Genomic DNA, 72,089 nt, shown 5'->3' with positions numbered 1-72,089 from the left:
TCACGGAGATGCCAGAAAAATGAAAGTTTCCAGAAACAACCAAGAAATGACCCCCTGTGCTTTCAGATGAAATTTCTGAATCTTTCTCAGGACTTTAAGCTGGGTGTTTGACTTGGAAGTGAAGGCGAAATCACAGGTAGTAGAGGAATGCCCACTGCTTTGAATTAACCTTTAGATGTTCCCTGTGCAATGGGGATTTCACACTTTCTGCAACCGAGGTTCAGAATAAAATAGGTTCAAAATAAAATGTGAAGTAGCAAAGGTTACAGGAAATCTGAGAGACACCTGATTTACTTAATACTACCCTCTCTTTTGTATAGCTCCAAATCTGTACATATAATTTGATGGAGACGTTCCAGGCTAAGGTAGGCAAGAGCTTGCTGATATGCTGTGCTTCCTTTGTCCTGATGTGACAGTCTTAGATTCTGCTGTTTTAGGGGGCAATGGTATAAGAGTTTCACATAAGCAGGAAGAAACCTTCGCTGTGTTAAACCATTCACACATACAGCCCTGTGAAAAGGGAAGTTTGCAAGGGCTACTTATTATTGCTCTTTAATCATCACTGTGACTCAGCTGTGTCATTTTTTTTTTCCTTTTATTCCTTGAGTTTGGTTAGAGACCAAAGTGGTGCACTTCCTATTAATCCAAGAATTTAAGCAAAACTTCTTTTTAATCCAAAGAGAAACCACGTGATTTTAAACTTCATCAATTGTTGTGAATTTTATATTTTTTTTCAAAAGAGGAAGACCTTAATTACTATAAAAATATATTTCACATTAAAAATTCCATGCTTGCTGTTTTTAAAAGGGAAATTTGGTCAGATTTTGTTTTTCATTATTTTGTACCCAAATGTCTCAATGGAATAGAGACCAACATTCTTCTATTTTTCCTGTTGTAGGAAAGTTTCATAATTCTCATGGCAATGTTATCCCATCCTTTATCATAATAATAATGGCAAAAAAACAAGTATAACATTTTAATCTAAGACTGAGTTTTCCTCTTTTATTCTTGCCTTCTCCCTTTTCCACCAAGGGAACTTGGAATGTGGACATTCAGAGTTTAGTCTGGGTTGCTGTTTGAACTATATTGGAGCCAGGTCAGCTATATTGTCTGGCCTCTCTTATGTGACTGGTGTGAGTGAGCGTGATGTGTGCTGCGCATCACGTTTTTAAAAGGAAATTGATAATCCACACTCAGAAAGACAAAATCATTTGTCTTTCATACTTGGAATTGAGAATAACGGGTGCACAGATGTGGTGTGGTGTGTGTGTGTATCTCTCTCTCCGTGTCTCTGTGTAAGTAGAAAGAAGAGGAATGAATGGAGTAGAAAATGAGGGACAAAGAACAGTGGGGAAAGGAGAAAGCAAGACAAGTACCTGCTCCTACTTATATACCGAACCTAAATTTTAAAAAGATAATGGCTTGAAAGCAGAAGGCTACTAGTTTAGGGGAGAAAACAGGTGAATATGTTTAGAAAGGCAAGGGACAGTGATGGAGCAAATGTGAGCTGTGTACAATAATGTGCATCTATGAAAACATCTTAAAGAAATCCATTGTTTTATATCCTTATTTAAAAGTTGATAAAAATTACTATTAGGTAGTGAAAATTGAATTACTCTTTACTTCCTCTTCCTTTTTCTGTTTTCTTAGGTGTCATGCTGAAGGGCCAATTTAGTTAGTTTCTTTTTAGATTTACTTAGTTTTTTTTTTTTTATTTAAATCTTTTATTTATTTTTTATTAATTACACTTTATTCATTTTATATCCCCCCATAAGCCCCTCCCTCCTCCCCTGCCAATCCCACCCTCCCTCCCCTTTCTGCATGCATGCCACTCCCCAAGTCCACTGATAGGGGAGGTCCTCCTCTCCTTCTTTCTGATCTTAGTCTATCAGTTCTCATCAAAAGTGGCTGCATTGTCCTCTACTGTGGCCTGGTAAGGCTGCTCCCCCCCAGGGGGAAGTGATCAAAGAGCAGGCCAATCAGATTATGTCAGAGGCAGTCCCTCTTCCCATTACTATGTAACCCACTTGGACACTGAACTGCCATGGGCTACACCTGTGCAGGGGTTCCAGGTCATCTCCACAAATAGTCCTTGGTTGGAGTAGGAGTCTCTGGGAAGTTCCCTGTGTTCAAATTATCTTGTTCTGTTGCTCTGCTTGTGGAGTTCCCGTTCCCTCCAGCTCTTACTATTTCCCACTTCTTACATAAAATTCCATTCACTCTGCCCATCAGTTGGCCATCAGGCTCAGCATCTGCTTTGACAGTCTATACTGCAGAAGCTTTCAGAGGCCCTCTGTGGCAGGTTTCAAGGTGGGTTCCTGTTTTCTTCTGGCTTTCAGAGGCCCTCTGTAGCGGGTTCCGAGGTTGTTTCCTATTTTCGTTTTCTTCTGATGTACATCCTCTTTGCCTTTCAGGATGGGGATTGAACATTTTAGTTAGGGTCCTCTCTTTTGCTTAGTTTGTTTAGATGTACAGCTTTTAGTGGGTTTATTCTATATTGTATGTTTATATGAGTGAGTATATACCGTGAGTGTCTTTTTGCTTCTGGGTCAACTCACTCAGGATGATCCTTTCCAGGTCCCACCATTTACCTGCAAATTTCATGATTTCCTTATTTTTCATTGCTGAGTAATACTCCATTGTATAGATGTACCACAGTTTCTGCATCCATTCTTCAGTTGAGGGGCATCTGGGTTGTTTCCAGCTTCTGGCTATTACAAATAAAGCTGCTACAAACATGGTTGAACAAATGTCCTTGTTGTGTACTTGCGCCTCTTTTGGGTATATGCCTAGGAGTGGTATGGCTGGATCTTGAGGAAGCGCTATTCCTAGTTGTCTGAGAAAGCGCCAGATTGATTTCCAGAGTGGTTGTACCAGTTTACATTCCCACCAGCAGTGGAGAAGCGTTCCCCTTTCTCCACAACCTCTCCAGCATGTGTTGTCCCTTGAGATTTTCATCTTGGCCATTCTGATGGGTGTAAGGTGAAATCTCAGGGTTGTTTTGATTTGCATTTCCCTAATGGCTAATGAGGTTGAGCATTTCTTTAAGTGCTTCTCTGCCATTCGATATTCCTCTGCAGAGAATTCTCTCTTTAGCTCTGTTCCCCATTTTTTAAGTGGATTACTTGGTTTGTTGCTTTTCAGCTTGTTTAGTTCTTTATATATATTGGATATGAGTCCTCTGTCAGATAGAGGGTTGGTGATGATTCTTTCCCAATCTGTAGGCAGTCGCTTTGTTTTGATGACGGTGTCCTTTGCTTTACAGAAGCTTTTCAATTTCATGAGGTCCCATTTATTGATTGTTGCTCTTAGAGCCTGTGCTGTTGGTGTTCTGTTCAGGAAGTTTTCTCCTGTACCAATGAGTTCTAGGGTATTCCCCACTTTTTTTTCTAGCCGATTTAATGTGTCTGGTTTTATGTTGAGGTCTTTGATCCACTTGGACTTCAGTTTTGTGCAGGGTGATAAGTATGGATCTATTTTCATTTTTCTACATGTAGACATCCAGTTGGACCAGCACCATTTGTTGAAGATGCTATCATTTTTCCATTGTATGGTTTTGGCATCTTTGTCAAAAATCAGGTGTCTGTAAGTGTGTGGGTTTATTTCTGGGTCTTCTGTTCGATTCCATTGATCCACCATTCTGTTTCTATGCCAGTACCATGCAGTTTTTATAACTGTTGCTGTATAGTACAGCTTGAGATCAGGGATGGAGATACCTCCAGAAGATCTTTTATTGTAGAGGATTGTTTTAGCAATTCTCGGTTTCTTGTTATTCCATACAAAGTTGAGAATTTTTCTTTCCAGGTCTGTAAAGAATTGTGTTGGCAATTTGATGGGAATTGCATTAAATCTGTAGATTGCTTTTGGTAAGATGGCCATTTTTACTATGTTAATCCTGCCAAGCCATGAGCATGGGAGATCTTTCCATCTTCTCATATCTTCCTCTAATTCTTTCTTCAGAGACTTGAAATTTTTTTCATACAAGTCTTTGACTTCCTTGGTTAGGGTTACGCCAAGGTACTTTATGTCATTTGTGGCTATTGTGAATGGTGTTGTTTCTCTAATTTCTTTCTCAGCCCTTTTGTCTTTTGTATACAGGAGTGCTACTGATTTTTTTGAGTTAATTTTATATCCGGCCACTTTGCTGAAGGTGTTTATCAGCTGTAGGAGTTCCCTGGTAGAGTTTTTGGGGTCACTCATATATACTATCATATCATCTGCAAATAGTGATAATTTGACTTCTTCCTTTCCCATCTGTATCCCCTTGATCTCCTTCGACTGTCTTATTGCTCTAGCAAGGACTTCCAGCACTATGTTGAAGAGATATGGAGACAGTGGGCAGCCTTGTCTTGTCCCTGATTTCAGTGGGATTGCTTTAAGTTTCTCTCCGTTCAGTTTGATGTTGGCTATAGGCTTGCTGTATATCGCCTTTACTATGTTTAGATATGTGCCTTGTATCCCTGAACTCTCCAGTACTTTAAACATGAATGGATGTTGGACTTTGTCAAATGCTTTTTCAGCATCTAGGGAGATTATCATATGGTTTTTTTCTTTCAGTTTGTTAATATGGTGGATCACATTGATGGATTTCCGTATATTGAACCACCCCTGCATACCTGGGATGAAGCCTACTTGGTCATAGTGGATAATATCTTTGATGTGTTCTTGGATCCGGTTTGCAAGTATTTTGTTAAGTATTTTTGCATCAATGTTCATAAGGGAGATTGGCCTGAAATTCTCTTTCTTTGTTGAGTCTTTGTGAGGTTTAGGTACCAAGGTGATTGTGGCTTCATAGAATGAGTTTGGTAATGTTCCTTCTGTTTCCATTTTGTGGAATAGTTTGAAGAGAATTGGAGTTAGCTCTTCTTTGAAGGTCTGGTAGAATTCTGCACTGAAGCCATCTGGTCCTGGGCTTTTTTTGGATGGGAGACTTTTGATGACTGCTTCTATTTCTTTGGGGGATATAGGACTATTTAGTTGATTTACCTGGTCCTGATTCAGCTTTGGTGAGTCAAATCGATCAAGAAAATTGTCCATTTCATTTAGATTTTCAAATTTTGTGGCATATAGACTTTTGAAGTAAGTCCTAATGATTGTTTGGATTTCCTCAGTGTCTGTAGTTATGTCCCCCTTTTCATTTCTGATTTTGTTGATTTGGGTGGTGTCTCTCTGCCTTTTAGTTAGCTTGGCTAAGGGTTTGTCTATCTTGTTGATTTTCTCAAAGAACCAGCTCTTGGTTTCATTGATTCTTTGAATTGTTTTATTTGTTTCTAATTGATTGATTTCAGCCCTGAGTTTGATTATTTCCAGCCGTCTACTCCTTTTTGGTGTGTCTGCTTCTTCTTTTTCTAGGGTTTTTAAGTGGGCCATTAAGTTGCTTGAATGAGCTGTCTCGAATTTCTTCTTGAAGGCACTTAGTGCTATGAACTTTCCTCTTAGCACTGCTTTCATTGTGTCCCACAAGTTAGGGTATGTTGTGTCTTCATTTTCATTGAGTTCTAGAAAGGCTTTAATTTCTTTCTTTATTTCTTCCCTGACCCAGCTGTCATTTAGTAACAAGTTGTTCAGTTTCCATGAGTGTGTAGGCTTTTTGCTATTTCTGTTGTTGTTGAAGTCCAGCTTTATTCCATGGTGATCAGACAGGATACAAGGGATTATTTCAGTCTTCTTGTATCTGTTGAGGCTTGCTTTGTGACCAACTATATGGTCTATTTTGGAGAAGGTTCCATGAGGTGCTGAGAAGACGGTAAATTCTTTTGTGTTTGGGTGTAAAGTTCTGTAGATGTCTGTGAGGTCCATTTGATTCATGACCTCTGTCAGAGATATTGTTTCTTTGTTTAATTTCTGTTTTGTTGACCTGTCCTTTGTTGAGAGTGGGGTGTTGAAGTCTCCCACTATTAATGTGTGGGGATCTATATGTGGTTTAAATTTTATCAATGTTTCTTTTACAAATGTGGGTGCTCTTGTATTTGGGGCATAGATGTTCAGGATTGTGATGTCTTCCTGGTGGAATTTTCCCTTGATGAGTATGAAGTGTCCTTCCTCATCTCTTTTTATTATTTTTGGTTGAAAGTCTATTTTATCAGATATTAGAATGGCTACTCCTGCTTGTTTCTTGGGTCCATTTGCTTGGAAAGTCATCTTCCAACCTTTTACCCTCAGGTAATGTCTATCTTTGTGTCTTAGGTGTGTTTCTTGTATGCAACAGATTGCTGGGTTTTGTTTACGTATCCATTCTGTTAATCTGTGTCTTTTTACTGGAGAGTTGAGTCCATTGATGTTGAGAGAGATTAATGACCAGTGGCTGTTAGATCCTTTGATTTTGATGTTGGCTGTGTTCATAAGTTTGTGTGCTTGGTTGCTTTTTGTTTTGCTGTAGTAAGGTTAATTATTTCCTGTGTTTTCTTGACAGAAGCTAATTTTCTTGGGTTGTATTTTCCCTTCCAGTGTCTTCTGTAATGCTGGATTTGTGTGTAGGTATTGTTGAAATTTGTTTTTGTCATTGAATATCTTGTTTTCTCCGTCTATGAGGATTGAGAGTTTTGCAGGGTATAGTAGCCTGGGTTGACATCTGTGTTCTCTTAGGGTCTGCATGATATCTGTCCAGGCCCTTCTGGCTTTCATAGTTTCTGTTGAAAAGTCAGGTGTGATTCTAATGGGTTTGCCATTATATGTTACTTGGCCTTTTTCCCTTGCAGCTTTTAGTATTTTTTCTTTGTTCTGTATACTTCCTGTTTTGATTATTATGTGGCGGGAGGATTTTCTTTTCTGGTCAAATTTGTTGGGTGTTCTGTAGGCCTCATGTATCCTTATTGGCTTCTCCTTTAACTTGGGGAAATTTTCTTCAATGATTTTGTTGAAAATATTTTCTGGGCCTTGGAGAAGGGAGTCTTCTTTTTCCTCTATACCTATTATTCTTAGGTTTTGTCTTTTCATATTGTCTTGGATTTTTTGGACGGTCTGTGTCAGGAATTTTTTGGATTTCACATTTTCTTTGACAGATACATCGATTTCTTCCATTGTATCTTCTACACCTGAGATTCTTTCTTCCATTTCTTGTATTCTGTTGGTTATGCTTACCTCTGTAGTTCCTGTTTTCTTCCCTAAATTCTTCCTCTCCATTATTTCCTCCATTTGTGTTTTCTTTAATTTTTCTAGTTCTATCTTCAGGTCTTGAGTTGTTTTGTTTACTTCCTTCACCTGTCTGCTTGTATTTTCCTCTTTTTCTTTTAGTTCCTTCAACTCTGTCTCTTTGATTTCTTTCAGTGATTTAATTATTTCTTCTCTGAAGGCCACAAGCTGTTTGGCTGCATCTTCCCGTATTTCTTCACGGATAGCCCTAATTTGCTTGTCTTTATCTTCCTCCATTTCTTTACGGATAGCCATGATCTGTTTGGTTTTATCTTCCTCTAATTCTTTACGTATTTTATTTGTCTCCTCTATTATCCTCTTCATCAACATAGATGTAAGGTCCTCTTCTTGATTTTCTATTATGCTGCATTGTTCAGGGCTGTTCGCCCCTGGATGGCTGGGTTCTGGAGATGCCATATTGCTCTGTCTTTTGTTGGTTGAGCCTTTACGCTGACCTCTACCCATTGGGCTGATTTAGGTTTTGGCTGTTAGTTTCTGTGCTTCCTGGAGTCCTGAGGTAGGGAGTATCCCCTTGGCCGGAAGATGATTTTTCCTGAAGGAGTCCTTCTCTGATTTTTGGTTATGGTCACTGTATGGCCAGTGTTTCTCCGGAGATGCCACTGCTCACCTCAGGTTTATAGCCCTGAGTAGTAGCTGTGGTCTATGTTAGGCAGGGGGGGATCTCCTCTTACCCATAAAATTTCTCAAGACAGCTGCCCCACTGCTGGGTTTCTTGTTATAAATTTAGTGTGCTGCTGCTCACTAAATTTCCATGTACAGTCCTCTTGAAGAAACTGCTGATTCCCTAGCTATGGGGTTTTCTCCCAACAGGGAAACTCAGTCTGTTATCCTGGGGCGCACAGTTCAGTCTGAGAAAGTGGGAGGTGCACTCAGCAAGTCTCTGGGCCAAAGGCTGATTGCTCTGCTCTGGACCTGGAGAATGTGCACCTAGGTTGATTTGGCACCTGGGGGCACTGTTCTGGTCTGGAGGCTGGGTGCCTCACTCTGGACCAGAAGCTGTGTGTCTCTGTCTGGGATGGCGGCTACAGGCACTGCTCTGGTCCAGACGCTGTGGGTGCAGCCCCCCTGAAGGATCAGGGATTCCTACAGTTTTGGCAGTCCAGCCAGGGACAACTGGCCGATCCCTGGCACAGTATCTGAGGGCTGCTGTAATGGCTCTTCGACTCCTGCAGGTCCGAGGATGCAGCTGTGTGTCCCAGTGCCCCAGGGGACCGCAACAATGGCGGCAGAGCACAGCGCTTCTGCCTGCACTAGAGTCTGCGTGAGTCCAGGAAGTGTTTTGGTGCTGGGTGTCCTAAGCGTTAGAGCTGCTGACCCCCTCCGCTGGGGGTTTCCTCCTGCCAGAGACAGGCAGTCTGGTGCCCTGTTGCCCTGGTGCCCACAGTTCTATCTGAGGCGGCGAATCACGCGCGCAGGCAGGGCTCTGTGCAGGCAGGCGCCTTTGTCCCTCCCGGCTCTGGGTCCGGGCTGGCTCCTGGGGCACCCGCGGAACCCGAGTCTTTTCCAGGGGATGTCTGGGTAACCTGGGGTCGGTCCCAATTGTTTCCTGCTCCGTGGGGTTATCTCTCGACTGGGAGATCCAGTCTATGGTGTTGTGGGCCCACAGTTCAGTCTGGGACCGTGACCAGATCGCGCTGGCGGGTAGCTCTGGGCTGGCGACCAAGCGCCTGGCGGAACGGGGATCTCTTCCGCGGTTTTGCCGGGTGAGTTAAAGCTGATCGAATCCCCCACCGTGGGGTATCCTCTCACCTGAGAAACACAACCACTTGTGTTTTATGGCCGCGAGTTCTGATTGCTGGTCACTGTGCCAATCCTGCTGTGCTGCTCCTCAGAATGAGAGTCCTCCCGGCGCTGCCATCTTGCCCCCGATTTACTTAGTTTTATCTTAGGTTTGTGGGCAATTTCTCTGCATGCATGTCTGTGATTCACATGTTTGCCTGCAAAGGCTAGAAGAGGAAAGTGAATCCCTTGGAACTGGAGTTAAAGATGGTTGTGAAATTGTCATTTGGGTGCTGGGAATTAAACCTGTGTCCTCTTAATCACTGAGCCATCTATCCAGCCCAACAGAGGCCAATGTTAATTATGCAAATCAAGTCAATACTAGAAAGTACTACTACACAGTTTTGAACTATGGATTCTGAGTCAGAATTCTGCTGGGGACTTTGTTGTATCTTTTTGACTTGATCCCAGCTGACACCAACTTTGCTGATCTAGGACAACATTTAGCAGACAGACAGAAGAAACTATGACCTCTGGATGTCTCTAGAAGCAGAATTCAATCATGTAACCCAGACCATCCCTCTCTAGATTACTTGTTTTTTATTTGATTGGCTGGTTTTTGAGACTCTCTGTAGAAAAGGCTGGCCTGGAACTCAGAGATCTGCCTGCTTCTGCCTCCTGAGAACTGGGGTTAAAAGTGTCCGCCACCACTGCCTTCCTCTACAGTGCTTAGTGATAAATGCATTAAAGGAGGGAGCTGTTTCTTTATCTAGCTGGTATTTGTAGTATTGACAAGAAGGACTACAAATACTTTTTAGATGGTAAAACTAAAGCATGAAGGGACCACTATCTGGTTCACATTCACACCAATGTCAGTGTTTCTGAAACTGAATGTCTTGGTCCTCAAAAGAAACATGTCTAGTCAAATAGAACACAATTAAATTTAAATTTGAGGTGCTATGCTTGGGAGCCAAACTACCTTTGCCAGTTTTTTTTTTTTTTTTTTTTTTTTTTTTTGTAGGTGTTTGGGTCAGAGCTGACCATTTCTTTCTATTTCCCAAGTCAAGAGGATTCTTACTTTGTTATTCATGGGAAGGACTGCCCATGCGTACTATTTGTTCTTTTTGTCATTTGTTTTCAACCCAGATGAAAGGAAGAAATATATTAATGCTACAAAGAAAGATACTACTATCCCCACCACTTTCAAAGAGAATTTTTATTAGGCACTGTTAATCAGCTCTTTCTAAGAAGAGGGAGAGGAAGAGACAGAGACAGACAGACACAGAGAGAAAACCTTGTCTCTGCTGGCTCTCTCTCTGGTGTTGGGGCTCCATCACCAATCACAGCTGTAAACTGCCAGCAGAGGGAAGGCCAATGGAAAACACATCTTGTACTTCTGTTTTGTCCTGGTGGAGTCTTGTTACAGGAGCAAAGCCAAATGACACAACATGTTTGTGAAGTTGTGTTTGGGGAGAATAATAGAGGGATTAAGACAGGTTCAGAACAGGAATTAAAGGTGGGTTAAAAGTGAAAGCTCTGAAATAGTGTGCCACCATTCCCTCTTTAGGGCAGGTGGTTCAGCAAGATTGTTTTTTTGTGACCCCTCTTGGCTTAAAACTCTGGTGAGTTTTCCTGGGAGCTGTTTCCCTCAGTTGCTCTGCCAGTCCTCTCTTTACCATGGAGATTATATTGATGCTAAAGTATGGAAGACCAACAGGAAGTCAAGAAAGGGTGGGAAGAGTGAAATATCAGGAAACCTGAGCAGAGGCACGTCAGAGTCTGTAAGGTGAGAGGGCTAGGGAAGGAAAGCATGAGATATTTCTCTCCATGAGTGTAAACTCTGGGTTGCACAGCTTCATAGTACCAGAATGTGCTGCTTTGCTCTTTGATCATTGTGGGACCAGTAGATTTCTAGCAAGGGGACCACAGTCCAAGGAAGGACAAGTCTAAGTTACTATCTGTTGATGCTCTGCTGCTTCTGTCTCTCCTTCTTCCAGAGGCTCTTCAGGTTGGCATTGGGAGCCTCCCAGTGGCCCCCAGTTTCTTCCAATTGGAATCACACCTTTCTTGGAGGGCATTTTCCTTGTCTTGCTTTTCTTTTCAAGGAACAGGTAGAAGTGGAGGATATTCCATTCGAATTCAACAGTATCTATTGTGATTTCCTTTCTCAAAATTCTATCCACCCATGTGAAATTGACAAACTTGAACGAAACCACTAGTGGGTATCCATTACTCTCCCTATTAATCTTCTCTGGTAAGATTCATACTTTAATACACAAAGGAATTTTAGATATTCTTGTTGGAGTTTTAGCATTCTAGCAGGATTTGAGAGAAATGTTTTTTAAACATGGAACATTTCTCCCAGAAGCTTGATCTCATAAAACTATAGAAATGAATGGCTGGATGTGGTAGCCCATCATGTAGAAAGTTGAGGCAGGAGGATTGGGAATTCAAGTCCAGGCTTTGCTACTTAGGAAGTTCAAGGCCAGCCAGGACTACCTGAGCCCTTGCCTCAGAAAAATACACAAATAAAGATAGATAGTAATTGAATCAGACCTTTCTTAAAAGGTAGAAAAGTGATAGGGGAAGGAGGAGAGAGATTTAATTCTGGTACTATTTTGAATAGTGTCTGCCTTTTTCTGTTCACATATGTAACTGGATAAACCTCATTAAATGGCAGTTAATGATATGAAACCACTTTAGAAACCTGGAGAAAGCAAAGCTCTTATGATTGTCACTATGTAATGGGAAGATAAGGAAGCAGGCTTATCACCACTAAGGTGGACTCTGTTCTGTGACCAGGGAAAGGTCTTCATGGCAACCTCTTATTGACCCCATTGTCACAATAATTATTGTGCACAAAAATACTCTTTGTTTGTTTTTTTACTTACTTGCTTATTTTTAATCTGTGGAAGTTTGTACTCTGTTCACTGGTAGCTAACTAAACAGCTTCTCCATAACTGAAAAATGCATTAAGAGCTCTTTAGATGATAATCACAGAATCAGTACAATTCTCAGAACTACAGTCAGGGATTTTGCTATACCAATATACCTTGGTGATGAATACACTGAGTGAACGCAGAAAGTCAATTTCTTAAATCTTCGTCTCCTTTTCTTTAATGAATGAAGGTTTCATTGTCTCTGTCCCTAAAGTACTCACTGTATATAGCATGTATTTAAGTGTTGGAGAAAGGCAGGCAAGCAAATGAAAAATTAAAGGATTGGGTGAGATCATTGCTAAGATGTGAGGATACAGAAGCAGCAGGCTGCTTGATTCTGCCTGGGAACATAAGGAAAGTGTTCAAAGAAGATAGTCTATTGGACTTGATAAGTAAAACATGACCTATTTGCTAGCAATTAGCATCAGCCTCATCTAGACACTTGTATAAATACTTCCTCTTAGGGCCCACAAAGATGAGTGGATTGAAATCTGCAGTTGAAACCTTCTCAGATCAGATGTATATACACGAAGGATTATGGTTAGATTGATAGTTCTTACTGTGTCTACATATTGTAACCAACCAAAAGTTTTGAAAAAAAGATATTAGTGTCCAAGATCTCTACTTCTGGGATTTCCCATTAAGTTGCCCTAAGGATCCAAGAGTCAAAGTGTAGTTTAGCTACAGGCGTGTGCTTGATTATTCTGGAATTTCATGCTTCTGGCCCAGAAAGTGATAAAAACAAGTCACAGAAAGTTCCCTAAAGCAGACACAGTGAGGCAGCACCCAGGATTCCAAGAAAATCTTTTAACTTTCAAACTTGTAAATCTGCAAGTTATAGAAATGTTCATGACTGTTCGCAGGTGCCTGGGTCTCAAGCAAGCTTCCATGGAGGAAATTTCAGCATGCCCAGGGACTCAGGAATAGATGAAATTGACAGGTCTCCAAGTGCAGGGCTAAGACAGGGATAAAAGGGGGTGGGTCATTTTTGGAAACCCTGTTGAAGGTATGTGAGCAAAGGATTATTGGGAACTGTGGTAAGAGGTCTTAGATAAGGCCAGGAAGAGTTTCAGTAATTTACACAACTTCTTTATGGTTTTTCTCCAGTTCTACATCATGCCTGCCTTTGCTCTCCTCAGAGAAAGATTTTAAATCCCAGAATCCATCACTGATGAATATTACAGGCCCCATGGCATTCTCACTAGATCCATTGCAATGTTTGGGCCAAGTTCCAATCAGAAAATTACTTTCTATTGACTGTAAATTTCACACCTCTAACATGAAGACTTCCCATAACACACACTCTCTAAATTGGCTTCAGGTCTTGACTGAGACCAAGCATGACACATACCCTCAAATGGGCTTCAAATTGAGCCACAGCCTTGGCTAAACATATTTTAATAACAACACATAACATTCAGGTCACCGAAAGAATATTTCCTGCTTCATATGATACATGTGTTGCTGGCATAAAATTATATGACTTACGTCCCTTTTCAGCAGCGGGAGGGTCAAGAAATCTTTTTCACTTTCAGTCTGAAATTACTCTGTGGTATAAATTATTACTCACAGTTCAACACTTGCTGTGTTCAGCCCAGAGGTGGCTTGCCTCCTCAAAGGCTCTGTGATTTATTGGTGGAAGCAGAGGGCTAGAGTGCCTCTGAGCAGACATGTACCTACTCACTGTTTAGATGTGACAGAGGGCTGAAGAGATGACCCCACAAAAATCATATGGCTCGGACAATCAGGGGAGGAGCCTTGAAATGGATGATATGGAATAACTGGGGTGTGTATGTGTGTTGGGTGGTCACTGGGCAAACATCTCTGCCCCTCGCTGGTCCTTGATTTAGTTCTTTGGGTTCTTCAAGGCAGGAGCCAATCAGAATCCAGGGAGATCTAGGTTTCTAGGTGAAATCTAAAGTTGGATCTGGCCCTTGGCACCTTTTCCTTAGTTTTGTTTTCTGGTTGTTTGGTTGTTGTCCTTTTTTTTTCATGTTTTTGTGTATGATGTGCTTGTGTACATGCATGTTTACATATATGTGCTCATACATGTATATGTAGGCACAAAGTTGATGTTGGGAATCATTTCTTCATTATCCTTCACCATTTTTTTTTTAAATTCAGGCAGGGTCTCTCAGTCAAAACCATAGCTCATTAATACAACTAGTTAAATCTGCTAGGGACCTTGAATTGGGGAATCTTCTATCTTCACTTTGGAGTTTGAAATTACAGCCAACCTGTCATGCCCTCTGGCATGTGGGTCCTCATGCTTTTGTGAAAAGGTCTTTAATTGCCGAGCCATCTCCCCAAGCATCTTGATACCTTTTGTAATTAGCAAAACCCTTAAAACAGCCACTAGACATAATAGAGATGACAAGCTTCTCATTTAATTTGCAAGGCCATTGTTTTACTTATACAAAATAAGTTATGGGAGGGAGGAAGAAAGATAAATAACACTTAGAATGTCAGAAAAGGCCATAGAGAATCATATTATTATATGTTTACTTAAAATAAAATATAATATTTTATGTTTGCTTAAAATTGCATTACATATACATACAGACATATACAAAGTTATGCCAGCCGGACTTATAATTTTCCCTCCAAAGCCAAATCAATCTATCACCCCCTTTCCAGTGACAAGCATTAGAAACCTCATTTCAAGTTGTTGGCGAGAGGAGTACAAGAGGCCCCCAAAACTATATTTCTGGCTTTCATACAAGCTCATTCTATGTAGCCCTGGCTCAGCTGTTATTTGTTACAATCCTCACATTTCGGCCTTCCGGGTTTTTGGATTAGAGGTGTATACCCTGGTGGCAATCAGGTGTCTTCTTTCAATGTAAAGGGTGTGGCTCACCAGCATCTCGCCTCTGTCAGAAATCGAAAGGTCTAATTGACAACTGTGAGTGAAGAAAGCAGAAAACAATGGCACTACAACCTTCACCTGTCATTTTTGCAAACACTTCACTATTTGCATCAAGCCTCCAAAGACTATGTCTCTGGCAAGCGATAGCATTCAGAAATTTACAACTCCTGGCTTAGTACCTATAGAAAAAGTGTGTTCACATTAGGCAGATGCATCTGGGGGTTTGCGCTGGTTGGCAAGACAATAAAATGAAAAGACAAGCCATGTTGTAAGTATGTAGAATATATCAAACAGGTTTTAGTGTGCTTTAATGAAGATTTTAAAAATGTTACAACATGCTTGTATGACACCCTGCGCGTACAACAAGGTAGTCATATGTGATTTAGTGGCAAGAATGTGTTTGGAGAGATGTGCACACACAGCTAGGTAGCTCATGACTACATGCCCATAAATACTGCCTAGAATTTCCATAGTGTGCATGTACAAGAAGGCACGGCAGGCGCAGAGGGCGTGGAGACTCACTAACGGCCTAAAGGAGAAACTCTGTAGGCACGGAAAACAGTGGGTCCCCCAAGCAGAGCCTTGGACCAACAGGGAGGCTACAGATGTGGAGACGGGATAGAGGTGATGTAGTTTAGTTAAGGCAGTTGACATAGGACAGGCAGAAAGAGTCTGTAGTACACATTATGGTACTTCTGTATTCTCTGGAAATAAAAAGTCTCTGAAATTTTGGTTGTAGAAAGTCTCTAAGTCCCTTTCTGTCCAGGTGTCCTGGGAATCACTGTAGAGATTTTATGGTGTAATTAAATATTAGCACTTTTAACTAATATTTAATATTTAATTAAATATTAGCATTAAGTAATGTCTAAGGACAGTGCTATGGTGGTGGTGGTGGGGGTGTGTGTTCAGAAATGGTTACACTCCAAAATGAAAGGAAATGGCAGCAGGAGACGTTGAATTGAGTGAGAGCTGTCTGATAGATGCCTCCTTGTCTTGGCAAAGTTCCTTGAGGCGCCTTGAAAAATCACTGAAATGCCAAAAAGCTTTCTAATCCAGAGCTCAAGTTTGCTTCAGTCACAGCATCATTAAGTGAAGGCAGGAGGCTATCCGTTCACTTGAACAAGCAAGGGAGGCCAAGCCCTTCCCAGCAAGGTCTGTGAGAGGAGAGTGGAGACAGAAAGCACCCAGTAGCGCAGCCAGACCACGGATGAGACCATGCCTAGGGGGTAAACTTAGAAAGTTCTGGGGAAAAAAAAAAGCCTAGGTTTCACTCACAAATTCTACTTTGTGCCAAATCTGACTGAACGTCTCCTATATAATTTTGGTTTGTGTGGTTATAAGATTTTATGGATTCTTGGAACCAAGAAGGGAGACCATGAGGAAAGCAGCTGTCAACACATGTTCTTTGGGAAATCGTACATTTCAATTCAGCTGGCATTTGGCTCGGCGCTGACATCATAACTTGCAGGCAAGGTATAAGATACAGCTTTTTAGGCAGGGCTTCAGTCAGTCCCAGGATCAGGTGTTGTAAGAGTAGAGCGCCAAATGTGGGTTGAATAAAATACTGCCACACAGGGAAGGAAGTGTCAGAGAAAACATTAGATGAAGCTGGAACAGCAGTTACAAATTTTCAAATCCAGAGAGTATAGTCTTTCAGGAAGATTATCATTTTGTTGCCTTCTAATCATCCCAAGTAGAATCTTCATAAGGAAAAAAAAATCCCCTAAATATTTGTACCTGGTATGTATCTAGCAATGGGAAGACTTTAAGCTAACTCCAATTCAAAAGAAGTCACAGGCCCTACCTGCCACTTTTACTTTGCTAAAGCAGAGGTTCTGAGCCTGTGGGTCCCAACCCCTTTGGGGTCAAAGGACCCTTTCACAGCGGTCACCTAAGACCACCAGAAAACACAGATATTTGCATTATTATTCATAACAGTAGCAAAAATATAGTTATGAAGAAGCAACAAAAATAATTTTGTGGTTGGGCGTCACTGTATTAAAGGCTCACAGCATTAGGAATGTTGAGAACAGCTTTGCTAAAAAGACAAGGCATCAAACTGCCTTCTAAATACCTATCCCTGCACCCACAGAGGAATGCAACTCTTATCGCTCAATAAACTTCTCTGTGGGGCAGGCAGATGGCAGTTAATACCGAGAAAAAACAACTCTTGAAAGTGACTGTGAAATGCTTAGTCCTTAACGAGGTGTCTATATACCTGGAGTCCCAATACTCAGGACCAATGAGGAAGAGGGGGGCAGAAATACTGTAAAAGCAGAACTTGCAGGGGACTGCTGGGAAACAGGGTCTTCTGGACACAATAGGGTTGCTGAAATTATGAACTCACAGCAGCAGTGAGTAGTAACTCAAGGCCTTCACAGGCGCAAGCCAGTTAGCACTTCAGCATGAAATGGGAAGTTGCTTCTAACAGAGCAGCTATTGCACTTGATGGAGGTAGCCACCGGAGGAAGGAGAGTCCATTTTCTTCAGGAGTGTGTCCTATGGTACATTGTCCTTACTCTACTTGATGGCACTTTATCCCATGCATATATGGGCATCACCAAGGAAATGCAGTGGGTAATAAAGAAAAGGAAAAAAAAAAAAAGGAGAAATAAATTTAGCTTGCCTAGCAATGTGGAAGAGCTGGCCCCACCCCTCGAGAGGATGGTATGGGCGAGCTGGCCCTGCCTCTCGCTGGCAGCAGCATTCTTGAGAGTAGGCCCTGCACCTCTCCTGGACAGTGTGTTAGAGCTGACCCTGGAGATGTGGGCACTGGAGAGCTGACCCTCAGGGTGTGAGCGCAGAAGAGCTGGCCTGACCTATATTCTGGACAGTGCTGGAGAGCTGGCCCTGGTGGCCTGAGCATGGGAGAGCCGATCCCATCTCTTGCTGGCTGATGCAAGCAGGAGAGCTGGCCCTCTCCTGGGAAAAGCTAGAGGGCAGACCCTGGAGGTGTGGACAAAGGAGAGCTTGCTGGCTGAATACAGACACCGTGAAGGCTCAGATCCAGGGCTGGGTTGGCCCACTCCAACATCTACCGCAGTTGCTGGAGTGCGTGGAGAGGAAGGTCCCGCAGAACCAATGCCGCAGGATCTCCATGACACAGGGCAGCAACCGGCTCTCTGAGAGGAGCCCAGGTGAGGATCCACTGTTGATAGTGCAACAGAAGCCAGAGGCCTCGAATCAGACCAAGGAGCCATTTGCAGTTAATACTGTTTAGCAAAAGGGTGTACTGTGTGACACCACAGCTTTCACAGTAAGATTTTGTTCTTATTTTTTCTCTTTTTTGTTGTTTTTATTTTTATCATCATTATTGTTTTGTTTTGTTTCGGTGGTGTGGTTGCAAGGGTGGATATGGGGGAATGGGAAGATGAGTGGGATTGAAATTCACTAGGAATCAATAAATAGTTATAAAAAATTAAGTTTAGGAGCCGAATATGGGGATTGGTCCATAAGGGAGAAAACAGGGAGTAGGATTAGTCGCTCCCATGTGGTCAGCTGGGTGTCCTTTACCACCCCCTCCCCCACAAAGGTATCTTATTGAAAGAATCTAATTATAATCTAGACACTCTCCAAGTTCTTTCTGCAGTTAAAGTGATCCCCACACCAGGAGGAGACCTACACAGTGACCCTGCTCTTTATCAGCTCACAAAGAACTAACCTGTATCATGACACTTTCTAAACAAACTTGTTTTTGTTTCTCTCCCATCTTTTTCCCCATCTCCTCTCTCTCCCTGGTACCTTCCTAAGGCCACGATCCTTCTTTCCACTTGCAGGTCATGAGCGCATCTTTTCCCTCCTGTCCATTTACAAAGACCTCTTGTTTCCTGCTCATGGTCTCCTGTCTTGCTCAATGCACTCACTCATTCTCACATCCATCTCATTTGCACAAAACAAATGTAAAGGTTAGGATATGCATTTGAGTGACAACAAGAACTATTTGTTCTCTACAAGAAACACACATAACCAGTAAAGGCATCTAAAAACTGATTATCAGATGTTGGAAATCAAACCTCCAAGCAAACAAAAGCTGTAAACAGAAGAAGCAAACCTTAAATCAGGTAGAGTAGATTTCAAGCCTAGTACGATCCGACAGGAAAAAGAGCGCTACTGAATCATAATTAAGGAAGCAATCTATAAAGGTGACATCATAGTTATAAACATTTATGTTCCTAATTTCAGAGCTTCTACGTTTGTGAAAAACAAGCATTAGAAGGTGTAAAATGCCACGTAGGTCCTGACCCAATAATAGTGAGAAAAGGCAATATCCCACTGTCATATTTAGCAAAGATGTGCCAAGCAAAAAATTAGCCAAAACATTTGTTATCTAAATGATGCCATAGGTAAACTGGACTATAGAGACACAGACTATTTATTCCGTGCCACAGACATGGAGTATGTATGTGTTCTTTTCAGTAGTGTGTGAGACATTTTCCAAAGCTAGTCACGCTGTAGGCCACAAAGCAAACTTGAGAAATCTGAGAATCCTGAGGCACTTCCTTGCATCCTATCAGACCACAGTAGAATAAAAGTAGAAATAAATACCGAGAATGTCTACAGGCGTTATACAAACGGAGAGTAAACGACGTGCTTTTGAATGAACAGTGGGTCATTGAAAAAAAATCAGGGAGGAAATTGAAAAACAATTAGGAACATATGGAAATGAATGCACCACCCACTAGCCTTCCTGGGACAAAGCTTCACTGTCCTAAGAGGAAAGATTATTTCTGTCAACGTTTACATTACAAAAACCCATGGTGATCTCAAATAAACAACCTAATGATGTAACTTAAGGCCCTGGAATAACACTGCAGAAGGGGAATCTGAGGTACAATGTGACAAAGCAATTTGTTCAAGTTCCACTTCTATGAAGTGGCAGAATTTGAACTTCAGCTGAAGTTTGGCAGCTTAGACTTTGCTACCACACTGGACTATGAATTTTGTCTTTCAAGTACTGATCTCCCCAGTTCATTGACAGTCTGAGATTCACGCCCTGTCTTTATTTCCACTTTGCTCTTAAAGTCCCTAACCAATACAATTTTAAATATTTAAATCATACTGGGAAACACACATTTTTTTAAATGGAAAATGATTTTCTTTACATGATTTTGTTACATTTTTTTTCTCCTATGTTCACTGCTCAGTAAATAGTTTTATCTCCTTTCTCAGGCTGAACATCTTGATTTTTTTTTTTCTTTCTGGATTTCCTCCTCTCTCAGCCCATCAGCTCTGCCTTTGAATTATCTCTAGAGTTTAGGGCCTTCTCACCACTTTCACCACTGCTGTGTTAGTTCAGGTAAACATCATTACTCACCTGTCTTAGAGCCATAGCCTCCCAGATACTCTTCTCTCAAGGTCTCTATGGTCCACTTGTTACAAGGTGGCCATAATGATGCTCTTAAAATGCAATTTTGCTCATGTTACCCCAATCCTCAAAGCTTTCCAGGGATTCTGACTCAAAACAGAATAAAATCTCTCTCTCTCTCTCTCTCTCTCTCTCTCTCTCTCTCTTAAGCAATCTTTTACAAGGTTGCACATGATCAGATGCAGGGAAAACTGACCCTGTCGCCTACATTAATCTCCCTCATTGATACTGCAAATTCACTGCTGGGCAAAACTACTAACAAGCGAAGCCCATGCTTGCCCTCAGGGCCTTTGTGTACCTGTTCTCTGCACCTATCAGGGCTTTCCCCAAACTAAACATTTCTGTTTAAAGAATCTTATTCTAGTATCTGTTCTAATTTTACCTTATCAGATATAGCTTCATCTGCTATATCTAATGTCCAGAACAGTAGTTTCGAACCTGTGGATTATAACCCCGCGAGAGGGTCATTTATCAGACATCCTGCATATCAGATATCTACATTATGATTCATAACAGTAGCAAGATGACAGTTATAAAGTAACAATGAAATAATTTTATGGTTGGGGGTCATCACAACACAAGGAACGGTATTAAAAGGTTGCGGCATTAGGAAGGTTGAGAACCTCTGTTCTAGAAGCTTTACACATTAGTACTGTACGTTTGATTGCCAGATACAAAATATCTCATGTATACATGTCAAAGAAAATATCTTCAAGCATTTTCCAATTTCAAAATAATTGCCAATATTCATTTTTCATTCTTCTTAACAAATCTTTTAGGTGATGGCCTTACAAAAAGTACTGGATTGTCATGAATCATATGCCTGGGTTAACTGTTGTCCATACTGAGAAACAAATACAGCTGGAACTCCATTACAATATCCCCTGTCACTTAATAATTAGCTCCACTCCTCTCCATAAAAGGAGATAATATTCTGCTTTTTTACAGTGTCCATTTCCTTGCTTCTTTTAAAAAATGACCATTGAAGTGTACAATGCTGCAGAACATAATTAAAATTGTTTTTATTTGATATACAGTGGACTCTGTATATATATATATATATGTTGACTCTGTATATTTTTATTTAATCTTTTTGCTTATAATAGATTTTGACTCATGCATTTTGTAGAATGCAGTTCTAATTCTTTTATTTTTCTTCCAATATTACACTGCTATAAACACTTTCACGTAGGACTGTAGGCATATGTATATAGACTTATGTGGGCTATACACTCAAGAATGGAATTTCTGAGTCATAGGTTAAGGGAATGTTAAATTTTAGTGGATAATTCCAAACTATGTTTCAAGTGGTTGTGGCAATTTGCAGTCTCACTAGGGGGACAGGAAAGTGCTAAATAACCCACATTCTTGTCAACATTCATTTCTGTTAGTGTTTTTTGTTTTTTTTTTTTTTTTTTTAAGTGCATCTAAGCTCCTGTATGGGCAGCTACTTTTCTTGTGACTTTAATTTTTAATTTTATTACTGCTAATTATACTGAGGACTGGCTTTGTTTTTTTGTTTAAGTATTTATTAACCATCCCAATATTTTCTTCTTGAAAGTACATCCTTAAAGGCTGCTCATGTTTGTAGTTATGTTTTCCCAGTGGACTGCGAAAACAGAGATTTTTCTCTGTTCACTGTATTATCCTTTGTGTTAAATTTGCTGGAAATGTCTTTCCCCACTCTGCATCACCCTTTTTATTCTCTGATAGTGCTTTTACTTGAAGAGAAAATTTGATTTTAATATGCTCCAGGTGTCAAACACCATCTAAAGTTTTAAAAACAACAACAACAAAAAACTACTCCTAGAATTTCAAGTAACATTCTATTCCGACATGTAGATTCTTCCTTCTAGAATGTAGGAATCTTGGAGCTGGACCCTAGGATGCTCTTTTAACCTGCACAGAACATGTTCTCCAACAAAAGCCTGGACACCCCACGGGCTGCATACACTGGGTGTGCTGTCACTCGCCTGCCACCCTGAACTCAGGAGCTGGAGGCTGAAGGATCAGAAGTTTAAGACAATCTCAGCTACTCAGCAAGCTCAAGACCAGCCTAATATACATGAACCCTATCTCAAAAAAAAAAATTAAATGTAAAAATTAAAATGAAGGCATATTGTATTTATATATATATCAAACTATAAAACTGGATGGTGTTTGATGTATACATTTTACCTTGTTTGGATGTATTCTTTTTCTTTTTTTTTTTTTTTTGTGAGACTGGGTGTTTCTACATAGCTCTGGCTGTCCTGGAACTCTCCATGTAGACCAGGCTGTCCACTAATTCACAGAGATCCACCTGCCTCTAAGTGCTGTGATTAAAGGCATGCCTAAATTGTTTGGATATGTTCTTAACCCCCAATAGTTAAAGAGTTTTTCCCCTTTTCTATCTTCATTCTGTGGCAGTATGTAGCTTATTGGGTTCCCTTTCCCTACCATCTCTTTTGTATGTGGAAAGATGTAATTTTGTACCTTATTTCATGCCTTATTTTCAGGGCTGTGTACAACTCCTCTTCAACTGAATAACTTGACAAAGAAACATTTTGATGGCAAAATATATGTATGTATATGTAGATAGATAGATAGATAGATAGATAGATAGATAGATAGATAGATAAATTTGCCAACTGTGCACTAACAACAAAATTTAAAACCGAATGATCTGTAGATAATCATTCAATAGAATAATATAGTGTAAGGAAAATAAAGGCATTAGAACTGCATGCAGCAAAATGCATGAGTCAAAATCTATTTTAATAAGATATATATATATATATATATATATATATATATATATATATATATATATATATTCCCCCCCTCAGGCATCAATCTTTCATTGCTTATACTTCTTAGGCCTATGTTCTGCTTAATTTATAGAACATTTTCCCAATAATACCATGTATTTGAAGTTATAGTTTAATTGTAGTAGGTTAGTATTTCTTTGGGATTATTTGAAAATAGTCAAGCTTGTTTCGTAGCACAGATATTTCAGATGACTATGATTCCCAAGTGAACCACAGCATTGTTTCTCTTACAAATTGGTTTACCTTAAAACAGCATTAATCATTATAGATTAAAAAAATAAATATACCACAAGCTTTACTGTCTTTTTAGAAGGTTTTTAAGAACACCTTATAAATGGATGTGTATATTAATTTGGGAGTTATTTTGGCAAACTTTCCCACACACAGAGGTAGGGGTACACATTCCATTTAGAGATTTCAGTTAGAATCAACAGCTGCATAAATACTGTAGGTAAGTTTGGATAGTCTTGATATCTTTTTCTTTTCTTTTCTAAATTTTTATCATTTATTACTATTCAAATGGTATCCCAGTTGTAGCCTCCTCCCTCATCTCCTCCCAATCCCACCCTCCCTCCCTCTTCTCCCTCTATGCCCTTCCCCTAGGCCACTGATAGGGGAGTCCTCCTCCCCTTCTATTTGACCCTAGCCTATCAGGTCTCACCAGAACTGGTTACATTGTCTTCCTCTGTGGCCTGGCAAGGCTGCACCCCACCCCCAGGGGGAGGTGATCAGAGAGCCTGCCACTGAGTTCATGCTAGAGAAAGTCCCTTCTCCCCTAGCTAGGGACCCCACTTGGAGACTGAGTCTATGGGCTACATCTGAGCTGGTTTTAGGTATTCTCCATGCATTTGTTCTTGGTAGGGATATCATTCTCTTCAGAGGCCCAGAGGCCCAGGGCTCTTCCCCCCCCTGCTCTGTTGGTCTTATTTTGGAGCTCCTGTCCTCTCCAAGTCTTTCTATCTCCCCCTTCTTTCATAAGATTCCCTGCATCTACCCAAAGTTTGGCTATGATTCTCAGCCTCTGGTTTGACACCTCAATCAGTAGAGTCTTTCAGTCTGTGGTAGGCTCCTGTTGTTTGGCTTCTTTAGGAGTATAGATTTTAGTATGTTTACACTATAGTATATGGCTAATATCCACTTATAAGTGAGTATATACCATGTGTTTTTTTCTGCTTCTGGGTTACCTCACTTAAGATGATCTTTTCTAGTTCCCACCATTTGCCTGCAAATTTCATGATTTCCATGTTTTTGATAGGTGAGTAGTGTTCCATTGTGTACATGCGGCACAATTTCTGTATCCATTCCTCCACTGAGGGAGATCTACGTTGTTTCCGGCTTCTGGCTATTAAGAATAGAGTTGCTACGATATCTTTATAATACTGTATGACAGACTCTTTCAATTTACGAACATGTTTCCTTTGTGTATCCATTAGATGTTTGGATTCTCACAATAAATTTTAGTTTCTTTATAGGTATCTTATGCAGTTTTGATAAAATTATTTACAAGGACTTTTATAGATCACGATTCGGCCCCATCTTTAATCCTGTAAAGACCTGAGTCTAGTAGGACCACTAGCCATCAAAGGTGGTCCTGAGCACAACTCATCCTGTACACGGCAGCTGCTATTCTGAGTTCATTACAACTCCCAGAAAACTCCTGGCTCATACTCAGACAGCATGGAGAGCCTAACACATTGGATGCAAATGCCTTTAGCAGCAGTAGTGGGGACATCATTTTCATGGGGAGAGGAAACATCTGCTCCTGATGAAGGGGCTCTCTCGAAGTGAGGTTTGGAGTTCAGTTTGTATTACAATGTAGCCAGCGGCAGGATGATATTCTGTGTTTGACTTTTAGCTGTCTCAGCCTGTCCCTGCCCACAGCTCAGTAAAAAGATTATGGTCTCATTCAGGAAACACATAAATAACTTCAGATCTTTTATTCTATGAGGCTAACCTAAACTGAAGACAATTGCTTGACTCAGGCTATAAATTTAAATGATAATTTTAAAAGAATATATATATTCTTATACATATATATTTATATATTCATTCCTAGGATAATATTTACCCAAACACCTTGCATTTCATGTACCAGTGAAGCTGACAAATGAAATTAACGAACACATTAGTAATTTCTTGTATCTTATTATTGGTGTTTAGGCCCGCACGCCCACCACAATAATATAAAATCAGCTTGCATGTTCTAGTGGGACTTTTTTTTTCCTACTAATCACTGTGTGAGAGAGAAAGAGGGGTCAAAATTCCACTGAGCAAGTTTTGCTTTTGTGTATGGTTAATTTTTTTTTAATCTTCATATTTATATCCCTTGTTTTTAGGTGCTTTCAAGTTAAAATTATTTTTCTGTTTTGCATTTCAATTCATGTTTTTCAAATTGACATCTATTCTGTAATCAAACAAATTTTATACTGGCTACCTTGAAAATTTTTATTGTGCTATTTATTCTAGATCTTGGCTGAAAGCTTTTCTTGTTTATATTTAATTTTTAATTTTTTTTCTTACTTTACTTTTTTATTTTTGTTAATTACAGTTTATTCACTTTGTATCCTCCCTGTACCTCCCTCCCTCCTCCCCTCCCGATCCCACCCTCCCAATTCCCCACCCATGCCCCTCCTCTAGTCCACTGAAAAGGGAGGTCCTCCTCCCCTTCCTTCTGATCCTAGTCTATCAGATCTCATCAGGAGTGGCTGCATTGTCATCTTCTGTGGCCTGGTAAGGCTGCTCCCCCCTCGGGGAGAGGTGACCAAAGAGCAGGCCAATCAGTTCGATTGAACTCAGGTTGTCTTGTTTGGCAGCAGGTTCTTTACCTACCGAACCATCTTGCTGGCCCTCTTATTTTTTTTATTTCTGTGAAAAATTGTAAATTTATATTTTTTTCTGTGTACATTGTATATATATGCATGTTCGCATGTGTGGGCACATGCGTGTGTGGGTGGGCATGACGCTGGTCTTGATCGGTCTCCATCTTATATGTTGAGCTAGGATCTCTCATTTGAACAAAGAGCTGCTGACTCAGCCAGCCCTGCCGGATCGTTTGCCACAAGCAGCTCCTCTCTCTTTCTCCACTGGGATTGTGTTGGGATTGTAGGAGGGCTGCCAAGCCTTCCCAGCGCTTACGTGAGTGCTAAGGATCCAAATTCTGGTCCTCACAATTGTATGACAAACTCATTCCCTGCTGAGCATCTCCCTGGCTCGAGTGTTTACTTTAAAGTCTTGCACCTTGACAATTTCTGTGTGCTCTTTGCTGGTTTCTCTTTGCTATGGTTTTTTTCTTGTTTCTGCTTAGCATTTTTTGTTTGTTTCTTCTGATGGCTACTCTTGGTTTTATGTTGGATGTTGTATTTACAAAATGTTGGGTACATTTAAAAATTATTATAACAATTGAGAGCCAGTGACTTTTATATTTTTTCCAGAGGGAATTTATGTTTATTTCACTCAGAGTCTGGGTATAGTAAGAATTCAACATCATCTTAATTCAGTTTCAAGGAAAGCTGGTTGTCAGCCCTGAGAGGTGTCTTTATCAGGTTTCTCTCAATCAAGTGTGACTTCCATATTTCATAACTGAAAACTGTGAGGTCAGTAACTACTTCTGGATTGCTAAGTCTCAGAGTTAATTTACAACTATCTTCAACACCAGCCAGGTTTAACTCTTCTGAAATTGACTAAAGCTTTCACTTAAAAAGTGATGCCTACAACAGCTTTTATTTCCTGGATTTCTGCTTTCTTTTCTATAAAATACAGACCTGTTTTCTAGTTTTGGGTCCCCTGATTTTTGTTGGTGTTTTGTTTTGCTTAAGACTATCATGCCCGTTTTTTTTTTTTTTCCTACATTAGACGAAATTGTTCCACATTTAATGATCTATTAACACAACTTGTTTACTTTACCTCCATTCAAATACATCTTTGTTTTATTTATCTTTCCCCCACCGAAATGTAAGCTTTATAGTGGGGACTCTGCTTGTGTTCAGTCATGCAACCCAAGAGCCTAGAACTGTTCCCAGTCATTAAAGGTGGTCAGTGATATTCAGTTAAGGAATTGAATGGATGCATAGGAGGCAATAATGACAAATGTTCTCTGTGTCATTTTATACCTGTTAGCATGATTTTACATAACTGACTACTCTTGATTAATTCCACACTTGTTGGGTATTAGTAATCCATGTGTCATATAAAGAGACTAAATTCAGAAAGAATATTAACAACACATGGTTTCACAGATAATAATGCATTTCAGAGTCAGCAATCTTCCATCATCCACATAGGATTCATTCCACACTCACCAGTAGATGCTTAAAATCTATAGAATCCTAATTCTTTGTATAGTCTTTCTTATGCATGCACATTTATGATTAGGTCTGATTTGTGAAATAGGAATAATAAGACATTAAGCAAAAGAAGATGAAATAATTATAATAGTATATGGCAATAAAAATCATTAAAATACTTTATCATTGAAAATGTAGTATTTTTCTTTTTCTTTTATTGAAAATATTTTTTCTTGCATAATATATCCTGATTATGGTTTACTCCACTAAGCACCGCTCCCACCTCCTCTTCCAAGTACTTACATTTCTTATTTACTAGCACACAGGGTACTTCTCTGTACCAAATACAAGTTGGTAGCAAGTAGGGGTGAAGGCTGCATGAAGATACTAGCTTGACTTCTCCATTTTTAATGAATTATGTATGTGTTTTCAGCAATGTGGCTTTGCCATCAAGTTTTAGAGAGCAAATACACACTATATTTGTCTTTTTGGGTCTGGGTTACCTCACTCAGTGTGTTAATTTGGGCTTCTAGTGCTATGAAGAGATACGAAAACCATGGCAATTCTTAAAAAGAAAAAAAAATAGTTGGGGCTCGCTTAGAGTTCAGAGGTTTAGTCCATTGTCACCATGTCAGGAAGCATGGCAGCATGCAGGTAGACATGGTGCCTGAGAAGGAGCCAAGAGTTCTATATCTGGACCAGTAGGAAGCAAGAAGAAAGAATGACACTGGGGCTAGCTTGCACATCTGAAATGTCAAAGCCCACCCCCAATGACACAGTTCCTCCAACAAGGCCACACCTACTCTAACAGTGCCTCCTAATAGTGCCAGTCCCTGTGAGCCTATGGGGGCCATTTTTATTCAAACCAACATACTCAGGATTTTTTTTTTCTAGTTCCTCATGATCACACTTTTTTTTTTTAAACAACTGAGAAACACTCTATTATGTCATTGTACCACATTTTCTTTTTCTATTCATCTGCTGAAGAACATCTACGTTGCTTCTAATTTCTGGTTATTATGAAGAGAGCAGCAAGAAACAAGGCTGAGCAAGTGTCTATGTGCTAAGATGAAGCCTCCTTTGGGTGTATGTTGAAGAGTGGTGCAACTGGATGTTGTAGATCAATTCCCATCTTCCTTTTTTTATTTAATTTTATTTTTTTCTTATCAGTTACATTTTATTAACTCTGTATCCCAGCCGTGTCCCGATCCCTCATTCCCTCCCAGTCCCTCCCTCCCTCCCTCATCTCCACCGTGCCCCTTTCCAAGTCCACTGATAGGGGGGACCTCCTCCCCATTCATCCGATCCTGTTTTATCAGGTATCTTCAGGACTGGCTGCAAAGCCCTCCTCTGTGGCCTAACAAGACTGCTCCTCCCTTGGGGGGTGGGGAGGTCAAAGAGCCAGTCATTGAGTTCCTGTTAGAAATAGTCCTTGTTCCCTTCACTATGGGAAACCAATTGGTTACTGAGCTACCACAGGCTACATCTGAGCAGAGGTTCTAGGTTATATCTATACATGGTCCTTGGTTGAATGTCAGTCTCTGAAAAGACCCTGTGCCCAGATATGTTTGGTCCTTGTGGCGCTCCTATCCTTTCCACATCATACTAACTCCCATTCTTTCATATGATTCCCTGTACTCTGCTGAAGGTTTGGTCATGAGTCTTTGTATCTGCTTTGAAAACACTGCTAGTTAGCGTCTTTCAGATGCGCTCAGTAGACTCCTGTCATATTCATGAGGACCCACTACACTGATTTCCATAGGGGCTTTCCAAGTTTATACTTTCACTAGGAATGAGTGAGTTTTCTTTTTACTCAACATTGTTACCGGTATGAGCTTTTACTTGTTTTATTTATTTTAGCCATTATTTTTATGTTGGTTGTGGTAGTGTGTTTGTGTGCTTTTCTTTTTTCCTTTTTTTTTAATTTTATTTTTTCTTACCAGTTACATTTTATTAACTGTATCCCAGCTGTATCCCGCTCTCTCATTCCCTCCCAATCCCACCCTCCTTCCCTCATCTCCACCCTGCCCCTTTCCAAGTCCACTGATAGGGGGGACCTCCTCCCCATTCATCTGATCCTGTTTTATCAGGTATCTTCAGGACTGGCTGCAAAGTCCTCCTCTGTGGGCTAACAGGACTGCTTCTCCCTTGGGGCGTGGGGAGGTCAAAGAGGCAGCCATTGAGTTCCTGTTAGAAATAGTCCTTGTTCCCCTTACTATGGGAAACCAATTGGTTACTGAGCTACCACGGGCTACATCTGAGCAGAGATTCTAGGTTATATCCATACATGGTCCTTTGTGTGCTTTTCTACTTTCAGTTTTGCTGTAGTGAAGTTATTTATTTCCTGTGTGTTCCTGTGTGTAGTTAGCCTTCTTGGGCTGCATTTTTCCTTCTAGTATCTTCTGTAGGGCTGGATTTGTGGGTAGGTTTGTTTGTTTGTTTTTCTCATTGAATATCTTGTTTTCTCCATCTATGATGATTGAGAGTTTTAGTAGTCTGGATTGACATCTGTGATCTCTTAGGGTCTGCATGATATCTGTCCAGGCCTTTCTGGCTTCATGGTCTCTGTTGAGAAGTCAAGTGTGATTTTGATAGGTTTGCCATTATATGTTATTTGGCCTTCTTCCCTGCAGCTTTTAGTATTTTTTTCTTTGTTCTGTATATTTAGTGTTTTGATTATTATGTGGCGGGAGGATTTTCTTTTCTGTTCTAATCTATTAGGTGTTCTGTAGGCCTCTTGTATGCTTATAGGTATCTCTTTCTTTAAACTGGGGAAATTTTCTTCTATGATTTTGTTGAAAATATTTTCTGTGCCTTGGAGATGAGAATCTTCTTTTTCTTCTATTCCTGTTATTCTTAGGTTTCATCTTTTCGTGTTCTTGATTTCTTGGATGGTTTGTGTCAGGAATTTTTTAGATTTAACATTTTCTTTAATGGATGCATCAATTTCTTTCATTCTATCTTTTACACCTGAGATTCTTTATTCCATCTCTTGTATTCTGTTGGGATGCTTACCTTTGTAGTTCCTGTTTTCTTCTCTAAGTTCTTTTCCAGGATTTCTTTAGTTTGTGTTTTTTTTTAATGTTTTTATTCCTATCTTTAGATTCTGAGCTGTTTTGTTGATTTCCTTCACCTATTTGTATTTTTCTGCCTTTTATTCAATTCCTTCACCTGTTTGTTTAAACTTTCCTCTATTTCTTTCAGTGATTTAATTATTTCCTCTTTAAAGGCCAAAATTTGTTTGATTGTAGCTTTCTGAATTTCTTTATGGATCTTATTTATTCCCTTCATTATCATCTTCATCAGCATAGATTTAAGGTCATTTTCTTGAGTTTCACTTGTGTTAGGGTATCCAGAGCTGCTTGCCCTTGGATAACTGGGTTCTAGAGGTGTCATATAGCTTTGGCTTTTGTTGTTTGTATTTTTACACTGACCTTTACCCATTTGGCTGTCTCAGGAATTGGCTGGTAGTTTCTGATGCCTGATGGAGTCCTGGTGGGGCAGGTGTGATACAAGAAATCCCTTGGGTAGGAAACTGGTTGTTCCCAAAGAAGCCTACCTCAGATTGTTGGGTATGGTCTCCAAAAGGCTGGTACTTCTCAGGAAACTGCCAAAGCTCTCTTTAAGTATATGATCCTGTGGGCTAACTGGGCTCCTTGGGAGCCAGAGGCTCTCCTCTCACCAGGGGGAAGTCAGGAAGACAGCTGCCCTGTCACTGGCTTTCTTGTTCTGAATTTATTGAGCTGCAGCTACTCAGATACTGAGTTTGTGGGTGCAGCCCTCATGAAGAACCAGTGAGCCTAGAGGTTTGGTCAGTCTCTCTAGGAAGACAGGTTGAACTTTGGAGCAGTGTCTGGGGCTTGATACCACGGCTCACAGGCATCCATGGGTCGAAGATTAGAGCTACATGCCCCAGTATCCAGAAGGCACTCAGTGGTTGGTGAGCAAAGTACACAGGCATGTAGCTAGAGGCTAGAGATCCTGAGCCTGCAGGAACCCAGGAACTTTTCCGGGAGTTAGCTGGGTGCTCTGAGGTTGGACCTAATTGTTTCCCTCACTGTGGAGTTTCCTCTCATTTGGGAGATCCAGTCTCTGGTGCTTTGGGGCCCACAGTTCAGACTAGGAAGGAAAGCACAGCACACAGGCATATGGCAATGCACTGGAGACTGAGCAGCTGCTGAAACTCAGGACTTTTCTGGGGGTTATCTGGGAGACCTGAGGTCGGATCTGATTTTTTTCCTCACCATGGGGTTTCCACTCACCTGGGGAACACAATCACTAGTGTTCAGGGGTCCACAGTTTGGTCTATTGGTTGCTGTGCAATCACTACTGCCCTGCTGATCAAACATAGTGTGCTGTAGGCGCCGCCATCTTGGATTCCTCCAATAAGATGAAATTTCAAAGTCGTTTTGATTTGCATTTCCGTGATGGCTTGGGATATTGAACATTTCTTTAAGTGCTTCTCTACCATCTGAGTTTCCTCTACTGAACATTCTGTTTGGAATTCTCAACACTATTTTTAATGAAGTTATTTGTTTTCTTGATATCTACTATTTTCAGTTCTTTATATATTTTGGATATTATTCCTGTATTGGATGTGTAGTTGGTAAAAATATTTTTCTATTGTGTAGGCTTCTGCTTTGTCCAAATGAAGATATCCATTGCTGTGTAGAAATTTTTCATTTTCATGAGGTCCCAGTTATTAATTGTTGTTCTTGGTGTCTTTGCTAATGGTGTTCTATTCAGAAAGTCTTTTTCTGTGCCAATGAGTTCAAGGCCATTTCCCACTGTTTGATCAAGTTCAGTATATCAAGTTTTATCTTGAGTTCTTTGATCCATTTGGAGTTGTTTTATGCATGGTGTTAAGTCTGGGTCAGTTTAGATTCTTCTACATGCAGCTGTTTAGTTTGACCAGCACCATTTGTTGAAGGTGGTTTCTTCTTTCCAGTGTGTATTTCTAGCTTCTTTTTCATAAATAGGTGTTCATCGGTGAGTAGATTTGTGTCTGAGTCTTTAATTTTATTCTAAAGATCAACTTGTCTGTTTCTGTGCCAACACCAAGCTGTTTTGTTGCTCTATATATCTGTAAATATTAAATCTTGAAATTTGGAATAGTGAGACCTCTATCAGTTTCCTTAACCACTGAGGATGTTTTAGATATCCTGGGGTGTTTGTTGTTGTTGTTGTTTTCTGTTTCTGTTTTGTTTTGGTTTGGTTTTATGTGTGTATATTTCCATATGAAAATTATCTTTTCAAGATCTGTGAAGAATTTTGTTGGAATTTTGGTAGTGATTGCATTGAATTTGGAGATTGCTTTTGTAGGATGACCATTTTTACTGTTATTACTAATGATCCATAAACACAGGAGATCTTTCCATCTTCAAATATCTTCTTCAGTTTCTTTCTTAAGTATCTTAAACTTTTTATCATATTAGTCTTTCACTTGATTGGTTAGAATTACCACAAAATATTTTATTATATTTTAGGCTATTGTGAAAGGTGTTGTTTTCCTCAGTCCATCTGCCATTTGTTTATAGGAGGGCTACTGATCTTTGTGAGTCAATCTTGTATCCAGCTACTTTACTGAAAGAATTGATCAGTGATAGAAATTTCCTGGTGGAATTTTTAGGATCATTTTTGTATACATCAGGTCATCAGAAATGAAAGATACTTCAACTTCTTCCTTTTTCAATTTGTATCCCCTTGATCCCATTCAAATGTTTTGTTGCTCTGGCTGAGACTTTAAGTGCTGTATTGAAGAGGTATGGAAAGAGTGGACAACCTTGTCTTATTTCTGCTATTAGTGGAATTGTTTTACATTTCTCCCATTTAAGTTAGTGTTGGCTACAGGCTTGCTGTAAACTGCCTTCATTATGCCGAAGTCTGATCCTTATATCCCTAATGGCTGCAAGCCTTTTATCATGAACGAGTGTTGGATTTTGTCAAAAGCCTTTCCTGCATGTAATGAGATGATCATGTGACTTTTGTCTTTCAGTTTGTTTATATGGTGGATTACATTTATTGATTTATGTATATTGAACCATTTTGGCATTTCTAAAATGAAGCCTACTTGATGAAGGTTGATGATCTTTATGATGTGTTCTTGAGTTCTGTTTTTTGTTTGTTTGTTTGTTTGTTTGTTTTTTGCATCTGTGCTCATAAAAAAATTGATCTGTAATTATTTTTCTTTGTTGAGTCTTTATGTGGTTTGGGTGTCAGGGTAACTATGACCTTGTAAAACAAATTGGGCAATGTTGCTTCTGATTTTCTTTGTGACATAATTTGAGGAATACTGGCATTAACTTTCTTTGAAATTCTGTTAGAATTCTGCACTAAAACCATATGGCCCTGGGCCTTTTATGGGGGCAGTAGTGGTAGACTTTTAGTGACTATTGTTATTTTACTATGGGATATAGATCTATTTAAATTGCTTATCTGGGCTTGGTTTAACTTTGGTAAGTGGTATGTATTGAGAAAATTATCCATTTACTTTAGATTTTTCAATTTGATGAACTACAGGTTTTTTTTTAAATATACTTTTCTATTTGTTACAATTTATTCGCTTTGTATCCCAACTGTAGCCCTCACCCTGGTCCCCTCCCAATCCAGCCCTCCCTCCCTCACCTCCTCCCATGCCCCTTCCTCAGTCCACTCCTCCCCTTCTATTTGACCTTAGCCTATCAGGTCTCATCAGGACTGTCTTTCATAGACTTCCTCTGTGGCCTGGTAAGGCTGCTTTACCCCCCTCAGAGGGAAGTGATCAAAGAGCCAGCTACTGAGTTCATGTCAGAGACAGCCCCTGTTCCCCTTATTAGGGAGCCCATTTGGAGACTGAACTGTCATGGGCTACATCTGTGCAGGGGTTCTAGGTTATCTTTATGAATAGTTCTTAGTTGGAGAATCAGTCTCAGAAAAGACCCCTGGGCCCAGACATTTTTGGGACTGCTGTTTACCTTGTGGAGTTCCAGATCCTTCTAGGTCTTTTTATCTCCCCCTTCTTTCATAAGATTCCCTGCACTTCGCCCAAAGTTTGGCTGTGAGTCTCAGCATCCACTTTAATATTCTGCTGGGTATCGTCTTTCAGAGGCCCTCTGTGGAATGCTCCTGTCCTGTTCCCTGTTTTCACCTTCTTCCGATGTCTATCGCATTTGCCTTTCTGAATGAAAATTGAGCATCTTACCAAGGGTCCTCCTTCTTGCTTAGCTTCTTTGGGTGTACAGATTTTAGTATGATTACCCTATATTATATGTCTAATATCCACTTTTAAGTGAGTATATACCGTGTGTGTCTTTCTGCTTCAGGATACCTCACCACATCTTTAGTTATCAGGGAAATGCAAATCAAAACAACCCTGAGATTTCACCTTATAGCCATCAGAATAGCTAAGATCAAAAACTCAAGTGACAACACAGGTTGGAGAGGATGTGGAGAAAGGGAAACCCTTTTCCATTCCTGGAGGGAATGTAAACTTGTACAACCACTCTGGAAATCAGTCTGGTGCTTTCTCAGACAGTTAGGAATAGTGCTTCCTCAAGATCCAGCTATAACCATGCCTAGGCATATATCCAAAAGATGCTTAAGTATACAGCAAGGACATTTGCTCAACCATGTTCATAGCAGCTTTATTCATAATAGCCAGAATCTGGAAACAACCCAGATGTCCATCAATTGAAGAATGGATACAGAAATTATGGTACATTTACATAATGGAATACCACTCAGCAATTAAAAACAAGGAAATCATGAAATTTGCAGCCAAATGATGGGAACTAGAAATGTACAGGTTTTAAAATTATTCCTCTGTGATTCTCTGGATTTCTTTGGTGTCTGTTATGTCTCCCTTTTCATTTCTAATTTTGTTAATTTGGATATTCTCTCTGTGCCTTTTAGTTAAGTTGGGTAAGGTTTTATCTCTCTTAATGATTTCTCTAAAAGAATCAACTTTTGCTTCATTGATTCATTGTTTATTTTATTGTTTCTATTTCATTGATTTAAGCCATGACTTTTTTATAACCTTATCTTCTACTACTTTGGGGTGTTTTTTCTTTTCTTTCTTGTTCTAGAGCTTTCAAGTGTGCTATTAAGTTTCTAGTATGAGATCTCTCAAATCATTTTCTGTAGGCACATAATGCTATGAACTTTCCTCTTGGCACTACTTTCATTGTGTTCCATAAGTTTGGGTGTGCTGTATATTTATTTTAACTTGATTCTAGAAAATCTTTAATTTCTTTCTTACTTTCTATCTTACATTTTTCATTCAGTAGATACATTCTATCTTACATTTTCATTCTTACAATTATTCAGTTTCTGTGAGTTTGTAAGCTTTCTGTTGTTTCTATTCTTTTTGATATCCAGATTTAATCTGGATATGAAATTTAGTAACAGTTGTTAGATAGGATGCAGGGTGTTATTTCAATTTTATGTATCTGCTGAGACTTGCTTTGTGTTCAATATGTGGTCAGTTTTTGAGAAAGTTCTTTTTTGAGAAGGCATATTCTTTTTTGTTTGGGTGAAAAGTTCTGTAAATATTCATTATGTCCATTTGGTTTATAACATCAGTTAGCTACAGCATTTCTCTGTTTAGTTTTTTTTCTGGATGACCAGCTGTTGGTGAGAGTAGGGTATTGAAGCCTTCCACTATCAGTGTGTGATTTAAGCTTTAGTAGTATTTCTGTTATGAACTTGGATGCCCCTCTATTTGGCGCATAGATGTTAAGACTTACAATGCCCTCTTGGTAGATTTTATTCTTTGATGAGTATGTAATGTCCCTCCCTACCTCTTTTGATTGGTTTTGTTTGAAGTTATTTTGTCAGATAGTAAAATCAGGATGTTTTCATCAAGAGAAGGCAGAAAGAGTGTAAGATCCAAATGAGATGGAGAACACTAATAAGACATGGTCCTTTAATCAACATGATCAGAGCTCATATGAACCCACAGAGACTGAGAGAGCATGTATATGGCCAGCAGAGGTCTGTAACAGACTTATCTTTTTAGTATAGTTTCCAGTTTAGTGTTTATGGGATTTCTGGGTGTGAGAAAGAGTGGGTCTCTGATTTTGGTGCTTTTTGGTCAGTGAGGGACCCTTTTTCTTTGATTTGTTTGTTTTGTCTAATGCCAGTTTCTTAGCTTAAGAAATAAAGAAGTCATGATTTGAGAGAGTATAAGAGATATGGCAGAAACTGAAGGGGGGATTGTTGGGGAAGAAATCATGTAAATGCAGTAATCATATATAAATACTCAAAAAAGAAAATTATTTAAATTAAAAATATTAAAGACAAAATTTCCCACAGTGGTCCCCTTGCGGGGGGGGGGGGAGTCATTGGGCAAAAGCAAGCATTGCTATTTAACTTTGTTGATAACAGTGCATGTGGTTGTATCTTACGAAGAAATCTGTTGTACTTGATGCTTTCTGCTCACCAGAAGTAAATCTTAAGCAATGCTTACAAACAGTCTGAGAGAGTATTCTGTAAAGTGTCTAGGATATTGTGCTAGGATATATCAAGGTGGTCTATGTCCTATCCTGTTTCATAGGGAGTTGATCCAGTCATATGATAAAACAATGAAAGTATGTTTCTGACTGTGTCAAATAAAGTGTAACTGCTTCTAATCCTATTTTAAAATAAATATTAAAAATAGGATGCTTAAAAAAGTGAAGGACATCTATACACTGTAGAGGGTTTGCTTGTCAATCAAGAGCAGTCTGCTGGGCATCTTGGCTTTCATATGTGCACTTGATGTCAGTAGCATGATCAGCAAATGCCACCTAAAGCATGGTAAGTGCTTATCTCTGGCCAAGAGAATCAAGATTTCTTCTCTTAGCACCTCTAAGAGTATAACATATTCTTGACTGTCTTTCCAAATCTAAGGAACAATATCTAGCCAATTGGCCACATCCAATGCTTGGTGACCTATCACTGCTTAAGAGCAAAGAAGGAACACTGAAGATGTTCAGCCCTTATGCCACTACAAGGTGACATCAATTTGTACCATTGAACAAACAAAACAAAACAAAACAAAAAAAATTGAATAACAGAAATTACGTTGAAAATCACACCAATGTGTTGGCCTTGTGTTTAAAAACCATATGTTCTGTAAGCAAGCTCTAAGTTTGTGAGAGATGAACACACATTTAGCCAACTGAAAAAGAATTAGCATCATACATGTCCTGTGGAGAAAATTTCTTTACTAATCCATTCATAATATCATAGATGATGAGAGATGATATTTTTGAAGAGCTACCTTTCTGATAAAACACATGAATGATTTGTCATTACATTGCAAGTGAAGGTTCTGTTCTGTGAAATGGAAAATTTTATAGGTATGTTTGCATTTTTGCTCACATATGCTCATATTGTTAGTATGTTTTTAGATATAAAATTGTCATATCAAAGATTATCTAGAATGTTAAGGCTTCTCTTATTTAATTTTAAGTTACTTTTGAACATTTGAATTAATTTGAATTAATGATTTGAAGAATGTTACTGTTTCTTCTAAATAAATGCAAACAGATATTATTTAAATATCAAACACTCTAATTTGATAAATAAGATTTTGTTTCTTGTCCTTTAAAAGTGTGTAGACCATATGTGTGTGTGTGTGTGTATATATATATATATATATATACATATACATATATAAGTATATACATCTATATGTGTCTATAATATGTGTATATACACATATGGGTGAAATATAATATGTATGTATCGGTGATTGTTATGTGCATTGTTTTTGCTTTTTTCTTTTAACTTAAGAAATATTTTCATATACAGATTTTGAATTTTTGGCAATAGGGATAGTGCCTCTTTTCTATGTCATATTAATTAAAATACTTACCCACCTCAATTCTTGCTCTTTTATATTGTTTACAGTATCTTGCTTTGCTTGTATAGAAGCTTAGGCTTTATTGTTGTATATGAAATTTTAACAATTCTATATTTTGATTTCTTCTCTTTTTATGGTTAAAACAGCTAGATAATTCTCCAGTATGAGACACACACACACACACACACACACACACACACACACACACGTACATAATTTAGTTTAATTTTAATTTTACTTTGATTTTAGAAAATATTTTGACTTGTGTTTTCCAAATAGATGTTCTTTTCAAAGCTAATTATTAAAACAATTAATAGTCTCTATATGTTAGAAACATAGTTTCTAATTTTGTTTCTTTTTCAACTCTGTTTTGTTGTAATTTATACTAGTATTATGTTTAAATTAGCTTTATAGTATGCTGTAATTTTCAGTAATCATACTTTACCCTTTTTATTTAGGATTTCTATCGCTGTAATAAAACACCATGACCAAAAGCAAATTGGGGAAGAAAGGGTTTATTTAACCTTACTTTCTTTACTGAGTGCAGTCATGGCAGGAACTTGAAGGCAGGAACTGAAGCAGAAGGCCATGGAGGAATGCTGTTTCTGACTTGTTCCTCATGGATTGCTCAGCCTGCTTTCACACACATCCTGCCATGTGGTGGCACCATCTTCAGAGAGCTAGTCACTCCCTCATCAATCATTAATCAAGAAAATTTACAACATGTGCCTAGCATTTTTATGAAAATGATTGATATGAAAGGGCACTGATATGATATAATATCTTTTCACATGAGATATGAAAAAGATCCAGATTAAAACAAAAATGGTCATATAGTTCTAGTATGGTCATAAAAACAATTGCTCACTGAAAACCTCAGTGTGATAGGAAATGAGAAGGGGAAGGGAAAATGTGAATAGCTTACACAGTGTGAATCTGCTTAAGGAAAGACAGGAGAGGTGAAGAGGCTGTCAAGAAAGGTTCATTGCTTCATGTCGCCTAAGATGGACTCTGATGGAGGAATAACAACAGATAAGTTATAAGAAGATTGCTCTAAAAAAAAGGAAATTGTGAAAATTAACTATGTGCAAAACTCTAAGAACAAGTTTAATGTGGGAATAAATATGTCATAGACTGCAGAGCAATGTAGAAGAGAGCTGTTCAGTAATTGTGAGAGTGGAGTTGTGTTTAAAAGTTGTACTATAGAAAACAGATTGGATGGGGATAAGAATAGAATAAGTGGGAACAGCCTGTTGGCTTTCCCTAATTCAAACTTGAACTAAGTAGACCCTAGAGGAAAAGTAGTAACAATAAAATCTACATTCTAAATTTATACTACCTTTGTTTTATATGTATGTTTTATGTAATACAGATAGTTGTTAATTATTTTGTAAAATTTTTATCTTTAGAATTTTTCATAACATGCATTTATTGGTATTTGAGAATTTCTACAGTGCGTTATCATCATATCCATACCTCCCACACCTCTTTCTAGACTCACCTTCAGGTCTCTACATATCCAAATGTATGTTGTTTTTTCCTCCATCAGGGCCAATTTGTGTTGCTTGAATATTCTTGGATGTATGGCCATCTTTTGGAGTGTGGTCAGCTTATTGGGGGTGTGGTGCTAAACTCTTCGAGAAAATTAACCTTTTTTCTTCCAGTAGCTGAGACTGACAACTCTGTCTCACCCAGGGGTTGAACTTTGTGTGACTCTCCTGTCATGCTGGGATTGGTCTGGTGTGGGCTTGCTCATGTTTTGTCCATGTTGCTGTAATCATGTCCCTGCAACCATGTTTATAGGTGCAACTGTCCTGCTGTGTTTAGAAAACACCTTTCCTTGGAGTCATCTGCTGTCTTTGTTCTTCCATTCTTTACACTCACCTTCTCTTATGATCCTTGCACCTTTGGAAAGAAGTGTGGTATGTAAGTTCCATCAAAGATTGAGCATTTTGTAGTCTCATATACACACACACCTTGGGCAGTTGTGGGTTCCTGTATTGACTGTCATCTATTGGTAACAGAAGCTTGTATATTGAAGGACAAGAGAGCTCTTAGACTAAAGGTATAATGATAAGTTGTTAGAAATTCATCTAGTATTTTGTTGATTTTGTAGAATGGTAACAGCAGTTTCTTTCATAAGGCTCACAATCTGTCTAGCCACAGTTTCTTGGTCCAATAATGATACCCGCTATAGGTTTCCCTTTGTGGAGAGAACCTTAAGTCCAACCAGAAAGTGGTTGACTTCTGTGGTACTTATTCCACTGTTGTACTAGTAGTCAAGGTCTTCCCAGACCAATAACTGTTGTTGCTTACAGAGCTCACCTCTGGGTAAGAGTGATGATTACCTTCTTCTCTGGTAGGAAGCATAATTCCCTTCCAGCATGATGAAAGCTAGCCAGCAAGGATGAAGCTTCCAAGTCAGCTCAAGTTTGATATCTCCATGTTTTATGACTCAAGATTATGGTATGGTCATCAACAGGCTCTTACTGTCATGTTACAGATAATAACAAAGAACACTGGCCATGACCTGTAATATATGGGTATCTTTGGGACCTCACTAGCCAATGAATCATAAGGAAATAAAACATTCCTGGCTTTGGATGCTTTGTTGTTATTGTTTGGTGTTGAATAGGGGCATTATTGCCCTACAGCAGGATAATTCCACTTTAATTATTTTATGTATGTATATAGAGATATTTAGAAAGCTTCTACAGTAGTAGGCTTCCATCATACTTATTTGAAAAGTTTTAGTGTTGTTTATTCTTCTTAGTTTCAGCCTTCTACCTGTTTTTCTTCCACCCCAATTTATCCCTTCTTGTTGTATAATTCCTTTTTAGCTTTTTATACTAGTGCATTTTGTACCTCTACCCCTCTAATATTTTTTGAGGCAAGTTTTGGTATGTATATCTATCCAACTATGAGTTTTCCAACTGTGATTTGCTATGAAGACTAGACCAGCTTGTGTTTGGGACAACCCTCTGTCTTTGCCTTCTGCTGGAGTATACCAGGTTCACCTCAATATTTTTGTATTTAGTGGATATATTTTTATACTATATTAATAAATAGGTTGAATAATATGTTAAGTGTTAATATCCTAGTTCTCAAAGCATGTGAGGTTTGTAACTTGACACAGGAAAAGAAACTTTCCAGAAGTTATTTAGGTAAGGCTGTGAAGGTGAGAAAAATTATCCTGAATTATTTGAATGTTTCCATTATAGTTGTTGGAGACAGGAAGGTCAAGAGGTATTGGAGATGTGATGACAGAAACCACAGGTAACAGTGGCAGAAGCTCAGGAATCAAAGAACCTTCCAGAAACTAGACAAGGCAAGATAAAAGCTAATCTCCTGCCATCTGAAGTGGGAACCAGCACCATCCAACAGATATGCTGAGTTCAGTCCAGTAAACAGACTTTTAGCTCTTGGTTTCCAGAACTGTAAAGGAATATGTTTGTGCTGTTAAGGTACCACACTTGTGGTAATTTATTACAATGTAACAGGAAACTGCTGTCCTACACAAATGCATTTAAGGGAAGGATGGATGGCTGTTTGAGGTTGGAATAGATATAGTATCCTGGCAGCCATTTATCTACCTACTGGGAGGAATGTTTTCTGATCGTTTTTATGTAGCAGTTATTTCCAGGGCCAAATGACATTTTTTTTTCCAAATGAGATTTTAATCCTATCCTCTTTGCCAATGAATATGCAGTTCATTATAGAAGTAATAAAGACATGATCCAAACAGAACCAGAGCAAAATCCAAGCCCTGGGAAGTATGGAAAAATCACATGTTACAGCAGCAATTTGAAGACTGCACCCCAGAAATAGTCAAGATTAAGAATAAGGTTAGAGCATGTTCAAAAGAGGCTACATATCAAAAATTCTAGAGAAGGAGAAGCTGATGTGGTATAGCCTATATGATGTGAAAAGGCTATGAGGATCAAGAGGAAGTGAGAGCTAAATTAGTCAGCCCTTTCCCTTAGCAAGAATAGAAGGAAGAACAAAAGATGCTCGCATATTCATCTGGCTTCAGAGCTGCCGTGATTGGGGCTGGTCCTCCTGACGCCCAGCCAGTTTCAGTGAGTGCTCACCTACTTTTGCTGTCCTGATGAAACTCTTAACTTACAGAACATGCCAACATGTGTTCTGTGGAAGTGGCTTACCTGAACTGAGTGAGCTATATTTAATATCCGGTGGCAATGCACTTTGTCCTGAATAGAAGGGTCAATTACAACATTCTACCTTTTAGATTTAGATATGAACTGTAACAAGTGTCTTTCTCTCTCTACTTATTATACAGTGCATGGCCCATAAAGCATCACCAAATCTTGTAGAAATGACTGGGGAAAGAAGAGGGGGGTTGTATCTTTTGTATAAGTTTTTATTTTATTTTATTGGGGGGGAGGACAAGGTCTTACTATGTAGCCCTAGCTGACCTGGAACTCTGTATGTAGACCAGGCTGGCCTCAAACTCAGAGATCTGCCTGCCTCTGCTTCCTGAGTGCTGGGATTAAAAGTGTGTGCTACCATGCCCAGTTTAATCCTGATTTGTCATGCAGAAGTCCCTCCCTCACCCCTTCAGTGGCTATGAGTGTGTCTGCCTTGTATGTAGTTGTACTACTTACAGAGAAGACTGAGGTAGAGAAAGTGTGTCAACATGGCCCCTGCACTCTAGGAGACAAGTTACCAGGTCCTCTGTGAGTAAAATGTTAGTGTCCTGGATCTGATGCTTCCACATGCTGATTCTTTGTGCTCTGGCCCTTCAGGTTTTCTACAAATGCTTGTAAATAATTTGTCATCTCTACAGCAGAGAAAACAACCAAAAAAGAACCTTCATGAGCTGGCTAAGCTCATTTTTTTCTTGAGTCTTCCCAGTCTGTCTTGACAAGGACAGCATCTGACCTGCACAATGAATACTGACAGAAGCCTTTGGCAGAACTCAGAGGCACAGGGACAGGGACCTCCCCCCCCCCCCCCCCGCTTACAATCAAAGAGCACAGAGATCTAGAGAGATACTGCTGCCTTAGAAGAACCAGGGAAATAGCTGGAAGTTTGTTTGTGAACTTAATGTGGCTGTGGTCCTCCGTAAGTTAAAAACGGAGAGTGTCCCAGGACCTGGGAGAGTCCCTGCTGAACTTCAGTGGATGCTGCTGGCTGAGAGAAAATCGTGAGAGGGTTTGAGTCTGTGAGACACAGGAAGAGGGGAGTGTGTAGGATTAAAGCACAATTCTCAAAAAAAAAAAAAAAAAAAAAAAAAAAAAAAAAAGCAGGGCCTGTCGTGATGAAGGGTTAAAGTCCCTGAAGACTTTCCTTGGCCTTGACTGCCCACAACCCAGCCTCCCCCGCCACTTCCTCACATTTCTGAGATGTCCCTTGTGCCGAATTCTTATTCAACTTCAAACTGACAAACTGTTTTTAATCTTTTCCTTCCATCCAGCCTGGAGATTGGGAAGCAAAAATCAATACCAGTTGGCAGGTGATCAAGCTGCTTCAGACTGGTGTGAGGAGAGAGCAGGAGAGTGAGAGCAAGAGGACAGGAGGAAGGGTGGGAGGGGAGCAAAAGGGGGGCTGCAGGAGGAAAAGGAGTTTGACTAAGTATGGTGAATTACTGGCTGGAGGTCCAAAGGGCTGTGATTTCTCTGGCCTTGAGCAGGGGAGCTTGGGAAGGCCATTAGAACAATTAGGTCCTGAGCTCACAGCTGTTGAGAGACAAAAGAGTTTTCCTGAAAGCTTGAACGGGGAGAGAGGGAGGGAGGAAGGAAGCTGGAAGGGCAACATTAGCACTACAGCACAAGGCTGATGGTTCCTTTCAAAAAACAAACATTGGCCTAACTCGGTTTTCAGAATTATGCTAAGCATTTTAGTGGGACATTGTTGAATAGGACGACAGGGGAGAATGTAGTAGGAAGCCACCAGGTCCATCTTTGCTCCTTTCGTGGTCATCATTTAGAATCTCAGGATCAGTCTGGGGCTGTGAGATCTGGACTCTTCTTTACAGTACCTGAGCCTTGGTTCTTGCACAGTGCATAGTGGCAGAACTAGTGTGTGTGCGTGTGTGCAGGCTAGGCACATGTGTATGGATACTTATGTTTGTGCAAGTGTATACGCGTTTGCACGTATATGACTGTCTGAAGGGTTTGTACGGGGGCTTCCGGCAACCTCAGCTGTCGATCCTCAGCTGCCATCCGCCTTGTCATGTGGAGACAGAATCAGTCACTAGGACTCGGGGCTGTCTGATTTTGGTAGGTGGGGGGGCCAGGGATCCCCCTCCTCGCTCCCCATCTGTTGTTTTTTGTTGTTGTTGACAGCTGGGACAACAAATGCACACCATACAATCAGCTTCTTATGTGAGTGCTGGGGATCAAACTCGGGCCCTCATGATTGTGCGGCAAGAACTGAGCTAGCCCACACCCTTCCCCTCACCCCATGCACCCTTAGAATTGGCTTTGATTCAAGGAGGATAAACCCCAACAACACTGCATCTCTTTACACACCTAAGAATCCTCAGAAGATCAAGCAGAGTAGATCAAGACAGGTTTCTTCAATCGGGGGCAGCATCTACGCTTACTCATAAGTCTAAGGATAAGATTTAGAAGGTAGTAAGGGTTGGTCTAACCAAATGCCTGTCATAGATTATTTTCCAAGGTCCTTGACCATCACTAGCCTCAAGGAGCTAGCTATGCTTCCAGTGCAAGGTATTGTTTCCTTCCTGTTGAGTGAATATTAAGTCCCATTAGGCAACTGTTGTCTGCCACAACATGTGAGTGGATTTATTACAGTTTTCTGTATAACATGCTTTGCAGGTAATTGTTGTGGTTCATAGACACTTTCTATAAACAGCAATAATAGCCGTATTCAATAAAGGATAACACAAAGAATGACACACACAGAAATAGACTAAAATTGCCAGCTACCTGCTAGGCCATGGGTGTGGGATCAAGTACAGTGGTCAAAAGTTGGCTATTTATAAAGCAAGGAACAAAAAAATGTGTCATATCGCAAGAGAGCCAGGCTCATTACTTAAAAGTGGGAAATGCAGTACCTTCTGGTAAGCCATGAAAAAAAAAAAGGTTTAAACAATTTTCACCATCATTATGTTCATCACCACCATCATTTTTCTGATCATCATTACCATCATAATCATCCTGCTGTCCAGGTCTTGGTTTATCAGGAAGAGGATACAGGTCTAAAGAAGGCATCAGATAGCACAGGGCTGTATTTGAACATTGCCATCTTAATATTCTGCACTAACTACTGGATACACCAACAGGAGACAGATGAAACAGCAGGCGTCAGAAGCACTAAGATACATTCATATCAGGATGGGCCAGAATCCTGAAACGTGAGGGAGATGAAGAGTGACAAAGCCATTGAGCCCCGAAAGACAGGAGACTGAGAAAACAAAAAAAGAAGGTATTTCGCAAATGTAAGAAAAGAAATGTTAAACAAAACAATAAACCATTTGAAGAAATCAAATGTTCAGTTAATTCAAAGCTCCAGTGAAATAAATTTCATAGAACAACTTGAATAACATTTTAAAATAAATAATATGTGTCACATATGCAGATGAATGAAAATATGTGCACCGAAATGAGAAAGAGGATATTACAGAACACATTAGTGTTGTTTATACAAAAAGAATCTATTTCAATTCATGTAATTAAAAAGTTAAATATCAATTACATTTATTGGAATTCAACATGCTGAAGACTCTAGATTAAAAAAGAACACCAATGTACTAAAAACAAAACAAAACAAAACATGAGCATCAATACAGAGAGAACAGGTGAAAAAAGTCCACTAGAGAGCTAGCTCATAGGCATGTAGGATATGTTTCCAATTTTACTTACCAGAAGTTGTAGCAAAGAATGGTAGAGAAACCAAGAAAGAATTGTGAGACAGTATCAGCAACACGTACTACATGTGTCTACAGAAAAGTTTCATACTGAAATGAAGGAGTTGAATTTATGAGGGAGAGATAAAGTTACCTTTAAAAATGGACCAAAAAGGAACAGTAAGATGAGTGTGTGGGTAAAGATACTTACCACACAAGCCTGATTATCCGAGTTGGGTTCCTTGGAACTTAGGTAAAAAGCCAGGTGTATTTTCACATCTGCAGTTCCAGCACTCTCATGGAACTGTGGGAGGTGGAGATCAGAGAGTTGCCTGAAAACCCAAGGGTGTGGTAGCTGGAGTGGACAGTGTTAAAGAAACAAACGGCACTCTTCCTCACTGGGGTGGAAGGAGAAGGCTGACTCAGAACAGTGTCCTCTGCTCTTCACACCCACGCTGCAGAATGCCAGCACTCTCATACACAGACAACAACAAATTCAAAAATAGGCAAAATGCTTGAGAAGGTATTTTCCAAATAAGAGCATCCGCTTGGGTATAAAGTATCTTCTCAAGTGCTCATGTGTTTCAGGCTTGGTTTTCATTGGGTGGCACTATTGGAAGGTGAGGGATCACGAGGGCTCTGACCTAATCAATGGGTAAATACATCAATAAATCCATATCAATAGAACACAAGGTAGAGCCTGGTTGAGAAGATGTGTCTGGCTCCTAAGCACTTCCTGTCTCTCTGCTTCCTGGTTGCAATGAGCATCTTGAATTTGGTACATGCTTCTTACTGTTTTGTTCTTCAGTAGAGAAAAAATTGCAGCCAAGTGATCATGGGTTTAAATCTCTGACATCATAATCCAAAATAAATCTTTCCTTTAAAATGTTTCAATTAGGTATCTCTGTATAGAAACAGAACAAACACAATGTCCAAGTGGCTAAAAATTACAAAAAATTCTTAACATTATATGTGTCATAGAAATGTGCATTAAAATCATATTCTACAACACATAATTAGAATAGCACTAATTAAATTGTCTGATATTTGCAAGTATTATGTTGGATATGGCATAAATATGGGTCATTCAACCATAAAATTATTTCAGCATAAATACTAAATATAAAGATGTACAATGTGGAATTGCACAGTTCTATTTAGACATACATGGTAAGTGAATGCATGTGAATATCAAGAGAAGTTTACTCCATTAGTAAATTAAAGGAGAGTAATTTCAGCATGTCTGTATCAACATGAATACACACACATAGAGACCTAAAGGACAGCATGTGCCCATTTCTGCCAAACACCAAATTTCACATGATATTTTAATAGAAGAAAGAAAAGAAGGTGACAAAGAAGGGTTCACGGGTTACTTCCTGCTTATTGTATTTAAAACCAGTCTAGGAAATGAGGAAAATTGAGGCTTATTAAGAGTGGTGAGTCACCTATGAATCACCACTGCTCATTATTTTTTATATAATTGAGATTAAAAAAAACTTTAGTTGTTAGGACTTGAAAGGAGAGGCAGAACATTCAAGCAGGGATAAAAAGCACCAGTTACTAAGAGAGAAATCTAATCTCTTGGCCACCAAGGTAGTTTCTTGGACAGTTGTCAGGCTTAACTCAGTTTCTCCTCAAACTATTAGACCCTCTTTCCTTTAATAAGTGCAGAGAACTTTATGGGATGTTGGCTCCTTGAGGCCTCTTTGCCTTCAGAGTAACTTAAAACTAGAGGGGAAAAACCACGCAGGTTGTAAAGGTAGACCCTTATTAAATGAGTATGTTACCAAGATGGTTTTTGTGTGTGTTAAATTGTTAACGCTTTGATAATGGATCTAGCTGCAACATGTCAGTTCACTAAGAGTGCCTGACTGAATCTCCATCAAAGATGAAACTATCTACAAAGGGGCTGTTCTTTTAATTCCCCCAATGTAGGCCCTCTTTTCCTGGATGCTGTCCATCTGGACTCTACCACCTTCTTGCTGAGACTCACCCTGTTGGCCCGACTTTGACATCTGTCTCTAAGGTATCAGTCACCAAGTCTTGTTTGTCCTGCTTTTTAAAATGTCCCTTGAATGCTCTGTATCTTCTGAAATCTCCTGCTATTGCTTCATTCCACACACTCACAATTTCCCATCTACACTCCTGGACAGGGTCCCCCCTGCTGTCCCATTGGTATAGAAATGACATTTCCTCTGGCTCACTGCGTGTCACCTATCCAACGTCCAACTCCCTCACCCAGAACCCTAGCCTATCTCTGTGACCCATCTGTTTCAGCATCTTTTCTGGAAAGGTCTTGTCTCCAAAAATGACTTTGTCCAAAGATTCCTTTGTAGTTGGTTTGGGATGGTAGCTATTGAGCATAAAATGCATATCCATATCCAGAATACCCCCACTCTCACTCTGTGGCTTATGGCGGTACACCTGTTGACACAGCCGCCTCTCTTCTCTCAGGTTCTAATCAGATATCTCTTTCATCTTCCTCCTACAGTGGATGAAGATTAGATACCCAAGACTTCAGAGGGAAGGTGTCAAGCTCTCCAAGTGGTGGCCATATTTTTCCTTCCCTCACTAGGCTCAGTGTATGAAGAAAATATTGCCTGTGATCCTCCAGTGCTGATAGGGTGTGGCAACAGGAATTGTACAACAAACTGAATCTCTCCCCAAAGAATCATTTCTTGGGGACTTTTTCACTCTGGGTTACTTATTAGAAAGGGTAGATGAGCAATAAAGAAAGCGTTCTAATGAAAATTAAATCCCCATGGGGAGAAACATTCTGCCAGTTCTTGTTCGTTGGTTATAAAGAAATATATTGCATACTGCCTTGTGTCATATTTCTTGGTGCCTGGTGACGAGGGGACATAGTGAAAATCCCTTTTTCATCCCTCATATGTGAGCATTTTATAGTTCTAAAGTTTGGTCAGTCAGCCAAGATGTTTTGTTCATTCATCTCTGCATACATTTAAAAAGCATTCATAAGCCTCTTTCATATGCTAGGCCTGTGACTGCACGGAAGACTTGATTTTCTTTTTTCCTTTCTGTTATTGAGATGTTCACAGTGGTATACACCCTTTTATGAGACTTCTGAGAAAGAAGCACTCAATTGTTTTTGAAACTATGACGAAGAATTTTATGGAGAAAGATGATGTAAAATCCTTTCTTTATCTGCTACATAAAAACAATACAATAAACCTCTTTAGAGTTTAATTGTTAACAATTATTATATAATTATATAATTTATTATTATTATTATTATTATTTCCTTCGGAGCTACTAACATGGAAATCACAGTTTGTACTGTTCGACACCATTTCTTTAGCTTACCATAGTTAGGTTTCTTTTGCATTTCTTCTAGGACAGTAGCTAGAGTCACCACCAAACTCAGTGGCTTTTGCTCACCATTTTTGTGTTTGACTCCTTCTGGTAGTAGATCTTTGACCATCCCTCTTCAAAGCCTCCTCTGAACTCTGTGAGCTTATTTTCCTTATTCCACATTAGTTCTTGCTTCCTTGGGTTGCATGCTATTCTGCCCCACGCCATGGGTATCAGTGATCGATCCAGTTCTGCCCATGCTCAACTTCCCTTCCTGCTGCATACCCACCCTCTATCACTGCAAAGATCTGGCTCACATGTAACTGTATAGCTCACACCCATTTTAAATCAAACACAGTGACCCAGACCGGGGAACCCTCACATGGAGTTCTGGCAACCATCTTAAAATAAACCCATCTCCAACAGAGCCTATCTTTTACCTTTAACCCTAAACACACTTCTCTTCTTATGATGGCTTTTTTGATCCGTTCTGTCCATTATTCCAATCCTGAGAGTCACGCCACGCTTGCCCTCATTCCACGTTCCAAAGTCAATCACTCACCCAGTCCTCAAATCTTTTCTCACCATGTTTTTAGCTGATGTTTTTCTCCAACTTCTCTGCAACTCTATCAGTTCAGCCTCATCAGTTCTGGATGTAAGCAAAGCTGAGTCCCTCACCACTAGTCCCACATGGACCCTGATTAGAGCAATTGTCCCTCAAACTCAAATCTTAGCATACTAATTTGTCATTTAAAAATACCTTTATGTGTTAATTACTATTTTCAAGATAAAGTCCAGGATCTTCAATAAACTAAGGGGAGTTCTTTTCCTCTAGTGGCCCAACTGTCTTTCTTCTCTAAGTTTCTATCTTAGTATGATACACAGTCTTTCATAGCCTTTAAAAGTCTTTCAATTTGCATTAACTTGTCTTGCTGTTTCATGCACATAAGCATGTTTTTGGCCTACTGTCTTCTTTGCTCAGAACAACTTTCACCAAATATTATCTCATCTCATTATGAGGTGAGAAAGTACAGCATTGTTAAGACCCCAATTTCAATGTCATCTAATTTTAGAGCATCACCTAGCCCTTTGCCTGGATAATGTGATCTCAGGGTTTGCTGTGTCTCTCATGTTCTCTCCCCTGTCCCTCTTAGCAGACTTCTTTGAGATCATAAAACATATTATTGAGTCATTTATTAATTAGGTCTCTGTCAGTAAGGTGGTCAGGATAATGGCTCCCCAAAGATGCTTAGAGAGGAATCTCCAGACCTATAAATATGTTAGGTACATTGCATTGAGAAAAGCAGGTTGATAATCATCTTATCTTTAAGTGAGATTACATGAGATTAACCAATTTGGCTCAATCTAATCACAGGGGTTCTAAAATGACGATGATTCAGAAATTTAGCAAGTTATAATAATGTCAGGCAAGGACAGAGTGAGGACTGAATCTACCACTGGGAATTTTGAAGATGGGAGGAAACCAGAATACAGGAAGTGCAACCAGCTTCTAGAATTGGTACAGAACTAGGGCAAAGATTCTCCCCTAGAGTCTCCTGAAGAAAAGCATCACTGCAGACCGCTTGATTACAGCCTTGGCACATCCTAGCTAGACTACTGATCTCCTGGACTTTCAGGTAATAAATTTGTATTGGTTAAAGTTTCCATATCTCTAGTATTTTGTTAGAACACCAAGAGAACCTTCTGGAACATAGTTCCTTGTGTCTCATGTCTGCCACTTGATTAATATTTAATATTTTTGTATTGAACAATGAAGTCTGAATTACAGTTACTAAGGGAATTCAAAGAATGTGATTTCCATCTGTGCATGTACAAAGCTTTGATGCGGAAAACTCCAATTATGTCACTAGTCACAACATAATGGAGTTGTGTGGCATGCTCAGTGACATCAACTTTGCCTTGTAGGAAATTCAAAGAGACAGCAGAGTTATGCTTAAAAATTATGGCAAAGCAACGTGGTCTAGACATAACACAGGGCAGGCTATTTCTCATGTATGTAGATCTTAACTTAGGAGATAAACACATATTTAAAAAGAAATTAGCATGAGAGGATACTTTCTAACAGCATGGATGACAAAGATGATTAAGGCAGACTTCATAGACACTCATGAAGATGTTAGGGAAGCATATAAAAGGCACTGATCATGGTGGCACATACCTTGTAATCTCAGCACTTGGGAGGCTGAAACAGAAGAATCTCAAAATCAAGTCTCATAGCATGCACCTGTCTTAGATACAATACACACACACACACACACACACACACACACACACACACATGTGCACGCATATATGCTCCTTATACTTACAAGTTCATTTGGGGCCAGGCCTGAGAATGTGAGAGGATCATGCTACAGACATACAAAAGATGCTGATGCTTGTATGGGCTGGTAAATGGCCTTGTAAAGCACACATATTGAAAAAGAAAACCAGATCAATACCCTAGAAATACAGTTTTAGTGAGGGGACTGGTCAGACATATGCTGAATAAAGTCATTTTATAGAACTTTTATAGTCTATTTATTTGGCCTTTTATTTATTTTTTTTTAAATCATGTATGAATGTTGAATTGACTTCTGCCCTTAACTGATCATTTCTCTGTAAGGGTGATAGTGATAACCTGTTTTATGTCATTGTTGTGCTCTCTCTCTTTTCCCAAATGTTCTCTGTGCAATTGCTGGTCCATTTACTTTTTTCCATCACTTGACATGGCCATTCATTTACTTCTTCAAGCCCAAGTGAATGGGTAAATCTGGTAAGTGGGTTATGCTAGCATCTGCCACCACCATGTCACCCTTGCTATTTGATGCAGGCTAGCCCAGAATTCCCTGTGTAGCCTGGAATGTCTTGAGCTGGAACCCATCCTGCTTCAGCCTCTAGTGTTAGAATTATAGACACATAGGTTTTTAACTTTCTCTTTGGTGTCGTCTTTTCACCCATGATTTGTCCATCAGTTCCAAATATTTGGATAAATGTTGTGGATTTAATTGCCTAGCTACTGGCTTCTCTGTTGTCTTTATTCAAGAGATCTCGCTTCCTCATTTTTCCCACTGAAATTTAGTCTCTATGGGGAGACACGGAATGGGCTCAACCTGTTCTCCTCAGCCCATGTTCTGTGGAATTTTAAAGACAGAGCCTGATGCCAAGCCTTGCAGGGAGACTTGTGGGGGAAGCAAGTCTCCTCTGTGTGGGACTTCAGGAGAAGTCTGCTGCATGCAGCCATTTGGTGGGAGTGAAAGATTTATGATAGTTTTTCATAAATTGAGTTGAACACCGGGAGCAGGGAGAACTGGCTAATGCCATTTAATTCTGCTTGAAGACTATTTCTGGGAAGGTAAATGGGACTTGGAGGGAGAAGTTGTGGCATAGTGCAGCAGGGAAATGCAGGCTTCAACCATGCCACACAGTGCAGCGAAAATGGCCATCAAAGCAAACCTCAAAGTGATTGTAGGGTGAAGGTAAGTTTTCACACATCTGCCTGTACCCCCCATTCCAGGGACCAAAATAAGTCACATGAAACTAAGAAACAGGTTTTTGGGAGACAGTAATCCACATTCCCTCCTTCAAAATCGGCTTTGTAATAAGAAAAACTGAAGATTGTGTTATGATATCCAGTGGATGGGCCATGCTTATTTCTGAATCTAGACGAAGTTTTGTAATTTTATATATTTATTTATTACAATATAGTTACTTTGTATTCCAGCTGTAGCCCCTTCCCTCATTTCTTCCCAGTCCCACCTTCCCTCCCTCTTCTCTCTCTATGCCCCTCCCCTAGTCCACTGATAGGGGAGGTCTTCCTTCCCTTCTATCTGACACTAGCCTATTAGGTCTCATCAGGACTGGCTGCATTGTCTTCCTCTGAGGCCTGGTAAGTCTGGTAAAGAGCAGGTAAGTCTGCTCCCCCATCAGGGGGAGGTGATCAAAGAGCCAGCCACCAAGTTCATATCAGAGGTCCTGCTCCCCTTCCTAAGGAACCCACTTAGAGACTGAGCTGCCATGAGCTACATCTGTGCAGGAGTTCTAGGTTATCTCCATGCATGGTCATTTGTTGGAGTATCAGTCTCTGCAAAGACTCCTGGGCCCAGATTTTTGGTTCTGTTGGTCTCCTTGAGTAATTTAATGAGTCCATACAACTTAAAGTGGATGCATTACTATGTTCAATTTAAGTGACTCAGTAGTATCACAAAGAAGCACAGGAAGGATGGATCATCCAAGCTCTTCATGCATAGACACTCACCTGCTAAGGAATCTACACTTGAAGGTTCAGTGGGAGAAAGTAATGAGTCCTGTGTGGGAGTATCCCAAGAGTTTTCTTCTCCTTCTCTTCCTCCTTCCCCTCCTTCATTTGCAGAAGCCCTTTTATACTTCAGTAATTTTTTTCATGTTGTTTCTTCTCAAGCTACTTGGAGGAGGTTGGCTCCCCAGGAAGCAAACAGGCCTTACTCATCACCACGTAAACTAGTTGACTACACCTCAGACTCCTGGTGCTACCATCTTTCTTTTACATGAGAGAGCTGTGTGTGGAATCCTGTGCAAACTACACCACCTTGTACGGGCATGAATTCAACTTGTCTGAATCTTCTTTTACAGGATCTGGTATCAGACCATGTGTTGAACACCACAGAAAACTGCTCCTTGATTATTATGATTTTTTTTTTAAATGAATAACCATAAAAAAAATCTCAAGGATCTCTTCTTGGCTTTTTGTGTTGACACTTAGAAAAACACTGTCTTAAAAAAAACCAATTTCTCCATTCACTTAGCAGAGATGGTATTTTCTCTCCTCAGGGCCATATTCATGGTGAAATTCTGTATTTTTCTTTTCTTAAACCAGGGTTACAGTTAATAAGAGAAGTGTACGTTAAAAAGAAAAACTACTTACTTCAAATTTTGTTAAGTGCTACGAAGAAAAGAGCAGGGTCCTTGGAAATAATAACAAGCAGGAATACATTTTCATCAATGTAAAGACCTTATTATAACTGGAACTAGTCTTGGGCTCTGCAGGTGGGTTGGTAAATTGGTACAATTATTTTGGAAAGCAATTTGGTCCATAAAAACCTTGCAAAAACTCTCAGGTGCTTTAATCCAGTGATTCAGTTGTTAGGAATTTCTCTTGAGGAAATAACTTTAAATGGGGCTAAGGATGTATGAGCAATCATGGGCACAGCAGCATTACTTAATGTGAAGAACAATTGGAAATTATTTCAATTCATAACAAAATGAATGGTTACCTAATTTAGGGCAAATTATCATGTAATAGAAACCTTGAAGTCGGCATCCTCTTTTATATGATCACAAAATTCTAAACACATGATTGTAATTAAAGAAAGGAAAATATAACAGTTGGTTCTGACTCATTTTGTGTGGGATAACAAGAGAAAAATGAATAATAGATGGGTTTTATCTTCCCTCTATATTTCTGCACTTTCTCTAGTAAAGATGCATTCTTTTGTAAAAAAAAAAAAAGTGTATCATAAAATAGAATAATATACATTTGAAAAGACAGAAAGACAATGACTGTATATGAACCATGTGTATCTCCGGGTTGAAAAGTTAGCCTTTCTTTGTACTTAATTTAAATATTTACTTTTTTCCTAATTTTGTAAAGTGAGTATGTCACTAGACTGGGGTCATAAAAGATATTTGCCCAGATACCAGACTTTAGCATTAAATGGCTTCAAAGGTCAGTTATTATGACCTATGTTATTATTATACTTTATAAACTCTGACAATTTAAGCTCTTGTAACTTATTTCCATATTTAAAAAATAGATTATGAATACAGCCAAGTTTATTTTGGGGAAGTTTAAAGTTGAAAATTTTCATAACATTGCTAACGGTAAGTAAAGTAAGTCTTTTAAATTTTGCATCTTCCCTCTTTCTTCATTTTATTGCCCCTTCCTGCTCCAGATGCTTTTTTTACATGGAAGAAAAATATTACACTTGTTTTGCAATACCTGGCCAAATTTCAAAAATAATATGAAATGTACATGCTTAACCAAATTTCATGAGCAGCAGAACAAAACTGCTGAATTAAAAACTCAGCAGAATTTACATCGCCATAGTTAGCCAACCTTCACATTTTTATTGACTATATATTGATAGAATTCCAATTTCAATATTTCCTAGAGCTTGCTGAGTGGTTACAAATGTGCCCAGTGACCATTTCAATTGATGCATAAATAATATCCCAGTTACGTTGACAAAGTAATGGAATCTGACTCACAGGTATTCAAAGTCCCTACATCCCTCGAAGACACTATCTTCTCTTTTAGTTGTGCCCTTTCTGATGAGCCAGCCAGAGCCTGGGATGGCTGAATTATCACAAACTGCCCCATGGAAACCAGAGACTTCCTAAATTTAAAGCAAGCCCACAATTACTCTCAGTAGTTAAGCACTCTTTCCCCTAAAGAGTCATTGTACGTTCAGCTTAAATATTAGCTCACTTTCCATAATGGCAGTGCTCTTAAAAAGACTTTATGTAAGTGCACTCAGGAAGCTAGTTATTTAATGCTATCCTACAGTGAATTCTTTATTATAATAAATACTTGTTACCAAATTTACCTTTTCTTATATGGGATTTTGTTTAATGAGCCATATCCACATTGATTTCATTCGAATGAAGGGATGTTATTTCATAGACCACTCTAAGTTTCTAAAAAGAGGCAATTCCTCTGCAGTGGGGTTGTCAGTCTCTCTGTTATTACCTTGAAGCCTGAGCAGTCATAGACTGGCATTGGATCGGTGTGTCAGTTACTTTTTGTGTTATCAGGACAAAAGAGTTTATTTTAGATCAGAGATCAAGGGTACAGCCCATCGTACTAGGGCACCAAGAGCTTGAGGTGCTAGTCCTATTATGTCTGTAGTCAGGAAGAAGAGAGAGAGATGAATGCTGTGTTCAGTGCACTTTTTCCTTTTTATGCAGTCCAGGATGTCAGGCCACAAATTGGTGCCACCTACCTTTAGAATGAATCTTCATTCCTCCCCCTGATCGGGAAATCTCTCACAAACATGCCCAGTAGTTGGTTCATGGTGATTCTAAAGTCCATCAGTTTGAAAAGCTTAGCCACCCCACACGGAAAGGTAGGTCCTGTAACTGACCTACAATTTGCCGTAGCACAGGACTATACCAGCTGCTGCTTGTGGAGGCTGGTAAGCAAGGTTTTCCAAAAGCATTGAATAGTGTTGTGAATCTGTGAGGACAGAGTCAGCAGAAGGACGTGAGTGGGAGAATACCAGCTGCGTTTCTCAAAGGACAGGCTATGAGCATCTCAAGTGGCTCTCCTGTCTGCTGCTGACACCCCCAAGTTTGAGCCATTATTTTAAAGCAATAAACAGCTACAAGATTCTACAGGATAGAGTGATGGGCTTGTAGGTTTCTCACAACCTACCAGGAGGAAGTTTGTAGGCAGGAGTGAGAGAAATCCCTCTGCATGGCATCTGTTAGTTTTCATAAACATTCCTGTCATATAGGATTTCAAGCTACTCAGTGAAGTCATGTCTTAGGTTTGGGAAAAAAGTGGGAAAATCAGCTTGAACTAACTAGTATGAACTTACACTCTAACACATTTTTTTCCTTTTTAATGTAAGCTATTACATATGCACAAGTACACAAATACAGCTGTGGAGTATTTCTACCTCATATTGCTTGTCTATACATGATTTCAGAGATGACTAATTGCCACTCTCTTAGCATTCCTTAGTCACTGGTAGCTCTTGTCCAGAGTTCAAGCCTCCTGAGCTTTCCCCCTCTAACATCAGTATGTATATTGGTGCATTCCTTGTGCAGGTCTTGTTTGTATATCTTGCTGATGTATCATGTATGAAGTGCTCTTGTCTGTGGGACTGAGGAGCCATGTGACTGGGGGAGCCAGCCAGCAAGAGTAATGTCAATGTATGTCCAAACACAGGAAATCTCATCTTGGCTGGCAGGAGTAGGACTCTTCCCTTCAAGCTCTGGGCCTGCATGTCCTTGCTCACATAGCCTTAATGTCCCTACCTCTACCACCCTTGAGGTGGTCATGTAGCCTGGAGATCAGATTACAGGTTAAATTCCTCTCTCCTTAAGTACCTAGACATGCAAATAAATCATTCCCAGCACCTTGGCCCTGGCCAATAATGTACACTCACCCTGAAAGCCTCTACCTACTCAGTAAAAGTTTAAATAGCCTTTGTTTTCCCCAATTAAACAAGCTGTCTCACTGAAGCTTGCCTCCTGAGAGTCTATTCTCCTCATGATCACCCACCTCTTGAGGTCTCCATCATCTTCCATCTCACTTTCCCTCTCAGGCTAATGGGCTGATACAGATGATTACACCTCACACCATTAAGGGAGGGGGAGTAAAGTGGGAATGACACTTGTCATTTCTAGGAGATACAATTTCACAGCAGTTTTCCTGGTCCTTTGGTTCTTCCAATCTTTCTGTCCTCTCTTCTGTGATATTCCCTGAGCCTCAAATACAGGAGTTGTATTATAAACATATCCACTGGGCCTAGGAATTCCCATGATCAATTGTTCTCTGCATTTTCTGCATTTTGGTCTGTTGTTTTCTGTAAAATATCTACTTTTCTTGGTTGGGGCTGCACATTTCTCTCTCTCTCTCTCTCTCTCTCTCTCTCTCTCTCTCTCTTTACTTTGTAAACATAAATTCTTGACACTCCTTATCGGCTTTTCTGAGTTTTAAACTTTTCTTATTCCCCTTCTCTTCTTCTCCCTTTACCCAAATTCCCTCTTGTTCCCATCTATTTTCAGATATTTAAAAAATATTGTGTCAGGGTATTGTACACGCAGTTTCCTTTATCAGATTGTGTTTGGGTACATTTTCTTTGCCACCCTCCCATATTCTTCTCCTTTTACAGAGACTTTCCCTGGTGACATTTTTTTTTTGGTTCTAAATGATATTGAGGAAATATTTTTCTAGTCTCTTCCACAGTAATTAAAGATATTTTCTTTGTATAGTAATTTTCACCACAGTAGATATACTATGCAATCAATTAATTGTATAATATTTATTAGGCACAGTAGTAGTTCAGAAAAAAAAAAGCCAATAATAAGATGAAATTTTGTCTTAAACTGAATTGACAAGAGAAACATAGCTTGTGGGAGTAACCAGCCAATGTCTGGTTTGACTTAAAGCCCCTCCATAAGATGGAACCCATATATGAAGCTGCTTGGGTGGCCAAGAACCCGAGACTAGATAGCATAGGGACATAGGTAAAAACCTGGGATGAGTAATTACCCCTCTCTCACCATACTAATATTCTAAGAAAATAAGACTATAATGACTCCTAATGACATTCTACTATGCTCATAGATCAGCCCCTTGCTCTGCCATTATCAGAGCAGTTTCCCTCTGCAGAAGATGGGAACATCTCCAGGTAGATATCGCCAGCCAGACATTATGCAGAGAGAGAGAGAGACCTAGGAACACCCAGCCCTGAAAGGAATGTCTCCATTAAATCCCTCCCCATGAGCTCAGGGAACTCCGTCGAAGAGAAGACAGAAGGAGTATAAGGGCCCATAGGGATGAAAGATACCCAGAAAACAAGGCCCTATAAATCCACACGAACATAGTTTATATGAACTCACAGAGTCTGAGGCAGCAGGCACAGGGCTACACCAGTCTGCACCAGGACCTCTGCACTTATTATGGCTTTTCCAGTTTATTGTTTTTTCAGATTCCTGGGTGTGCAAATAAGTGTGTCTCTTATTTTTGTGCCTCCTCTTGGGGTATTTTCTTTCTGTTTGTTTTGTCCAATTCCAATGTGTTAGTTTTTCTTTTTTTCATGTTATATTCTATTATTTTCATTTAAAAATAGCAGATTGAATCATATAGAACACATTTTCCTATTGAGAGAGGTAGGTTATAGGAAACTTAACAAGCAACATTGGGTTGTTACAAACATCATTAGAACCAGACAGATAAAGGGCTGTGTTCAACTGTGAAGGGAGATATATATTTGATTGAATCCCATTCCAATGGCAAACTGAGTAGAGACCACAGGAAAGCCAGGCTGTCAGATTTTATTACTAAATATTACTGAGAGGGTCATGAATTAACATGCTGGACACTGAAATCTACAGATTATCAGCCATATTGTAAAGATAGTGCTTATACAATGGTCACAATCATTTGACTTTTAGACATCCAGCAAACCACACATACAATAGCATCACCTGTTTTATTTCTAAACCTTCACTCAGTTGGCTTTTCATAATTCAAGATACAGTGTGAGGTAAATAAAAAATACACAAAATAATAAGTACAGAAAACTGCTCTGTAAACACATTCCTAATGGGGAAAAGAGAATTTTTGTCTAGTGTTAAGGAGAGAATGAATTGCAAATGATTCCTGAGCAACCTTGCTGACAAAAGAGAGTCCTGCTTTATACCTGCAGGGACAGATTTAAAGAGATAAACAAGCTCAGGCAGCTGCCATGCTGTGGCATCATGTTTACCCTGTGACCCTTGTGTAGTTCATTTTATGTTTTCCAGCGAAGGTAGGAAAGCAAAGAGAGAATTCACAATAATGGTTCCTGGATATCGTATTGATAGATAATAATGAAGCTTGCTAAGCCACAGCAAGGACACAAGTTCTGTGGGTGTTAGAGGGAGACAAACAAACAAACAAACAAACAAAGGTTAGTTTGTTATTCTTTGATTTTAAAAAAATGCCATGGATTTTCCTATCCTTGGAGAAGAGTTTTCCCAGGACTGGAAGAGCTGGTCAGACAGAAGCTATCACAGTGGGTTTCATTTTGTACAATAAAAACAAAGATCCCTTTCCACAGTATAATTTAGAATGTGTTGTATACATGTCTTTGCCAATACCACAAGCTGGCCAACCCCGGGGATAATCATCAGGGATATGATAGACCCACTATACCAGAATTTGTTCTTAGGTATTGGAAAAGATATGATGTCATGAAACAAAATTATTAAATGCAATCCAAATAGGTTTTGGATGCAGTGATCTGGCTTCCAACGCCATACTTCTAAAGACTCTCTGGCCATGTATAATGTCATAAACCAGAAGTCCATGTTTATGTTTCTGTTTTCAATGTTTCTGCTTTCTCATTCTCACTCATGAGTATCCTGCTCCAACTATTTTTGTTGTTTTTGGAGTTCCTACCTAAAAGAAATAGAGCACTTCATAGCATGCGTGCGCGAGTTGTACGTGTGTGTGTGTGTGTGTGTGCATGTATAAATTAAACTCCATGCTAAGAAACACATTTCAAAATATAACACCTCAGAATAACACCTCTGAAATAGCTTGGTTTGTGTAGTGTTTTCTAAAGTGTCCAACCATTTCTAAGGAGCTGGACTTAGGTATTAATTGTTGTAGTCTTACAAGAAGAATGAGGTGATTTGGAACCTGAGGTATGTCCTGGACAAGGTACTGCTGTGGCGTGGCTATGAAGTGTCTCCCACAGAGGGTGGGTTGATGGAAAAAAATGTGCTCTTGGATATATTGCATAAAGAGAGATCAAGAAAAATGACATTTGGTATACTTTTTATAAGAATACACATGAGGGATTTGAGCCAGAGACCGTGGGATTCCTCATGCCATTCACTGAGCTGATACAGGAACAGACCAAATTATGGGCTGATTGGAAGGAAACTGCTCCTAGACTTTTATCAAAGTCTGGGTTCCAGGTAACCATGTTCAGAGGGCATGTGAAGGAAAACTAGGCAGAGTAGATACAAAAAGTGGCTTTATGAAAAAAAAAAGAAGAAAAAGTAATTCTTCCTAAGACAACAATAGAGTCCAAATTTCTAAGATTGTGGTTCATCACTGAACCAAGAGTTAGCTTGATGTCATGAGAATATTTTCATATTTTTTTATTTTTAACAATTTATTCATTCTATATCCCTCTTGATATTTATATCTCCTCCAGGCACCACCCTCTTCCCCTCTATCTCCTTCTCCTAGTCCACTGAAAGGGGGAGTTCTCCTCCCCTGCCATCTGACCCTGGCTTATCAAGTCTTATCAGAACTGCCTGGATTCTTTTCTTCTGTGGCCTGGCAAGGCCGCATTGCCAGGGGGAAGAGATCAAAGAGCAGGCAACTGAGTTCATGACAGAGGCAGCCCTCCTTCCCTTACTCAGGGACCCACATGTAGACTGAGCTGCCTATGGGCTACATCTGAGCAGGGGGTCTAGGTCCTCTCATTTTCATAATTCTTTACCAGCAAGAAAGGGAGGGGGGTCAGTCAGACAGTGAGGAAAGATGAGTTTACAGATAGGTATCAATTGCTGTTCTACACTTGCTGCATGCATCCGCATCCCATTTTTACCAGAGATAATTAGCTTGGTTCTGTCAGTTTCACTGAAGCACACAATTGGTTTGAATTTGGATGAATTCGGTTTATGTGGAAAAAACTTCATTGCATTTTAGTTGGAGCAAGAATGAGAAGGGATATGACCCACTTCTCAAGGAAAATAACAGTTGCTTCCCTTTATATGATTTATTAGAGACATTGAAACAGGGAATGCTTTACAATTGAATAGAGGTGGTTTTCTTTTCCACAATATAAAAGCATTACTAGAGTTCATTTTTAGCTTTGTTCTTGCATCCATTTTATAACAAGCTTCTCTTGTGTCCCTTCCCACTTTCTCACTAATTTTCTGGCAAATTTGAAGTGTCTGGGTCTTGCTTCTTTTCACAGCTCAGGTATTGCCTGCGGGAGTTGAAAAGGTGCAAAGGAAGGCAGCTCTCCCTGTTGTTTAAGTTGTTCTGCCTGTACGTCATTGCTTCTCTTCCTCACACCTCTATCCTCTCTCTTCTTTTACCTTGTTTCCATATCTTGCACTCTTTTCACCATCCTCTGTTTTTCTTTTCCTTTTCCTTCTTTCTGACCACTGATGACGTTTTTCCCTGTGTGTGATAAGTGACTAAACATGAACTTCATCAAATCATATTCTGCTAAGTCCTGTTCAGCCAACAGAACAATGTAAATTCATGTGATTCTGAAGAAATCCAAATGATGTGGCAAGTCTTCTATATCTACTTAGTTGAATCAGTACATAGGATCCTGAGTAAATCATTCACCCCAAACCTGTTCATTATAATATAACATGTGTTGTCATTAATACATGTAACTAGTTTCACAGAGCAAGAACATAAAAACAATTACTAGTAACTAGCCCATTAAAATTTAATTCATTTATTAAAAACAGAAACATTTTGGTCCTGATCAGAATTTCTGCATTAGAGGGAGATCATAATGGAACTAATAATTGCACAGGATGAAGTGCATGCGAACTGCATCCAACAAAAGTAACGACCTTGGAACAAGGTGATGGAGAGTCTTATCAGCACTGTGCTCTATTTAATATTCGTGTTCAATGGACCTCTCCAGATCAGATATATAGTAGCAAAGAAGAGAGGATTTGGGATGACAAGAATGATTTGTGAATGGAAGCAGCCAACAGAAGGAATGATGAGCATGCTCAGTCAAGTGATGCCGAAGAGCAGAATGTGCTGTTACAAAGAATGCAACTCAACAAAAACCATAATGACGTAAAAAAGATAGCCTCGCGAGCTGGGAGAACATGATGCCCAGTAATTCTATTAGCTTAGGTTTTGCATTACTTTATACTATTCAAATGTATCCCTTTTTGTTTTTTAAGCAAACAGTAAAAGGAGATTCTATCTGATTTTCATAGGTTCAGAAACAGGCATTTCACCATAGAGGAGCAGTGATGAATCCTGGAATAGAGGGCAGATCTCTCCTAGCTCTACACATTTCAGTGCTGCCTTTTTGATCCTATTGGTAAGTAATTGGCTGCTGGAGCCCCTCATGCTTAAAGAAAGAACGAGTAAAGTACATAGCAATTATATAATATGCTAAGGAAAATATGTTCACCCTCTGACGTTTCCACTGAATCACACTGAAGCCCAAGACAGCCTATAGCTTGGGTCATTTGAAGCTGAAATTGAAAAGAGGCTATGAGGCCCACACTGCCTCTGAGGATAATGGGAGATAGACTGGGTGATCTGTTAAATGTGACTGGCTCAAGTCTAGAGGATTCAAACAGTTCTTGTTGTATTCATTAGAAACAGGTTTGTTTAACAGTCTCTAGAGTTCCCAGAGAATGGAGCTGACATTTGCAAATGATAGCCTTACAAACTTTCTTCCGTCCACAATTCTGCTTTTTCTATTGTTCCTTTTCCTTGGAGCTTTCCTTCTGAAGGTTGGTAAATCTCCAGGAAATGCACTTGTGTTTTCTGTTGTCACATCTCATCAGTGCTCTTCTGGGGAGGCGAGGGGTGGGGCGAGGCAGGAGAACCAGAAAAAAAGGAGAGAGTGCCCTGGGCTGAAATGGCAGCAGCATGCAAATGAATGCCAATTCTGTGGACATTTCCCAAGCAGTCACATTCTATTACAACAAATTATGGGATGTGATTCCCAGAAAATGGCAAAGGAAGAACAAACAACAATAAACAAGTAAATAAACAAATAAGTAGAAAGATAAATAAAAGGCAGGTGGCCATTCATATCTCATCTTTAATTCTCAGGAGAATTACTTCTTCAAATGGTTCCAACCATTCAGCTGTTTATTCCTTCAATAATTACATTTACTAACCATACCCATTTTTGTAGACAAGAATAGACATTAATTAATGTGTGGACATTAATTCTTACATGTCCCTCCAAACCTTCAGTCCCTCATTATCTCGAGTTATCATAAAGTCAACTTGACAAAGGAACTTGTGATAATTAATTTTCAGACAAAAAGGTAAGTTCCAATATTGCCCCAACTAAGTAGAAGCTAAGTCAGATATCTGCCAATAATCAGACTCTCTTCTGTGACTGCTTAAGAACATATATTCCTCGATTACCTCTGAAAGTTCAGTTTCCTAGCACAAAGATGGAGTTTCCCAACGAATAAAGATGTTTGGAACTATTGTGCAAAGCACGTAGTTTCAACTATGCCACATTGATACAGGTGACTCATTTAAGTACACTTACGTGAGAGTATCAACGAATAACTCTACTTGAGAAATTAGCGTGTAGGGGGAAGTGAGACATTAGCCACACAGAAAACAGACAGGATTATTTCAGTGCACAAGAGAACAAGGAGTTACAGTGGGTGGCACAGTCAAGCTCCTGCCCTCCTAGATTCTCAGCCCATGGAATCATCATCAGATACAGGGAGTGGTGCATATTCACTATGTGCAGGACGTGATGCTCATACCAGGAGCTATGTGAACTCGGAAGACAGAGGTTAGCCAGGGAGCAGAGGTGGAAGACTTCATGGGAAGACGCCCTTCTGCTAAATAGCAACGGATGTGAAGACTTAGATGAGGTTGAAATAGAATCACATTTCAAATATAAGGAAAAAAAAAACATATAGGAAAAGATAGACTTCCAAGAGTTCATGGCAGAAGTTTGTTTATGTGAGGTACAATACCCAAAACAAACCAAAATGAAAGTATTGTATAAAAAAGTCAAACCTAATTACATTGTGTAAAAATCTTCAAGTGGATCAAAACAGAACTTTATTTTTATAATTTTTATACTTGTTCTTTTTACTCCTTCCCTCATGAGTCAACTCCTTGCAGTTGGCATCTTCCTGCCCAACTCCTAACCCATTGCTGTACACACTTTCGTCACCTCTCATGCCCGTTTTAATCTTATCCTTTCCACTCACAAGACTTCAACTAGTCTTTACCCACACTCAACATTCGAAATACAAATAAAAGCATTTTTACACTTATAAACAAAACAGAAGAATGGGACTTCTCATATAACACAACTAAACAAAACATTTGAAAAAATTAACTTTCAAGATGATGAACCAAAATCAGGTGGCACATGATTAGCTCATGCTTATTGTACAGAAGATTGGCTATGACATAAAATGGGCTGACATCAGAAAGAAAAATTGAAATAAAACCGGAGAAAATATTGAGAAGGCAGAAAAGAGCAAGCAGCTAGTGCTTACAGGACAGAACATTGGAGAAGATGAGGGAGAAGATCCAGAGGGTCTGCAGAGGCTTACACACACACACACACACACACACACACACACACACACACACACACACACACACCATTCTGTTATTTTAAAGAAAACTGTTAACTATTCAGACATAACTAGCTGAAAGAATTAAAGTTCGTATATTTAGTGCTCACACAGGTCTATAGCCTCATGCTTTGTGAAAACAGTGGGTAGGAAACAGAAGCATACAACCTTGATAATGTAAAACCATTATTCATAGATTACACACACGGTGGTGCTTAACAAATCTTAGACGCAAGACACTTAAAAGATTTAACTGCTTCCCAGCAATAAAATTACACCTCAACACAAAGTTTGAGAACATCCACAGAAAAATAAGTATCTGTCACTTAGGAAGGTACAATTTATGCCAAGGGAAGATGACTAAATGTTGTAATATGGATGTCTACACCCTTGATCCCCTACCAATTCATATGCTAAAATTTGAATCCTCAAAGGAGATGGCATTCTGAGGTAGTATCCTTGTGGAGGTGATTAGATGATTGACAGCCACAGACAGGATTAGTGATCCTTGGTTTTGGTTTTTGAGACAGGATTTCTCTGTGAAGCAAAGCCATGGTTGTACTGGTCTTGCTTTGTAGATTGGCTTTAAACTCAGAGATTTGCCTGCCTCTGCCTCTGACATTAAAGAATGGGCTACCATGCCTGGCTAAGATTAATGATCTTTTTTGTTTTGATTTGTTTTTACTTTTTACAAATTTATTTATTTTTTTATTAAAAATTTTTAAGATTTATTTATTTTTAAGATATATTTTATTTTTATTTTTTATTAATTACAGTTTATTCATTTTGTATCCCAGCTTTGTAGCCCCTTCCCTTAACCCCTTCCAATCCTTCCCTCCTTTCCTCTTCTCCCATTTTCCTCCCTGAGTCCACTGATAGGGAAGGTACTCCTCCTCTTCCATTTGATCCTAGCCTGCCGGATCTCATCAGGATTGTCTGTGTTATTTTCCTGTGTGACCTGGTAAGGCTGCTCCCTCAGGGGGAGATAATCAAAGAGTCAGCCACTGAGTCCATGTCAGAGACAGCCCTTGTTCCCCTTACTAGGATACCCACTTGGACACTGAGCTGCCATGGGCTATATCTAACAGGGGTTCTAGATTATCTTCATGAATGGTCTTTGGTTGAAGTATCAGTCTCAAAAAAGACCCCTGGGCCCAGAAATTTTTGGTTCTGTTGCTCCCCTTTTGGAGCTCCTCTCCCTTCCAGGTCTTTCATCTTCCCCTGCTTTCATAACATTGCCTATACTCTGCCCAAAGTTTGGCTGTGAGTCTCAGCATCTGCTTCAAAACCCTACCGGGTAGAGTCTTTCAGAGGCCCTCTGTGGTAGGCTTTCTGTCCTCTTCCCTGTTTTCCCCCTCTTCCGATGTCTATCCTGTTTGCCTTTTTGAATGAGGGGTGTACAGATTTTAGTATGTTTATCCTATGTTATATGTCTAATATCCACCTATACCTGAGTATATACATGGGTGTCTTTCTGCTTCTGGGATATCTCACTCAGGACGATCTTTTCTAGTTCCCACCATTTGCCTGCAAATTTCATGATTGCTTTGTTTTTAATTGCTGAGTAGTATTCCATTGTGTAAATGTACCACAATTTCTGTATCCATTCCTCTGTAGAGGGACATCTGGGTTGTTTCCAGCATCTGGCTCTTTTGAATAAAGCTACTATGAACATGATTGAGCAAATGTCCTTGTTGTGTTCTTGAGCATATTTTGGATATATGCTTAGGAGGGGTATAGCTGGATCTTGAGGAAGCACTACCGTAATTCTCAGAGAGAGTGCCAGATTGATTTACAAAGTGATTGTACAAGTTTACATTCTCACCAGCAATGGAGGAGGGTTCCCTTTTCTCCACATCTTCTCCAGCGTGTGTTGTCACTTGCGTTTTTGATCTTAGCAATTCTGATTGGTGTAAGATGGAATTTGAGGGTCATTTTGAGTTGCATTTCCCTGATGACTAGATTAGCGATCTTTTTAAAGAGGTTCAGAGAACTGCCTTGCCAATTTTTGGGGAGGACACTGAACAAAGGACCATTTAGAGAGAATGGACCATCTTCATGGACCATGTATGCCTCCACTTTGACTCTTGTTGACAATAAGCCACTCAGATCATAATGACACTGGGTAAAATTAAAGGGCTGAATGGTTTGGACTTATGATGAAGAAGCAAATATCAAAATCAACACCTAAGTGACACAGATGTGAAAATTGACAGAGAATTAAATTAAAACAATTACTTTAATGGTACCCACGATACTTGAAATAGTGGAGACTGAGAAGAAGATGTGAAAAATTCCCAAATCTAAAATATTGAACTAAAATGTTCTTTTATCTATTGCATATATATAACACACATATAGAGCATACACATATGGCTTAACAATAAGTTCAGTATTGCGGAAGACAGCATCAGTGAATGTAGCAATAGACTAATAGAAACTCCCTGAAATTAAATGCAGGAACTAAAACAACAATACAATCTAAAAATCATTAGTGAGCTGTGGAAAAGCTGTGAAGGACCTAATATACATATAGATTGGGTTCTTGGTAGAGGAACATATTTGAAAAAGCAAGGGCGAAAAATTTAACAGGCTTTACTAAACTTACAATTATACATACCAGTGATACAATGGAACAAGATCTTTCAGATATTGAAAGAAAAAAAGCTATCATCCAAGTCTATGTTTTATAAAGCATCACTCAAAATTGAAGACAAAATAATTTTTTTTTATCTGTGGACAGTAGTTGAAAGTATTAGTGCAGCCATCATATAAAGGAATTCAAAATAAGCTTATAGGGGGAGAGGAAAATGAGACCAGATGATAATCTGAGTCAAAAAAAAAAAAAAAAAAGAATGAACAAATGCTAGAAACAGTGCTGACATGGGGTAAACATATGAGGGTCTGTGACAATGGATTGTCACTGTGAACTTGACTGGATTCAGAATCACCTAAGGCACATCCCTGGGCATGTGTGTGAGGATGTTTCCAGTGTGGTTTAATTGGGAAGAGAAAAGCTACCCGGAATGCAGTCAGCAGCGTTCCATGGGCTGCCATCCTGGATCAAATAAAATACCACAGTGAGGAGAGCACCAGAAACTGTCACTGTTTCCTTCCTGGATGCAGAGGCAGTGTGCCCAGCCACGTCATGATCAGGTGCCAAGTGTTCCCACTCCGATATATTGTATCCCCACAACCCGTGAAGCCAAAATAAAACCTTTCTTCCTGAAGTAGATTTGTCAGGTGTTCTGTCACAGCAACAATAAAAGTAATGGATACAAAATCTTGTGTCACTTATAAATGCAGATATTCAAACAGATTATAATATCAATACTTTTGTAAGAGTCTAACGTGTAAAAACTCTTATGTCAAGTCAATAAGAGTATAAAAGACAAGAAGAGGAGATGCATAGTGTTGTAAGGCTCATACATTGCCTATGAAGCAATAAATTATCCCATGGTCTTTGGACTGCACTATATTAAATGTGCATGTGATTGTTAATATTATTTATACGTTAAATTAAAACTATAATTAAAATTGTATGCAGCTTTAGGAAGTGTTATAAAAGTTCACAATGCCCTATCTTCTCCTGCTCAGAATGCATATTCTATATGTTCATCATACCCAGGCAATATATGATGCCTTTCTGCTAATCACTTAGTCACTTCTTGGTTTTCAGCATGACTATTGAAGTACCTAATGGCTTTAAGAAATCTTTACTTGATACTTATTGTTGTCTCCAAAGCTTCAGATGGTAGCAATTTATATATGCCAAAAAAACAAGCCATAAACTTTAAAGAACTTTGTCAATTTCTCAACCATATAAGGAAAGAAGAAAAATAAAAGCATATGCTGAAGTTGCTAAGATCCAAGAGTACATATGAAGAAGAAAAACAAATTCAAACTAGTTTTCCATCACATCTCAAATCACAAAAGCTACAGAGAAATGTGGTAAGTGCTTAGTTAAGATGAGATTTCCTTGACAATGTATGAGGAAGAGAAAGTGGCAATATGTAGCAACAGACAGAACTGGAATGATGCAAAATCTTCAGCAGATGATCCTCAAGAAACAGCGACACCAAGCTCCTTACTACAAATAAAGAATGCTTACAGATACAGGAATAAGTTTGGACAGAAAAATATGTTTAAAAAAAATCACTAAAAATACAATGTCTGCTAATGAAGAAGTTGTTGTCACAGATCTGGCCGCATGAAGGTCAATGATAAAAGAGAAAGGGTGCTACCCAAAGAAAAGATACGGCCATCAATTGCAATAAAACCAGGCATGGCTGGTAGAAGATGTCCGAAGGGACCTATACTGACAAAAGTTCAAGAAGAATTGCAAGTGAACCTTAGTGCTATATGGTAATGTTGTGGGGCACAAGAGAAAGCCAGCTGATGTCTGCAGATGTACTCTGCACCCACCCTTTAAAATGAAATTATCTGTCCATGTTCTAGCAAGTTAATCCGGAAACATGGTTAACAATCATCTTGTTCACAAAATAGCTCTATCAAAGCTCTATCCCAGACATGAGGAACTACTTGGAAGAGGAAAGGTTGGAATTCAAAGACCCATTAATAATTTACAAGACACCTAGCTATCCAAAATCTGTTGCTATGGAAGTGAAATATTTACATTGTATTTTTACCTCCAAATACAAGTTCATTGTTTAGGGCCTTGTTGGCTTGGCAAAATAGCAAACACATGCCTGGTATTTGATTACGTCAGTTTAACAACTGAAACAAATTGTAATCTGTTAATAGCACAGTACTGGAAATCCTTCACTATGCTGATGTAATAGCATTTATCAAGGTTCAATAGATGAATTAAAACCAGAAACTGTAAATGCCTGCTAGAAGAATGGATGGAGTGAAATCTTTAAGGCATTTAATGGCTTATTAAATGATAGAGGAATAAACAGAATCATTCACACAGCAAGATAGGTAAAGGAAGATTTGCCAACCTGCTCCATGAAGAAGTAGAAAGCCAGGTCTGGAGAGATGGCTCAGTGGTTAATAGCATTTGCTGCTGTTGCAGAGGACCTAGTTCAATTACCAGCACCAACATGATGATTCACAACCATGTAATGCCAGATCCAAAGGATTTAACACCCACTTCCGGCCTTTAGACATGGCATGTACACAGTATACATATATGCAAGAAGGCAAATACACATATACATATAACAAAATAAATAAAGCTTAAAGAAATGCAAATGCATATGGAATGCCACTGAAGTGTGTTAAGAATGAAGAACCTGGGGAAACTATTTAGCCATATTGAGAAAAAAAATAAATGAGAAATGAAAGTAGAATTAGAATTAACAATGCTTTATTACCAAAATATGATGAAGTGTTTCAAAATGCACAGACATTAAAAAAACAAAATAAAGAATTCAGTCTTTGGATGGAAGACCACTTTTAAGAAAACCATATGATCACCAAAAGATTATGTCTTTGCAGCATCATTTTTTATAAATTTATTTATCTTTTTTAAAAAGTTTGAAAATTTCTTTTTTACTGAAAATAGACTTTTTTTTTCTCACATTATATATTGTTATTAGATTTTCCTGTCCCTACACTGGGAGCAGTTCCTGCCGCCTCTCCTCAAGTCTGGATTCACCATCATTCTGTCATTAGAAAACAAACAACTTCTAGGCGATGACTGAATGAAATGATAATGTGCACAACGGATATTATATGAAAGAGGTTTATTAGGTGGAGATGAAGAGAGAGGGAAGAAGAGAGAGACATGGTAGAGGAGGGGAGGGCATGCTCTGGCAAAGAAAGGGGAGAGAGCAAGAGACAGCAAGAGAGCTCAAGAGCAAGAAGTCAAGAGAGAGAGACAAAGTGGTCCATTTATAACACATGATGGCATCAAAGGTTACTAGGCAACCCAGAAGCAGGCTGCATAAATACTAACAATGATAATAATGAAATGAAAAGATAAAAGACTAACACATTGGAATAGGAAAAAACAAGCAAACAGAAGAAAAAGAGCTCAAGATAAAGAATAAGAAACAGAGATCCACTTGTTCGCAAATTCAGAAAGTCTAGAAAACACGAAACTGGAAGGTATAATACACATGGAAAGGTCCTGTAGGGTTAAAAAGTGAGAAGGAAGAAACACTTATTAATAAAATAAAACAAAACAAGATAAAAATAATCCTGAGATAAATAAAAGCCCTGACATGGCATTATGAGACAAGGAGTCTCCATTGATGCCCTTTACTTGACTTTCTGTTGGCCATCTATGACTAGGCATGCAGCCTACCCTTTAGAGTAGTTTGTTTCCTCAGTGAGACTCCCCTGGAGGAAACTAAAAAAAAAATTTTTTTTCAGTTACTGTAGCACTTTTAGTTTTCTTTACACAATGACATGTTGCTGGGGTCTAATGTTCTCACTGAACAGTAGAAAAACAAAATTTGTCATTTCTTAAAGAAGAGCGTACAAAAAACCTTACACAAATGAAAAGGATGAATACATTCACAGGTATCAATGCAATCACTCTGAACTCAGGACAAGTTACAACCCATGGTAGCCAGGAGGGGAAAAAAAAACAGAATGGAAACTGGGTCTTAAGGCTGGGACTTTCCCACCCGATTAGCCCAGCAAGACGGAAGTGGTGAATGGTTCAGGAACCTTTGCCAGACTCCAGAAATCCTGGAAGTCGGCTTTCGATTCGTACCCTGCACAGACCACTGCTTGGCACTCACGTTGATCCACTAGGTTGGGTATTTCTGCATTGTGCTGTTCCCAGCTACCAAGTGACCATGTCATGTGGACCAAGGACTAAATCAAGATATGCACATATTAAACATATCAATGCACATATTACCCATTTACCAAGGGAACAGTTAACTTGAATACAAGGTCAAAAATCAGCAACAAGTTCTATGATCCAGTCCTGGGGACCTGAAATTTTATT

The sequence above is a fragment of the Psammomys obesus genome, unplaced genomic scaffold, assembly GCF_907164565.1.
Source record: "Psammomys obesus unplaced genomic scaffold, mPsaObe1.curated_primary_1811, whole genome shotgun sequence".
NCBI lineage: Eukaryota > Metazoa > Chordata > Mammalia > Rodentia > Muridae > Psammomys > Psammomys obesus.
This window is presented reverse-complemented; position numbering follows the sequence as displayed.